The 72089-nt window shown below is 33.8% G+C and overlaps 1 protein-coding gene and 1 pseudogene across 1 annotated transcript; both read left to right on the top strand.

Annotated features, from left to right (window-relative positions):
- The first annotated feature begins 6538 nt into the window (after positions 1–6538).
- LOC110655491 (probably inactive leucine-rich repeat receptor-like protein kinase At5g48380) lies at positions 6539–9706 on the top strand. The gene is made up of 2 exons (XM_021811805.2): positions 6539–7581; positions 8592–9706. The coding sequence occupies exons 1-2, from the start codon at positions 6724–6726 to the stop codon at positions 9534–9536; spliced, it is 1803 nt and encodes a 600-aa protein (XP_021667497.2). The 5' UTR covers positions 6539–6723; the 3' UTR covers positions 9537–9706.
- A 5822-nt stretch (positions 9707–15528) lies between these two features.
- LOC110655411 (probably inactive leucine-rich repeat receptor-like protein kinase At5g48380) lies at positions 15529–53848 on the top strand (annotated as a pseudogene).
- The last annotated feature ends 18241 nt before the right edge of the window (positions 53849–72089 follow it).

Below are 72089 nucleotides of genomic sequence, written 5' to 3' on the forward strand. Positions count from 1 at the left end.
GCTAGTGCAGCCGAAATGATGTTGGATGGCAATAGCTGCCTCTCCCCTTGTATCACCACATCACTGTACTGAGGGAGACCAAAAGTGACTGTCTTCAGCCTACAGTCAATCATGGCATGATGCCTAGCTAACCAATCCATGCCCAAGATGATATCATAATCTCTGAAGGGCATTTCAATGAGATCCGACAGGAAAGTGTGTCCTTGGATCACCAAAGGACAATCTCTATACATTCTATTAACCCTGACCTCCTGTCCTAACGGACTTGTTACTAGCACCTCAAAGTCCATTTTTGTACATGGAACAGCAATGCAATCAATGATGCTAGCACTCACATAAGAATGGGTAGAACCCGGATCAAATAGCACAAACACATCCTGGTTAAAAGTTGAGAAGGTACCAGCCACAACATCAGATGTCTCTGCCTCTTCTCTCTGTCTCATGGCATAGACTCTGACTGGAGCACTATCTTGCTCTGATTGTTTTACTGTGCCTTGGCTGCCTGCTGGGTTACCTCTACCCCTGCCTCTACCTCTGCTAGGTGGTTGTGAGCTTCTAGTAACAGGGCTCTGAACTGACCCTTCTGCAGTAGTAGGAGGTGGTCCAACTCTGCGACTACTGGTGCAGTCCTTGGCAAAGTGTCCTATGCCTCCACAGTTATAACAAGCTCCAATAGCCTTGTAGCATATCCCACCATGGTTTCTTCCACAAGTTTCACATTGGCGGGGAGGATAGGAACCTCTGGTACTCTGCTGACCAGATAGGGGAGGTCTCTGTCCTGAATATCTTCCCCTACCAGATTTCTTGCCACCTCTGCCATGTCCCCCATAGTTCTTCCTCTTTCCAGTATGACCACTGGAACTCTGTTCTATAGATTTTCCCTCTTTCTCTGTTTTCTCTGATCTCTTTTTCTCTGGAGCAGTCTCAAACTCAACTCTTTCCAACTCTAGGGCTTGAGAAACAAGTTCAGAGAAGTTAGTGTGTTTGAAGCCGAGCACTTGTACTCTGATACTGGGCTTCAAGCCAGTTTCAAACCTCTTGCATCTCTCCCTGCTGGTAGCAAGCAAACTTACTGCATAATGGCTCAGGCGGGAAAATTCTCTTTCATACTCAGCCACTGATCTGTTCCCCTGTTTCAGACTTAAGAATTCTTGTAGCTTCTGGTCTACATAGGCATCAGGGACATATTTCTGCCTGAATTCCCTGAGGAAGTCATTCCATGTTAGCACTGCAGGCTCTACCAGACTGTGGGGAATGGTTTTCCACCAATCATAAGCATCCCCCTGTAACAAAGACACTGAGTATTCAAATCTGAGCTCCTCTGTGCAATGCAGTTTCTTGAATACCCTATCCATCCTCTCTAACCACTGTTCAGCCTCTAGAGGATCTACTGTCCCCTTGAACTCTGTAGCCCCATATTTCATCAATTTATCATATTGCCTCGTAGGAGACTGTGGTTGTACCACTGGTGTCTGTATTGGGACTTGAGTAGGTGCATTACCAGCCATTTGTTGGAACATTGCAGCCATCTGTGACGAGCGAAGCTGCGATGCTGCAGGTAGTCTTCTTTGAACCACTAACATTTTGTAGGCACAGGGCATCCCCTTGCACCTCAGCCTCAATAGACGATCATTGAACGATCACCCTCTTCCATATTCAATGCGAGGATCTTAGCTTTCCTGAACAAATAACACAAGAATATTCACTCTCGTTAGTGCATATTTATACTGTAATGTACTGTATGTATCAAACAATGATATTGAGCAGTTGTACTATGCAGAAAGAACATTCAAATAACAGGTGAAAACAGAATTTAGAAACTTTGCTCTGATACCACTAAAACATGTCACACCCTACCCCTCTGTAAGGCATAACATGATCCCGTAGTATACCTAATGAATTACCAACTCCGTCTACTGATAACCCATTAAATATACTACAAGGGATTTTAAAAACTTTTCTTACTTCTTTTATAGTGGTGAGCACTATTTACAGGTGTTAAAGACTTTGGTGAACTGAAGTGAAATAACTAACTCATTTGATTTGTTTGGAATTTCTGTAAAAATTTTGGCAGAGTGCCATCTGTATTTTGGACATAACAGTTCTTCAGAAAACCTGTAAAAAGCACTTCAATAATGTTCCAAATCTCAACTCCAATATATTTCTCAACACAACAATTTATCAACTCAATTCCATAGAAACTTTTCAAAGTCTGAGATAAGGAAATATAATACAACTTTTACAATCCAAAACACTCATAATTAATTTACAACTTCAAGGTATAATTTAATTTACAACTGCTCAAAACCAAAAACAATATGTACATACAGTGTCATACATTACAGTACAAAATGCAAAAAGCGGTATACTCAATATACCAGGTAATCCCTCGCTGGATGTATATGCAGCCTAGTCTGTCACATGCGTCTCTCTACTGCGACGGCAATAAAAGCTATCATTTGAGACAATGTCTCAGTGGTGCACAACATTAACCAAATACAATTTAAATCACAATTCATAAGTCATGTAAATAGTGGATACTTAAAATCATAGTTAAATTCAAGACAGTAATTGTCAACAAGAATTTAAACTCCATTTGTCAATATCACAATAATTTTCAATAAGTCAGATCATGGTTGAATTCAATAGACAGTACATGTCAATGAGAGTTTAAATCCATTTCACAATCTCATAGTACACATCAATAAATCACACACAGCTTAATCATGATCCATAGTTCAATTCGTCCCAAAAGCCGATGGCTAATGAGGTATTCAATTCGTCCCAAAAGTCAGTGACTAATGAGGAATAACACAGCTAGCTAGCAAAAATATGAGTACTCATCCAATTCGTCCTCAACAGGCACACACCTCAACACTTCAGCCAGAGAGGGAATTCAATTCATCCAACTAGACAAGCTAATGAGGAATACAATCAATATACATGATAGCTGTGGTTTCAAACCATTTCCAATGCTTTTCAATCAATAAGTATCCATCAATGTCATTCAAACCATTTTTCACAGTTTCAAACCATTCACAATATTTTTCAATCAATAAATATTCATCAAACACATTTCCACAGTTTAAAACAATGATATACAAATAGTCAATATTTATTTCAATTGAAAATAATTCAAAAGAAACAGTTGTTGTGCACAAACCTCTGATATTCGTCTCCTGGTCTGGACTCAGTATTTCCTTTCCTTTCCCTGAGTCCTTGTTAGCTGAGAAACACAATTTAAAGTGTTTCAGTACAAAATTAAACTGTCTCTATCGATGGTGTTTGGTAAATAATGCACTGAACTCAATTATTCGCTTAATCACCTAATATACCGACCCTCGTTGTGTTTTAGGTAAATTAGGTTTTAGTGTCGTTAATATGTCACATTTGATAGGGTTTTAGGTTTGGTATGTTTTACCAAAGTCATTTCCTTGCTTAGTGCATTTTAATGCAAATTGCTGGATTCCGGGACACTGGTTTGACCTAACCGGACGATCTAGTTTCCTCGGTTTTCGGGTCTCGGTCGAAACTACAAACTTGTAGATTTAGGTCTTATGGACCGCGGTGCAAAATTTCAGGTCAATCCGAGTTAAGTAGACCGAGTTATGATCATTACACTCTTGCTGGTCAAATGGTACCATTTTAGGTCAATTTTAGGTCAAATTGGTCAATTCTGGTTCGGCCAGTTTTTGGACCCGAACTTGTGCAAGTTGTTTGAATTGCTTATGGTCATTTCTGGGCTTTGGTGTCTTCATAAGACTTGTAGGTATGGGTCTTAACTATTCTTGGTCAAAATTTCAGGTCAATTGGACCTGGTTTGAGTGAGTTATGGCCTAAACACTCACTGCTGCCCAATTGGTCATTTTTCAGGTCCTAATTGCACCTAATCCGAATTGGTCATTTTTTTTAGGTCACCTTGCAAGCAGAATTTTGGCATGGTTTCTCAATGAAAGTTGGCACATTTTGTGCCTAGTTTCACCTCAAATTGGTCTCATACCAATTGAGGTTACACATTCAAGGTTATAGGCTAAAATATACACTGCCCTCAATATGCATTTCACACCCCAACTTCAAACACACACTTACCTTTGCCATTTGTTTACTTACCTACCAAACTGTTTTGGCACATTACCAAAAGCATTTTCTACATTACATTAGCATTATTTTGGGCAGATTCTAATCACCCTCAACACACCAAATATCATTCACAATTATAATTTCTAAGTACCATTACAAACACACTTAAACATTACAAACTTTACATACACTTTACAATGTTAATTTACATACATATCATCAATCCTTCTAGGTCAATATTCTGCCCACACTTCCTTCAATATATACCATTACTCAAGTGTCCACAAGCTGCCACAAACCATTCTTCAACATCACATTGCCGTCCCATATACCAATTCCCATCAAAGTGCATAATTCACCATATAAACATGAAATAATTCACTAAGTTACTAAATCACCATGATTAACATTATTTCTCATCAATTATATGCACAAATACCTCATCAAAAACGTGACTCATGGCTGCCCAAAATGAAGACAACAATAACCCTTCAAACTCAGAATTTTCCTTCACCAAACTAACACCCATAACATAAACATAAACTTTAACAAAGAATTTCTCAAAAATGCAAACTTACCTTTAATTTTAACTTGCTAAACCTTCACCAAACTTCTCAAAATTGGTATCAATATCTTCCTTGTGATGTGTAGACCATTTTTCATAAAGCTACTTAAGGGATTGGAGTTGAAAATGGGGAGGTAAGAAAGCTTGCATGAAAAATGGCTATGGAGGATTTCTTTTCCTCTTCAATTCGGCATGGGTTATGGAATGAAGAAGATGACCCTTTTGAGTGGGAAGAATCTGCCCACTAATGAATATATTTAACCATTTTAATGTTCTTAGTGGACCACTAAATAATTTAAATCATATTTTAAGGTAAACTTTCACTTAATCCCACATTAAGCCCTTGATTTTAGTTATTTGTATTAGGTACCACTAAACTAATTTTTCATTTTATTTTCCAAGTGTAATATTATTTATTTTTAATGGAGATTTAGGTCAAAAGACACTTCGGGATGTCAAATGACCATAATGCCCCTGTTCGGGTTACGTTCCCGATTTTTCGGTATTACCGGGTTTTGTCTGTTTTTTGATTTCTCACTTTTCTTTGTATTAATTATTTAATTTTTCTTTGATCTTTCTAATGATATTTATTCTTCAACAAGGGTCTATTTAAGTCCCAAAAATGTTTTCCAGGGTTCCCCGCAGTCCAGGGCTAGTCAACGGTGCACGCCGTGACTTCCCGGTGCGGTCACCCATCGCTAGGTTTCCCGGCTCACTTACTCGGTTACATTTCTTTGCTATGATTTTTCCTTTGTTTTTCTTTTATTTTCTCTTCTTGTATTTCATTATTTTATGTCTCCTCACTCATATTGAAGTGTAGTTCTAGGCATCCTAGCTGTCCGGACAGCACTGGTCACCGGAGCAGCAGAACGCACTACCGAACTTTGGGGTGTTACAAACAATAATAGCTATCAGCTAACAGTTATTAATTGTATCAAACAGTTAACCAAACAGGTTCTTAATTTCTTTACTGAGGCATTTGATACCCTACATTGGACATAACCAAACTCAGTTAATTGACCATCTCTCATTTTATCTCCAATGTATACATTCTTTGACAGATGTAATCATTTTTAATCTTATTATATATATCCACCTTAACATTCAAATTTTAACTACACTCATATCGTGGTCATGTTGTACCTTTGTTGCCCAAATATTCACTTCCATACAATATAACTGGTCTGACTATAATCATATAGAACTTACATTTGTTAACAATCTTACAGTCGTATAATACATTTGTTGTACTCCTCCATTTCATCTATGAGTTACATTCTCATTTAAAGCTTTGATATTCTATATGATAGAACTTAAATACTTGAATTGATTGCATAAACATTATACAATTAAGTATCTTGGTGTATTATATTTATCTTCACATAAATTTAAAATTATTTTCATCAATTTTATGTGACTATGTTGGACATGCCTCATCTGCTGCAGATAAGAAATTCGAAGAAGATAAATATTATCTTCAATAAAATTGAAAAGATGTTGTCAATAACTTCTATTATATATTTATATTTTATATTTATAATCTTTGACAGATTACCTGAAAAAAATTATCATTATATAAATGCAAAACCAATCAATAAAAAGTAGACCATTAAATCTCATTTTATGCCCCTATGTCCTTTCAAAAAAAATCAATGAGCTGCAAGCGTTTGTAAAATAAAATACACCTTTTTATCAGAAATTATAAAATATTTTTAGAATATTATTTTCTTACGCATAAAAATGCTGGTGCTATTTTTAAAATGTGAAAAAATAAACTTTACATGATTGTGTGAGTAAATTTACACAGTACTAAATTACCTATCTTTTCTCATACTTCTGAGAACATTTAATAATCAATATTGTCAAATCCAGATTAATTGGGCGGGCCATCTCAATTGTGCGAGGAAACATCCTCTCCCTCCACTGTTTCAGCTTCAAGACTTGCATTTCCATGCAGTTGAAGACTTGCTTTTCGATGACTCGCTCATTTTCCACACGCTTATTCTTGCCGTCTTTCAAGGGTTGGACTATCTATCACTTGGTAGTATTTCAAGAAACTTTGCTTAATTCATTATGTCATGATTTTCCACCATTCTGAGCTCTTCATAGAAGAAATTAATATGAGTCTCTTTATCCACTTAGCTCTCTGGTCATTGCTGGTTACTGCTGCTTTTAGTACTGAGACAGATATTGCTTGCCTGAAGTCTATTAAAGATTCTTTTGAAGATCCTCGAAATAGCTGGAAGTATTCATGGAACTTGAACAACAATACTGGAGATTTCCTCTGTTATTTTAAAGGAGTTGATTGCTGGCACGAGGATGAGAATAGAGTCTTAAATCTCCATTTGGTGAACTTGGGGCTCAGAGGCAACTTTCCTAGGGGCATAGAGAACTGTACCAGCATAACAGGTTTAAATCTTTCAGGCAATCAACTCTCAGGCACAATCCCATCTGATATATGCAACAAAATCCCATATATATCTGTACTTGATCTCTCCAACAACAGTATCTCTGGTGAAATCCCTTCTGGTTTTGCAAACTGTTCTTATCTTAATGTCCTCAGACTCGACAACAACCAGCTAACAGGGCAAATCCCAGCACAAATTAGCTTGCTTTATCGAATCAAGAGCTTTAGTGTCGCTAACAATCTCTTGTCTGGGCCGGTACCTAACTTTAGATTCACTGTTGAGGCTGATAGTTTTGCAAATAATTCAGGACTCTGTGGACGACCATTGGATCCTTGCCTTCGCTCTCCTCCAAATGAGTTCTCTTTTTCCTTCATCACAGGGTTTGTGGTTGGTTATATGGTTGCTATAGCTTTGGTTTTGTATCTTTATTTTTGGTTTTCTATGTCCAAAAGGTCTAAGAAGAAATCGATGGAGAAGAAAATCAAAAAGGGAAGACAACCAATTGATGGAAGAAGGATGGATATAAAGGTAAAACTCTTCTCTCTGTTCCTCTTTCTATGTTATATTCATTTTTTTTTTTTAGTTTAAACATTTCTTTTGTAGGTTTCATGCAAACATAGAAATTATATAGAAATGGTTCATAAAGGGGTTATCGGTTTTCAATTTTAATGGAAAAATTGAATAAATCAATTTAATTTGATTTTTCTATTTAATCTTTTAGTTTTTCAATACAATTTCAGTTATTTTTTAAAAAAAAATTAATTCTTCAATTTAGTTCAATTAATTCAATTAAAAAATCTACTTGAACTAAACCGAATTATGTAATACTGAGTCATTTTTATTATCTAATGTGTAAAACCCTCAACTTTCGCACTCTGTCATTCTCATTTCCTGGCAGACCCATGGCCTGATGGACATTACCCGCACCGCAAGGTCAAACCGCTGTCCAGGCTTCAAACCGCATGTTTTTGCGGTGTGATGGCAGACCACATGTTCTTTACATTCCAAGTGCTTAGACTACAAGGCCAACCTGTGGTCTAAGCACCAAACCGCCAAGTAGACCAAGGTTAGAGGACCGAAATTGCGGTGTAGAATATAGGCCTATTTTATTTTATCTTGTAGTTCTGGATCAATTATATTTGCATGTAGGGAGGGCAACAAACCCATTCAAATCGATTCTTTTATTATTTCAATTTGGTTTGATTTCTATTTTCTACGCCTTAAGTGATTTAATTTTTACGATTTAAAACAGGATTGATCAATTGCATATCTCCAGTTTTAATGCATGGTCAAGTTTTATGCTGTAACATTGGACAATTTTCCAAATTGTAAACGAAAATGGGAACAGAGAAAATGTTTATTAAGTTATCTGGGGAGAGGGTTCTCTGTTTTGAATATGGACACTTTCTAGGCACTTGAGAAAATAGTACATATTCAGGCACTTCTCTAGGCCTACTCTATTAACTCTTCAAAGTCAATTCATTTTGGCTGGGTTCTTAAACTCTAGAACTAATAAAGTAAGCTGAATTGTTCCACAGATGTCTACACTGGAAAGGCTGGTTACCAGAATGAGTTTCAAAGAAATTTGTGAGGTAACTTCAAACTTCAGCAAAGAGAATGTCATCGGTTTAGGAAATATGGGAACAATGTACAAGGCAACACTTCCAAATGGTTGGTTTCTTGCTATTAAGAGGCTGCATAACTCCCAACATTTCAAGAAAGAATTTGTCACTGAGGTCATGACTCTGGGTAGGTTGAGACACAGTAACTTAGTGCCCCTACTAGGTTTCTGCAAAGACAAGAAGGAAATGCTTCTGGTGTACAAATACATTTCAAATGGAACCCTCTTTGATTGGCTACACCATGTCAATGCTATTGATTGGACTTTAAGGGTTAAAGTGGCCATTGGGCTTGCAAGAGGATTGGCTTGGATTCATTACAACCCCAGTGTTCAGGCAGTCCATCTTAACATAAACTCTAAATGCATCTTACTTGATCAGAAATTTGAGCCCAAATTATCGAATTTTGGTGGAGCACTGTTCATCAATCCAAATGAAACTCAATCAACAAGGGACTTCATTGTGAATAGAGAATTCTGGGATATTGGCTTTGTTAAGAAGGATGTTCACAGCTTTGGGATGATTCTTCTTGAGCTAATCACAGGGAAAGATCCTTGCAGGATCATAAAATCTTTCAGCATATTTAATAAGACTCCAAAAGAATTGACCACTGATCTCTCGACAAGTTCTTCTGGGTTCTATGATGCTATTGAGAAATGTATTGTTGGGCAAGGAAACGATGGGGAGATCTTTCAGGTCCTGAGAATTGCATGTGACTGTGTTCAAGATTTTCCAGATCGAAGGCCAACAATGCTTCAGGTGTATCGAGCATTAAGAGCTATTGGAGAGAGACATGGCCTCACCGATGATTCTGATATGTTGTCGCAAACTGAAATTGCCATGTTTAAGTTTGATTTGAAATAACAAAGGCCTAGTGAAGCATCATTAATGTTATATGAGTACTAATGAACTTTATTTCAATAATATTGTAATCCTCTCTAGAATTGTGAGCTCTTGAATTCCGGATGTATTTCGCAAGTATACGGGTCATATCTAATAATAAAGTGATAAGTCAAGTATCGTTCCCACGAAAATTTGCATTTGAGTACCAAAACCATGAATGAAGAGATTATTTGACTATTGATATATGTAAATGTAAATAAACTTGATGAAATTAATAAAGCTAAGCAAAATAAGCAAATAGCAAACCAAATAAACTCTTAAACTAAATGAAATTAAATTAAAATAACAATGGATAATTAAAATCAAAGACTAATTAATGGTGAAAATGATTCTAGAGTTCGGGTTTATACATAAATTAATTGGGATTTGTCTTAGTTTATCCAATTTTAAGAGAAAATAGAGTTTGAAAGTTATTAATTCTAAAATCCTTTAATATTTTTTTTAAGCAAACTAAAGAGTATTTTAAGAAAATCAAGCCTACTTTTTTGCGATATTTGATTCACATAAAATCCATTAATTTTTGTATTCAATCAATGAATTATCTTAAATCCCTAGTTTATTTCTAAAACAAGGTGTTTTTAAGTTCTAATCCTTGATTATCTATCAATGACTTTCACCTTTTGGTCCTTCAATAAAAAATTAAAAACAATACCCAATAGGTACCAACATTAAACAAGTAAAATAGGCATACAAGGAGAAGAATCAAAACTCATTTATATAAAATCTGAAATAAACCGGTCCAAATCTACAAATTAATCTAAAACATAATTCCCAACTCTGAAATCTAAAGATTTTACTCACTCATGGTAATATTTACAAGAGAAAATGATGAAGAAGAAGATAGAAACATGATAATAAGCTAAAAATAGATAAACCCAAGTGGAATAATCCAAAATCTTTAAACTCTGTGGCTTCCAAACGTCTCCAGTAGCCACTTTTGCCTAGAATTAATGGCGCCTCCTCCTTTCCTTTTCTTTCTTGTGATATTTCTCTTTCTTTCTTCTTAGGGTAAAAATTAGAAAAAGATAATTTTATATGATCCCTAAAGGTGCCCTAAAGTAGGCCAAAAAGGATTAAGAATCACTGAATGCATAGGAGATGAGGTATAAAAATTTCTGTCAACATGTATTTACACGCTTCTGAAGTGTCTGCTGACATAGTTGCTTTACCCTAAGCAACATCTTAAGCAAGGTTCTAGGCGCTGCATTGCCTAGTGGCACAGGGTAAGCAAGTTCTTCATCAAATCTCGTTTGGTTTTTGTATTTCTGTGAATTTCTGCTGTGCTTAACTTTCAACTTAGCTTGAGCCATATCTTAAGCACTGCCATATGCCATAAGCAAGATCTTAAACAACTTCTTAAGCAAATCTAGGCAAATTTGATGTTGAAAATTCTGAAGATGCTGAAATTTAGCCACGCTTGACTTACGATTTACCCTATGTCATGGACTAAGCAATGTGATATACCATAAACAATTTCTTAAGCAATATCTCAAGTAAATCATGGCAAGCTTAATTTTCAAAATTCAATTTCTTCAAATTCTTTCATACTTCAAAATTCCAAATCTCTTCAAATCATCTCCTAATGTAATACCCTCATTTTAGGTAGTCCGTACATTCTACTGTTCCAGTGACTAATGTCTTTTTGGACAGTTAGGATGTTTGGAACTACACTTAAACTAGAGTGATGAGAGATAAATTGATTGAATAAAGATCAAGTAAAATTAAAGAAAAGTAAAAGAAGCGAAGTGCAACTCAGTTAAATGACCCGAGGTCCCGGCGATGGGTGACCCTAATGGGAAGCGACTGTGAAGACAGTTGCCAAACCCCGGACTCGTGGAGAACCTTGTGAAATAATTATTTGATGATACAATGGAAGGGATTTACGAGGATTAATGACAATTAAAATTTTTAGAAAAATACAAGAAAATTTATGTCAATCGGTACATACAATTATAACTCGATGAACACAACGGAGGGCATTTTGGTCATTTCACTCTTAGAGATGAATTTTGATCTAAATGTCAATTAAAATTGGAAATTGGAGAGATTAAAACACTAAAAATGAATTAAAATCATGAATTTGTTTAATGGAAAAAGGGAAAAAAAAAGAAAAGAAAGAAATAAAAATATAAATGAGTTATGACATAAGCATGATGTCAAAATGACATCATTAAAATTTGTAACCAATTAAATATGGATAGCCACATATATGTAAAGATAAAATTAATTAAATGGACAAAGAAATGATTATCTTCTTCATCCCTTAAGCTTGGCCGAACCTCTTTCATGGAGTGCATCCACCATTTTCAACTTTTTCTAGCTTGATTTCCTTCCAATTTCACCCTAAAACTCAAACTTGCCTTCACTAAAATTTACTCCTACACCTTGAGGAAGTGTTTGGCAGCCAAGAAATTGAAGGAAAAGTGAAGTTTAAAGCTTGGAAAAATCTCCTAGTAAGATTAGTGCTATTCCCTTCCTTTCCTTTTTTTGTAATCTTGAGGTTAAGTATGAATATGGAAAGAATTGCAAGGAAAATTGAGAAACTATGCATGTTTGATTGAAGAGAAATTTTGGCCAGCATGTGTAGTTGTGGGAATTGATGAATTTAATTGAAATTAAATGTGTTTATTGGAGTTTCTTAGTATGTATATGTGATTAGAATATTAAATTGCATGGTTTGCATGAAATGGAAATTGTGGAAGCTAGGTTTTGGAACTAAATTTGGGGGATTGATGCAATGTTGTTCAATTGATATTGTTGAGGTTGATTATTGACTAATTGAAGTGCGTTGAATGTTTTGAAGTTGGTAGTAGTGTGGAATGATGGTATTGGGAGTATTGTTCTTGCACAGGGAATTCTGGACCTATGAGTCCAGTGTGTTTAGATGAGCATAAGTAGAGCTAGACAGCTCCAATTGGTATGAGGCCAATTGGAGATGAAATTTAAGACCTAAAGCTAAAATTTTCTTGAAGAAACCTGGCCCAGAAACTGCCCACAAAATGCCTTAAAATTTGCTTGAATCTGGAACCAGTGTTCTGGACCTGGGCAGAAATGATGAAATGATTAGTGTTTGGTCAATTAGGCATAATTACTCTAGGAAGCTCCAAATGGCCTGATTTTTGAACCCATGGAAAATTTAGACAAAGTAGAACATTTTTTATGAAGACCAAGAACCCTAATTCTGACCCTAACCTAATCAAATTTCTAAGCAAAATTAGCCTAACAATCTGCCAGAACCAAAACTGACCAGAAAAATCTGGACATTGACCAATCCGACCAGTTGTGACAAAAATACCATAACTTGGTCTACAAAACTGCAAATGTAGTGAAACAAAAGCCAAAATTTCTATGAGACCTAGAACTACAATTTTGGAGTTTTGACCAAAACCCAGAACCTAATGGAACATAGACAATTTGCTAGGATAATTTAGTACTTCCAATCCTGGATTTCTGAACCTGAAACAAAATACCAATTGACCCCGAGACAGTAGTTATACCATAATTTTCACTAGGAAATTTCAATGAGGATCAACCAAATTGACTTGGAACCCTGAGAAATAGAGCTATAACTTTGGTGCATTGACCAGAATTCTAATCTTAAGGGAACTTAGAGAAATTGTTAGGAGAAGTCAGAACTCCAAACTTGGAATTTCTGAATTTGAGGTATTTGGCCATTTGACCCCCGGATGGTTAAAAGACCATAACTTTCTCTAGAAACTTCAATTGATATGATCTAAATTGATCTGAACAGCTAAGATGAAGGCATAAAACTTTGTTTTAGGAACCTAGACCCAATTCTAAGCCTAAGTACTTGGAAATGTATGACAAAGAAGATGGAAAATCCTAAAACTAGTAGTCTTATAGGGTTAAGCACCCTAGACAATCCTTAATCAATTGACTATAACTAGAGTTATACCACTTCAAATTGAATGATTCAAAAGGGAAATTTAAGTTAGCACATAAAGGAACAACTTCCATAAAGGAAGTATGGCCAAATGGACTATGCATCTTGGTCAAATTGCTAGAGGAAATTAAGATATAAAATCTGAAATCCATGAAATGTTCATGGATTTCTTGGAATATGAATGGTAACTCACCTAAATGACTTAATGAATACCTAAATCATGTGAATAGGTAGTTGGGGTTTGTATTCCCATCACAAATAGAACACATAATACATTAGTAATGTAACTTGAAATATGAAATGTAATTAACATAAATGGATCGTTAAATGTATAAATGAGGTGAAGCTATTATTAGGACTTATGTTTCCATTACAAATAGAATAATAATACCTTGCTCAATAAATGGTACATGAAATCAATTGATGTGAATTGTAATCAACATGAATGATATGATGAATGCATAAAATATGTAGAAATGAGATTTGGAAATTTATGCTTCTACCATGAATAGAATCAAAATACTATAAAATATAAATGGAACATGTAATGAAATAATGAAACATATAAATACTTAATGGTATTGTGCCCATGTATTGCCTAGACAAGTGTGTCAGATTGGATAGATTGGCATGGCAATAAGGGAATGATTTAGCAGTACTGCGTAAGACTTTATGCCCGTTATTAAGGCTTTATGCCCTCATTTATGGCTTGTATGCCCAATTATGTATTACCATGGCTTCTCAGCCATATTGATTGCATATGTGGTTGATGTTATACGTCTCATAGTATGAGGGCCCGAGGCACCATGGTGTCCAGTGCTAGCTATATTGATTGTATACGTGGTTGACGTTACGCATCCCATGGTATGACGGCCCGAGACACCATGGTGTCCAGTGTCAGGGACCCGCATATCCAGTCCAGTCTGCCTATCATAGGTTACTTGGGTAGTGAAATAAGTTAAGAATATTACAAATTAAATAAAAGATAAGAAAGATCTAAAATGAATTAGATTAGTTCTAAAAATTTATTTATTATGAAATGATCCAAAATACAGAGAAAATGTTAAGTAAAGTAATGTAAAGGCTAGAAAAAAATAAGTATAACTTAAACAAATGCATCTTCCATAATAGTATAAACATAAATTTGAAATTTTATTAAATTTATATATTGTATATTATTATTGTAAACTATTGAAATAATCACTTACAAAGAACAACAAAAATGACAAAAGATATTTAATGTTAAAAATTTCATATGAAATCAAATAATTATTGATTACTCAAATTATGCTCTATTTTTATTTTATTCATATATATTATTTCCTTATTATATTATTGCATCACTAAGCAGAAATGCTTAGCGCGATGGATTGTTTCCTCGTGTAGGTACTGAAGATAAAGCCCAGTGGACATTAGACTAGTATTCTGAAGTCCAGTCTGCAGAAGTGTCCAAGGTGTCACCTCCTTAGCAATGCATGTAGATAGGGCCCATATAGGTCATATTAATGTATTTTGAGCATTATAAATATTCCTACAATTTTATAGTGTAAATTATGAATTTATGGAATTACATTTGTATATGATGTAAATTAATGAAATTTGAATATTTTCATATATGAATTGAGCATGAATGGACATGTATGGAAATGAATGTGGAATTGAAATGTATACATGATGATTGAAATAATGACATGGTTATAATGAATATGAATGAAATTATTATTGAAAAATATTGTTGAAAATTTTTAATAGGTGAATAGTGAAACACATCAAACGGTAATAAAATATGGGAAACTCTGTTAGTTTCTCCTTAGAATATAATTGATTTTAAAATATAATGAAATTAAAATTATTAGAGGAATTAAGTAAGAAAAGATAAGGTGCTCCGGCACCTAATGTGACACGCCTTGCTCGGCTACACTATAGATCGGGTAAGGGGTGTTACGTTTATTGGTATCAGAGTACGGTTTAGGCGTTTCTAAACCTAGATGGATTGCATATCATGCATTGCATTCAAAAGAGTCAAGGTGACACTAATGCATATCATGTATGGATCCTGATTCACAAAGAGCTATAAAGGAAAAGGTGAAAAGCCGTGTTTTGTCTATGGGTGATATGGGAAGCAGGGGAGATCCTGCTGTGCCAGTGCTAGAGGTGCCTGCATAAGCCTAATAAGCTTTATTCATGTAGATGACCGAGTTCTTTAGACAGATTACTGGGACAGTTTTGCAACCCTAACCACAGTAGAAGTCTCATTTGGAGAAAATAAGGAAGTATGGGGCTGTAGACTTCAAGGGTAAGAAGGAAGATGACCCTACAGCTGCTGCATATTGGTTAGAAAAGACTAAAAGAGTCCTGCAGCAATTACATTGCACAGTAGAATAGAGCTTAGAGTGTGCAGTTTTATTGCTACAGAAAACTGCATATCGATGGTGGGATGCTACAACCAAAGTAGTGCCGCCAGTCAAGGTGACTTGGGATTTCTTTCTGATAGAGTTCAGAAAGAAATATATTACCTTTGTCCATGAAGAGGAATAGAATAGGAGTGGTGATCAATAAAAAAGAGAATTTGGACAGTCTAGTAATAAGAGGTCTAGAGAATCATTAAGTCCGACATCTGATTAGAGTAGGAGACAGAGGCCCAGGCCCATATCTAGAAAAGGCCAACTAGAGACACCAGTAGTGAGTATACTGGGACTAACAGTGAGAAGTTCTACACCAAGAAAATGTGGCCATTGTGAAAAGTGGCATAGAGGTGAATGTAGGGGGTTGACTGGAGCTTGTTATAGATGTGGGGCCATGGACCATTTTCTGAAAAATTGCCCTAATAAGAATTTTTCACGGATGCAGATAGAGAAACTATCTTCCACTACACAGAGTGATAGCAGATTGGAGGGATTTGAGACAACATGAGAAAGTGAAGAAGCAAGGAGGTAGTAGTTCCTCGACTACTTAGATCAGGTAAATTTCGAGGATGAAATTTTTGTTAGAGGGGAAGAATTGTAACGCCCTCACTTTAGGTAGTCTGTACATTCTACTGTTCTAGTGACTAATGTCTATTCAGATAACCAGGATGTTTGGAACTACACTTAAACTATAGCAAGGAGATATAAATTGATTGAATAAAGATCAAGTAAAATTAAAGAAAAATAAAAGAAGCAAAGTGCAACTCAGTTAAATGACTTGAGGTCCCAGTGATGAGTGACCCTAACTGGAAGCGACTGTGAAGACAGTTGTCAACCCTTGGACTCGTGGGGAACCCTATGAAATAATCATTTGAGGATGCAATGGAAGGGATTTACGAGGATTAATGACAATAACAATACCAAGAAAAATACAAGAAAATTTATGTTAATCGGTACAAATAATTATAACTCGATGGACACAACAAAGGGCATTTTGGTCATTTCACCCTCATAGATGAATTTTGACCTAAATGTCAACTAAAATTGGAAATTGGAGAGATTAAAACACTAAAAATGAATTAAAATCATGAATTTGTGCAATGGAAAAAGGGAAAAGAAAAGAAAAAAAAATAAAAATATAAATGAGTTATGACATAAGCATGATGTCAAAATGATATCATTAAAATTTGTAACCAATTAAATATGGACAACCACATATAAGTAAAGATAAAATTAATTAAATGAATAAAGAAATAATTATCTTCTTCATCCCTTAAGCTTGGCCGAACCACTTTCATGGAGTGCATCCACCATTTTCAACTTTTGCTAGCTTGATTTCCTTCCAATTTCACCCTAAAACTCAAACTTGCCCTCACTAAAAATTACTCCCACGCCTTGAGGAAGTGTTTGGCAGCCAAGAAATTGAAGAAAAAGTGAAGTTTAAATCTTGGAAAAATCTCCTAGTAAGGTTAGTGCTATTCCCTTCCTTTCCTGTTCTTGTAATCTTGAAGTTAAGTATGAATATGGAAAGAATTGCAAGAAAAATTGAGAAACTTTACATGTTTGATTGAAGAGAAATTTTAGGCAGCATGTGTAGTTGTGGGAATTGATGAATTTAATTGAAATTAAATGTGTTTATTGGAGTTGCTTAGTATGTATATGTGAGTAGAAAGTTAAATTGCATGGTTTGCATGAAATGAAAATTGTGGAAGCTAGGGTTTGGAACTAAATTTGGGGGATTGATGCAATGTTGTTCAATTGATGTTGTTGAGGTTGATTATTGACTAATTGAAGTGCATTGATTGTGGTTTGAAGTTGGTAGTAGTGTGGAATGGTGGTATTGGGAGTGTTGTTCTTGGCCAAAAGATATTTAATGTTAAAAATTTCATATGAAATCAAATAATTCTTGATTACACAAATTATGCTCTATTTTTATTTTATTCTTATTTATTATTTTCTTATTATATTATTGCACCACTAAGTAGAAATGCTTAATGCGATGGATTGTTTCCTCGCGTAGGTATTGAAGATAAAGCCTAGTGGACATTAGACTGAGATTTTGAGGTCTGGATCTGCAAAAGTGTCCAAGGTGTCACCTCCTCAGCAATGCATATAGATAGGGCCCATATAGGTCATATTAATGTATTTTTTGCATTATAAATATTCCTAAAATTTTGTAGTGTAAATTATGAATTTATGAAATTACATTTGTATATGATGTAAATTAATGAAATTTGAATATTTTCATATATGAATTGAGCATAAATGCACATGCATAGAAATGAATGTGGAATTGAAATATATACATGATGATTGAAATGATGAAATGGTTATGATGAATATGAATGAAATTGTTATTGGAAAATATTGTTAAAAATTTTTAACAAGTGAATAGTGAAACATGCCAAACAGTAATAAAATAGGGGAAACTTCGTTGGTTTCTTCTTAGAATATAATTGATTTTAAAATATAACGAAATTAAAATTATTAGAGGAATTAAGTAAGATAAGATAAGGTACTCCGGCATTGAATGTGACACGCCTTGCTCGGCTACACTGTAGATCGAGTAAGGAGTGTTACACCTAAAGTATCATTGACCTTCAATTCACCTCAAAACATATTAAAAAAATCAAAATTATAAAAATCCAATATGAAGTAACTAAAATTAACAATTAAACTAAAATAAAGCTAAAAATATAATAAATACTCAATTATAAGGGCAAACTGGATGCAAAACTATCCTAAAATGCCTATATAAAATAAGTGTAATAAATTCTCTCAAACTAAAACCTTTGCTTGTCCTTAAATAAATTAAAAATAGGCAATGCAATTGGGTACGTTCCCTTAGATTCCCGAAAACTACCTATCCAAGTTCTTAAGCTTACCATTAGCCATCAATAAACCATATACCTACTTTCAAGGTATAAAGAATTCAATTCTCACCCAAGCTATCATTTCTTAGCCTTGAGTCAATTATCCATCTCATCAAGCCCAAACCAATCAATTTCAAAGAGATATCATACCCAAATAAAATATAGAGCAATTCATAGACTAAAGTATCTTAAATAATAATGATGAAAATAAATGAAAGGATGAAAGATATCCCAATCTCAAAGACAATTCTCCTATTTTGATCTCCACTAATGTAGTAAAACACTATAAAAAGATCAAAAGGACTTTAAGGGTTGTAATGGGATAAAGGGGGTAATAATGTGGCTAACAAGGAAAGGATAAAGTAAACAAAGCATGAGAATAATCAAATTATTAAATGATCAAGATATACAATTTTTTTCTTTTTTTTTTTATTGAATGAAATGGTAGAAAGAACTTTACAATAAATCACTAATATCAGTGGACCTTTTCTATTACACATAAATATATTATGTAAACGGAAAAGTAAAAATGCCTCTTATTAATAAAACAGGTACAAGATACATACTAAATGATATGCTCTAGGGCATACTACTAACAAACTGTAGCATAGGTCCCAAATAGGGTAAAGTGAATGATAACTTGTTGAAATTCAAAAGAAAAAAAAAAAAGAACGATAATGTGTTGGTTGACGTAGTAAAATTAATTTTTTTTTTGTATGTAGTTGTTAATGTAACAGCTGATGTACATGGCATGAACTTTAATTTTTTATTGCATTAAAAAATGTCAATAATAATAATAATAATAATAATAATAATAATAATAATAATAATAATAATAATAATATAAATTATTTGAGACAATAGGTGGGAGGAGAGAGAGAGGGGGAGAGGAATAAAGAGAGAAAGAGAGGTGAGTGGATGGGTGTATATTTTTTTCATTTGTTGATAGTGAAGGAGAGAGAGAGAGAGAGAGAGAGAGAGAGAGAGAGAGAGAGAGAGAGAGAGAGAGAGAGAGAGAGAGGTGGATGGATGGATTTTTTAATTTTAAATAAATAAAAATTTATCTATTTTCATTAATAAGTTTTATAAATACTGTCAAAAAAATATAAGAGGAGAGAGAGGGTAAAATTATTTGTTTTGTTATTCTAAGTAATATAAATGTTCATTTCTTACAATCGTATTAAGTAATAAAAAATTAATTTTGATTAAGTTATATTAAAATTAGTAAACTGGCTGTAAATAAAACAAGCTCATAGAATTGTCTATAATTGATAAAAATAAAAAATTTTTGAAGTTTTTTTATTATTAAAGTAACGCTGCATCAGTATTAATATATAAAATAATAATATTATTATCATGTTAGTCGTCATATCAGCAACAACATAATTAAAAATTAAAGTTCATGCCATGTTAAAATTAAAAATTAAAGTTCATGCCATGTTAGTAACATCTTATAAAAAAATAATATTTTTACCACGTTAATTGCCACATCAACACCCAATTAGTCAAATTATTCAACTAGTCATAATTAGTACTAAAATTTTAAATTAGCCCAAAATCGACAAAAAAAAAAACTATAGTTTAAAAAAAAGGGGTAAAGTTTTGGCTTTTTCTTTTATCCATTTGGCCTAAAATAATCAATGAACTTAATTACTGAGCATAAAATCATTTTAGAGTGTTTAGTCACTATAATTAAAATTTTAGGGCATTGAATTAATGCAATTATAATTTTGAGAGATAAAATTTAAATTTTTCTAAACATTTTAGACTTTGACTATGTATAATTGCACCCAATGTGAAAGGTTTAAATACTTAATTGAAAATTAAAACAATTGAAAAAATTATAAAAGAACATAAATATTTAGTGTTTTATCTCCGGTTGACCTCAAAACTATCATTTATAACCAATTAAATGTTCCGTAGATTGTGGAATAGAAAATTTGAGGACCACTAAATGAATGAAAATTAAATATTTTTACTTTTAAATTTTGGCGTAATGTTCAATTTGTCTGTTGCATTTATTGGTTAGTCTATTCAATATTTTTGGAATAATTAGCCAAATGTTTTAATTTATGGTTAATTTAAATTATGTTCAATCAAGTGAAACTCCAATTTAGCTCATTTTCAAACAATTAAATAAATGAATTAATAAATATTATTTTTATTGTTTTATATCGTTAATCCAATTTCTCTTTTAATTTTAATGTTGATTAGAATTGCAATATTTATTTAATTATACTTTTTAAAATTGAGATATGAGATAAGATGTTTTCAAAAATTAGAGTACCTCGTAAAGTCAAGTTAAAACATGGTTTTAAATATTTAAAAAAAAAAAAAAAAAAACCTAATCTTTATCAATTTTTAGAATGTTATCCCATCCATTTTTTTAAAGAAAGAATAGAATGCATTTATAAAAAAGTTAATTGAAATTTAAAAAAATATATTTTAAAAGACTAATTTAAAAATTTCCCATTACATAATTTAATATATAGGCTAAGGCTAGAATTAATTAAAATTTAAAAGATTTTCTTTTCGAAATTTTTGTTTAATACAAAATATAATTATAATAAATATTGTAAATACTATGAGATATCTAAATAAAACACTGGTTAACTAATGTAAATAATAAAAGCTGATGTCTTATTCTAATGATGAATGTGACACTTATTAATTGTAAATAAATAACATGAAAGTAATTTTTTAATAGGAAATTATAAAATAAAATTTATAAAAAAAAATTAAATGAAAATTGATAAAAATATTATATTTCACTAATAAGAAATATTTTAAAAACTTTAATAATATAAATTTTAGTTTTCATAAGTAAAAAAAAAAAAAAATATATATATATATATATATATATATATAATAAAAATGTCTTAATTATTTTATGACAATGACCTCTCCGATGAAGGGACAAACATATGTTTTTTCACAAGGTTTAAATTTCATCAGTCCCATACTTAGAAAATAAGATGAAGGAAAATAACTGAAAAAACTAAAAAGAATATAACTTTTTTTTTTTTTTTTATTTAGGAAAGAAGAGAATAAAAAGAGAAAATAAAATAAATATTATTTTTCATTGATTTGGAGAGGAATAAGAAAAGTTGTAAAATAAATTTTTTTTTTTAATTATCATTTTCAAAGAAATCCCAACCTTTCACAAATTTTACAACTATGCCATATCCTTTTTTTTTTTTAACTGTTACACACTGACCATTTGACATTAATTTAATTGCACATTGTTAATGACAGGGCACAATTAATTAGTTTCTAAAAGGTTAGGTTGTAATTATTAAAAAAAATAATGGAGTAGAATTGTAAAAAATTGATAAAGGTATATATATATATATATATATATATATATATATATATATATATATATATATATATATATATATATATAATTTAAATTTAAAAAAAGTTTCATGAGAGTATACCATATAAGTTATTAAAAATGCTTAAAAAAATAACATATGGCACCTCTTTTTATATTTATTTTTAAATTTATTTATAAAAATTAGCTTATTATATTAAATATTATTTTTTACCTAAATATTTTTAAATTTTAACTATTTCTTTTAAGAATTTTAATATTTTCTTTCGTTTACATATTCAAACATTATAAAACTATAACTATCATATTATATATCCTTAAAATCAATTATTTTTTACTTAAATTCTTAGTTACATTAGAGAAGAGGATAAATTATTTTTTTTAAAAAATTATAAATAGATATATATTTTTAAAACATTTTTCATATTTAAAATATAAAAATTTTAATAATGATATTTCAAAAATTGCCAAGTGAAATATATATATATTTATTTTATTTATCTTTTTGTTAGTATATATCAAACAATTTTAAAAATAATAAAAAATTAATTAATATTACACTCTAAATTTTTAAATACTTATTTTATGCATAAATTATTATTTTGTTTTAATATTGATAGATTCATAGATATAATTGTTTAAGTGATCTGAGGTAACCTTCTTCCTCCACTCAATGCCTCAATGATCTCTAGTTGTTCTATGAGTAGATATTTGATTTTATTTATAATTTTCATATTATTATACATTCAAGGCATGCATTCGCATTCATTTGTAAATATATGTATATAGCTAAATCTTAGACATGGCTTGTATTGTATCTTTATTTGATAAAATTATTATGGGTGTCGCCTTAAGGTAATTTAGAGCTGTGTGTGTGTCAACGTGCGTGTGATATGATATTGGATATGGATAAGATAAGTGGAATGGCCAGAGCTTGACTCGCTGGAACTCGATTATTTTTGTGGATAAGTCGGGGTGAGTACGTCTTTGAATTGATCTCGCTGACCCCGCATTTAGATTATTAAGAGAAAGTCCGGCTTGAGTTGATATCGCTGGTAGGTATTGGATTAAGAGAGCTGTATAAGAGATCAGCTCCCATATTTATATACAGTGATATGACACACAGTTATTCATACTTAGGGATGCATTAGCCTTAGTAGTTATAGAAATTACATTTAAAATCAATATCTTACTCTATGAGTCGAACGTTCACTCCTGTTCTACCTCAGGTAACAAGAGAGCTCTTTAAGTTTAACCTGTTTTCTTCCTCGCAGGTTTACCAGAAATAGATTTATTATGTTTTTATTTTCTTAATTGTTTATATTCTAGAAACTTCGCATGTACCATTAGTGTATAAAACTTTCTAGGATTGTAATAGCTTATTCTGTTGGATGTTGTAAAAGTTATTATGTGTTGGTGCTTGGATGAGGGAGCTGAGCTTCCATTGGATTATATGTATTTGTTTGAGGATTATGAGGGTGAGCTGAGCTCCTCAAATTGAGATATATTATGATTATAGGTTGGGTGAGCTATTGCTCCCTATTGGGTAGCCTAATTTATGGCCAAACTCTGATCATTTATTTCCTTGGATTTAGACTATAGTTATAGGATTTATGATTGAGCTTAGAATAGTTAAGCTTATTACGAGCTTTTGGGACCTTATACTGACTCAAGTCTTAATGCCGGTTCGACTCATAATTTGGATCGTGACAATTAATCAACTTATTTATTTGTTAAATTTCAAATAAAATTATAATTAATTAAAATTTTATTATATAATTATAAAAAAATAAAATATCATAAAATGAATATTAAATTATGTTATTAAAATAAAGTAGTAAATATTTCGTTCGACGCACGGTAAAAGTGCATCATGGAACAGAAAAAGTCAGGATCAGCTATGAAAAAAAAAATGAAAAAGAAAAAGTCAGGACCACTAAATGAATGGAAATTAAATATATATTTTTTTTAAATTCTAACAATATGGACTTTGCTTTTGGACGTTATCATTTTTCAACGTTCATGGAAATTCTGGCAACGTTTCTTATGGGCTTGACTCAGTAATTTCATATTGTAATTATAAATTATTTTCATGATGAACAATTATGCATCAAATTATACATTTCTTGCTTCTGTTAATTAAGTTACGTTGGAGCCGTGAGATTCAAATATGGTCTTTAAATTCTTACTTTATTTGAAATTATTTTGTTTCATTTTCTCTTTTTTTCTCTTTTCATTCCTTCTATTATCATATTTTACATGCAATTATTCATCTTTGGTTCCTTGTTTTGATGCAGTTTCTTTCCATACTTATCTGGTCATTGCTGGGTACTTTTACTGCAACTGTGGCCACTGAAACTGATCTTGCTTGCTTAAGATCTATTAAAGCTTCCTTGGAAGACCCTTTTGGTTACTTGAAGTCTTCGTGGGACTTGAACAACAATTCCGAAGGCCACATATGTAGCTTTACTGGAGTGGAAAGCTGGCATCAAGAAGAGAACAGGGTTTTAAGTCTCACGCTTCCTGGCCTGGGTCTCGGGGGTGGATTCCCTCTGGGCATTCAGAATTGTACAAGCTTAACAGGCTTAAACCTTTCGAATAATGAGCTTCAGGGACCAATTCCATTTAACATCTCGAAAATACTACCATTTATTACAAGCCTTGATCTATCCTTCAATAATTTCTCCAGTGAAATACCATCAAATATTGCCAATTGTTCTATTCTAAATATTCTTAAACTAGACCACAACCGTTTAACAGGTCATATTCTTGAACAAATTGGTTGGCTTACTCGGATCAAGACCTTTAATGTCAGTAATAATCTATTATCAGGGCCAGTGCCAAGGTTTCAGAACGCTACAATTTCAGCTGACAGCTACACAAATAACGTTGGACTCTGTGGGGCGCCGTTGGACGAATGCTTAGTGCATCGACCACGGAAACTTGATTTTTCATTCAAGAGTGGGTTTGCGATTGGCTATATGGTTTTATCGGTTTCAGTTGCAACTGTGTATGCGTCCTATTGTGTACCTTGGGTCAATGTGGGGAAAAGGAATAAGATGATCACAGTTGCAGCTATGGTTATGCTGATGATCAGAAGAAGCAAGCACAAGAAAACAGAAGTTGACCAATTGGATAGCATGTCAACTATGGAGTTCCTTCTAAAGACACAGGTTCTCTTTCTCGCTCACAACCTTGAGTCCTTAGTTATAGTCTATAATCATCTTCTTCCTTTCTATAATTGTAAAATAGCATGATAAATTATATAAATATTAGAATTAAGCGTTAATGGCTAAAAATATTTCAGACCTGTTTTGTTTTTGCAATTTTGTCTATATTTATAAACTTATCAAAATTAATTTAGAATGAAAAAAAAAAAGTTACCAATTTTAATAAAGGTGATTTGTTTAAACTCGATGCCCTTCAATACTAATCAAGCAAACCCATCCACAGATTTCTCGCTCAGAAAAGTCTATTACAAGGATGAACTTCAGAGATCTCAGCATTGCTACAGAAAATTTTAGCCAGCAAAATATCATTGGGGTGGGACAAATGGGGACCATGTACAAGGCAACCCTTCCTAATGTTAGTAGTATGCCCTAGAGCATATCATTTAGTATGTATCTTGTACATGTTTTATTAATAAAAGACAATTTCACTTTTCCGTTTACATAATATATTTATGTGTAATAGAAAAGGTCCATTGTTATTTTGTTAGAAATTCTATTCTTAAGTTAAGAATATGAGTGATAGCATTTCTAGCAAAAGTATCATAAATTGGTTCACAATCGAGAATACTTCACAATAAGGACATGACTTATCCAGAAAGATTGTAATCATGTTTGTTCCCAAGGTATTTATATGAGATATAAATAAAATGGAATGTTGAGTCTCATGCCATATAACAAACATGATAGGCACTTATACATGATAAGAAGGCCGAATCAGTGACGCATATGACAAGCACATGGAGTTTACTCTTATCAATGTATTGTCATATATCATATCAGTGCATATAATCTTTAGACCTGAGATAACACAGTTATCTTGTATATAGGTGGTTTGAGTTTGATATTGCTTTCATTCTTGTACTGTGTATGAGTATATAGGCATGTGTTGGCTCCTCCTAGTTATATATGGAGGTAGGTGTTGATCAAGATGGAATCTATTACCCTAAGTAAATAGGAATAAAATCCTATGTTCATTTAATTGTTCTTGATATTTCAAGTTTCTGGCCAAGACAGACATATTTAGTCAAAAAAGAGTTTCTGACAAGAAAATCTAATTAATCAAGAACTGGAATTAAAAGAGAATATAATATTCATAGCAAATGGGGTTTGGCATAAACCATGACTCTAGCTCGAATTGAGATTTTGTAACAGAGAGATTCTACTACATGGTAACATATGATTAAAGGTTCATTTAAAGGTATTCCTTGTTACTGATTGGGTAGCCATGGCATGCTATGCTAGGTGTCAGCCATGGTCTATGAGATGTCTAAAATGATTTAGAGAAATCATTTATGGTAAGAAAAAGTTCTGATGATATTAAGAGTTGATATCATATCTCATTGTCAATTAGTGATGAGCCTAGTTAGTCACACTCATAAACAAGTAATCACCAAGTAAAATGTGATTTAATTGATTAATTAAAGAGTTTAATTGATTAATTAAATAGGTTTGGTTTGCAAATAAGATTGCAAAGTCCCTAGCATGACTTGAAACTAAATCTAGGTTATTGGATGTATAGTATAAGTTAAATTTATATTTAAAGTGTTTAAATATGAATTTAATTATGAGAAATTAATTAATAGAGATTAATTAATTAATTTATATTTGATATAAATTGATTAGAAGAGGAGAAATAATTATTTTAGGTTGAGAACTCAAAATTAAAATACAAGAGTAATTTGGTCATTTCACAGGGTGATATGTGGCACCATGAGATGGTGACACATGGCACTATATAAGTTTGCCATTTGTCTTCCTATCATGCAAGGTGATCAAAGTCGAGATTAAATCTAGCTTTGACACTTGGCTTAATGTGATTAGGTCAATTAAAATTAAGATGCAATTAGGTGATGACATGTGGCAAGGGTTTTAAGTGATGACCTAATTATAAAAGGGAAAAGAAAGAAAAATAAACACACTCTTCTTATTCCCTCTTGTGTGCCGCCACCTATAGCTCTTTCTCCTCTCTTCATCTTCTCTCATCAATTCAAAGAGAATTGCCCATATTCCTTTGAATTAAAATTGCTAGAAATTATTTCTAGTGTCCTATATATCTACAATCTCTCTAAAGGCAAATCCCTAATTTCTAATTGGTTGGCAAAGCTTGAGAAGCTAGTTTAGGGGCTGCCATTGGTGATCTTGGTGTGGACAAGCTAGAGGGACAACATTTGGGGTCCTAGGTGCTTCACAAAGGTACCAATTACATCTACAGTGCATCAAAAGGTTAGTGCACATATTATTCTTTTAATCTAGGGTTCTAATGAATTAATTTATTAATTCAAAAATCTTAAATGGCAAATGTAGATCCTAATACATATTAAAAGTGTTTTAATATGCAATTGAACATTGAAATCAATTAGGCACATAATGGATATGGCATGATGCATGAAACCCTAGAAGAAAATTTTTGAATTCAATGTTCTAATCTAATAATTTTCATGCTTTCGCTCCTTCAATTGGTATCAGAGCCACTATATTTGCCATTTAGATTATTCAAAATGAGATTTAATTGTGTGATTTAATCAAAAGTTGATTGATTCATTGTTGGTTGCATCAAAAGTATGGCGGCATGGATGGCACCTTAATGGTGCACATGGTTGTTTGATAGCACCTCAATGGTGCGCACGGTATGGGGATGATTATACAATTGTTATATGCTTTGATGCCCATAATTATGCACATGACTAATTGAATTGTTTAATTAGGAATTATAATCACATAATTAAATTTGTTTGAATGTGATTCAAATTTGAATTTTTAAATTTGGTTGAATGAGATTCAAATCTGAATTTTTAAATTTGTTTGAATGTGATTCAAATCTGAATTTTTAAATTTGGTTGAATGAGATTCAAATCTGAATTTTTAAATTTGTTTGAATGAGATTCAAATCTAAATTTTTAAATTTGGTTGAATGAGATTCAAATCTGAATTTTTTAGTTGAATATGAGATATTCAATTTAATTTTAGTGTGTATGTTTTATTTAATTGTTAAATAGTAATATGCATGATGGATGATCATGGACAATAGAAGACCAATGTGATTGGATTTATTTCTTTTATTTTTCTTTGAGTTGCAAATTAATTAATTTATTTTGGTGGCATGTATTATAAAGGTTGTAATATTTTTGGGTTATAATTTCATTTATTTTAGGACTTTAAAGTCCATGTTCTTATAAATTTGCCTTGGTATGCCAAGGATTACTTTGTAATTGGATTGCAAGAAGATCAAGGAGGTCAAGAGCATTGGTGAGACCAGTGGAAGGAATTCAAGATCAAGTGTTGATTATGTACTCCTTCAGCAACTCTTGTAAAATGAATGAATGGAATGCACCTAGGAATGCCCTGATTCAATTCTTGGTGGCTCAGAATCGAATCCCTTAGAAAGTCCATGATCATACCATATTTATTGTTTATCCATGTATGCATGAGATGTATGGGAATGTATGCAAGTATATAATATATGCATGCCAAATGGATTACATGATCCTGTAGTATACCTAATGAATTACCAACTTCGTCTCCTGATAACCCATTAAATACACTACAAGGGATTTTAAAACTTTTCTTACTTCTTTTTATAGTGGTGAGCACTATTTACAGGTGTTAAAAATTTTTGAACTGAAGTGAAACAGCTAACACATATGAATAATTAAGAATTTCTGCAAAAATTTTGGCAGAGTGCCCTCTATAATTTGAATAAAACAGTTCTTCAAAAACCTGTAAAAAGCACTTCAAATATATTTCTCAATCTCAAACTCCAACATCCAAATCAACACAATAAGTTTCTCAACATTTGTCCACTCAATCCACAATAATTTTCCAGTGTTTTCAAAAGCTGAGATAAAAGAAATATATCACAATATTTACAAACCAAAATAATTTACAAATTTAGTTTACAACTTTAATGTACAATTTTAATTTACAACTGCTCAAAACCAAGAACACTATATACATGCAATGAGCATACATTACAATACAAAATGCAAAATATGGTACACTCAATATACCTGATGAACTCTCAATATAGCATTAGCAGCCTAGTCTGCTGCCCTGTCAGTCTGTTTACCTGTGACAGCAATGAAAAGCTATCGCTGAGTAAAATTTACTCAGTGGTGCACAATAACAATTTGAAATGCGATATATAAATCTTTTATTGATAATTCACAAATCAAATAATTCACAATTCCATTTCACAATTTACAAAGTTCATATAACACAAATTTGATCAAACAATTGAATAACACAGTTTTGCCAATCAATAACACCATTTGATCAAATAACTGAATAATACAGTTTTACCAATCAATAACACCATTTGATCAAATAACTGAATAATACAGTTTTGCCAATCAATAACACAATTGAGGCCATGACACAATTTTTCCGCACATGCCGTGTTGTACACCACGACAAGACACACTCACCCAAATAATCGAAATCAATGAGGGAGGAAGCTAGCTAAATAATGAGTACTCATCCACACTCACCTCAGACTGGCAAGTCAAAGAGGGAGGAACATAATCACACTCACCCCAGACTGATAAGTCAAAGAGGGAGGAATATAATAATAGTGTCATGCCAAGTGTGAATCAAAACAATTCCAAATCACAATATTTCATACAATTCCCAAATAACATTTTATCTCAAAATTTCCATTTGCAAAGTAGGCAACACAATAATTTCAAAATAAGATTCTCAAAGCCAAAACAATAAAAAAATTATTCATAACTCATTTCTCCAAATAAATTTTCTAGTAAAAGCAGTGAATATAAAAAGTATTATGCACAGACACAATTTAAAACTATAATGTTCAAATAAATTTTTAAGTAGAAAATAAGAAATCAAAATTATTATGCACAAACATAATTTAAAACAATAACATACAAATAATCATAATTTATTTCAACTGAAAAATTCAAAAGAAATAACTATTGTGCACAAACCTCTGATATATGCCTCTTGGCCCTGACTCAGTGTTCCTTATGCTTCTCAATATCCTTTTCAACTGAAACACACAATTTAAAGTGTTTCAGTACTCAATGAATTTGTTTCTAACAATAAAATCCAATATTTAAATTTTCTTGGTACTATTCTCTTCAATTCATTTCATTAGTCAACCTATAATATTAACCCTTGATGCACTCTAAGTGAGTTAATTCTAATGTTACCAATATGTCACATTTAATAGCTTTTTAGTGTTGGTACATGTTACCAAATTCATTTTCAAGTATATTGCATTTTATTGCAATTTGCCGGATTTCGGTATACTAATTTGACCTAGCCGGATGACCTAGTTCCCTTAGTTTTCGGGTTTTGGTCTTGTAGGTCTATGTCTTATTGCATGCAGGGCAAAATTTCAGGTCATTCTGAGTTGTGTAGATAAAGTTATGGTCAATCTACCAATGCTGGACAGAATGTACCAAAATGGTAGCTTTATGTCATTTTTAGGTCACTTTTGGTTCGGCCAGTTTTTGGACCTAAAATTATGCAAGCTATTTGGCTTTGTTCTGTCCATTTATGGGCTTTGGTGCCTTCATAAGAATTGTAGATATATGTCTCAACTATTCATGGTAAAAATTTCAGGTCAATTGGACTTGTTTTGAGTGAGTTATGGCCAAAACACTAACTGCTGCCCAAATGGTCAATTTTCAGGTTTTCAAAGCTCTAATCTGGATTTGGTCATTTTTCAAGTCACCTTCTAAGCAGAATTTTGGTAAGCTTCCTCCATGAAAGTTGGCACATTTTGTGCCTAGTTTCACCTCCAATTGGTCTCATACCAATTGGAGCCACACACTTAAGGTTCTAAGCCAAAACATACACTGCCCTATTACACATTGTTCATCACTCATCAATTACACATCCTATGCTTACCAAGTTAACTCTTTCATGTCATTTCTGTTTTGTACCTTACCATTAACACATTAAACAACACATTTTTGGTCATTTTGGCAGCTTATAACCATTCTCAATATGCACACTATAACCCAGAATTTTCCAAGTCTAATTACAACAATTAAACACATGAATGCACCTCATTTACATGTCCAAATTCAAACCTTAATACACACATACATGCTGCCATCCATAACAATATAATTCAATAATATAATTCCATAAACCAAACCATGAAACAACACATTTTGATCTTCTTCATAAGGCTACCATAAGTTTACACATAACCATCAATTTACACTTTCACTTTTCAAGCTTACAATTCAAACCTTACACATGGGATTCAACTTCAATACAATTAAAAATTTCAATCATCATTCAAACCACTATTTACATGCAAGAATAAACTATTCTTATTGAAGTTCCATGGCTGCCAAAATGTACCTCTCCATTAACTCATCAAACTTCAAAAATCCTTTCACAAATCAACTACCCACAACACCCATTCAAAGTTTAATGAAACAAGAATTAAAAATACATACTTACCACTTTTGAAATTCTTCAAAACCTCACCAAAACTTAATTTTCTTGTTGCCCATCTACTGCCCAAGTTGTGTAGAACAACTTTAGTAAAGGAAAATGCAAGGATCATGGCTTGAAGATGGGAGATTGAAGCTTGCATGGTTGGCCATCCATGGAGGTTTTGAGAGTTTTTTTCTTCAATTCGGCAAGGTGAGTGAGGTTGAAGAAGATGAGTGATCTGCTGTCCACAATATGTTTAATGGTCCACTTTAGTGGAGTTAGTGGAGCACTAATAGAATTAAAAGCATTTTTTTATGTTAAACTTCTATAATTTGCACATTTTCCTCCTATCTTTTGCTATTTAGATTTTGTACCACTATTTTAATTTTTCATGACATTTTCAAGTGTAATATCATTTATTTTTAATGGACATTTAGGTCAAAAGATAACTCGGGGTGTCAAATGATCACAATGCCCCTGTTTGGGTTGCATTCCCGATTTTTCGGTAACACCGAGTTTTGTCGTTTTCTCGATTTCTCGTTTTTCTTTGTACTAATTAATTAATTTTTCTTTGATCTTTCTAATGATATTTATACTTCAATAGATGTTTATTTAAGTCCTAAAAATATTTTCCAGGGTTCCCCGCGGTCCAGGGCTAGTCAACGGTCCACGCCTCAACTTTCCAGTGCGGTCATCCATCGCTATGGTTCTCGGCTCGTTTAACTTGGTTACATTTCATTGCTATTATTTTTCTTTTGTTTTTCTTGTCTTTTCTTTTCTTGTATTTCATTATTCTATGTCTCCTCACTAATATTTAAATATAGTTCTAGGCATTCTAGCTATTCGGACAGACACTGGTCACCGGAGCAGTAAAACGCACTATCGAATATAAGGGTGTTACATTTTTACTTCCATATTTTCTTTTATTTACCAATATCCTATAGCTTATTTTTTGTTGGTTTGCGATCATTACCCTTTTTTTTTATTGAACCATAAACAATTCTTTAATCTTAAGAAGGGAGTCTACCGGACTCTCCTTTTTCCCATGCTATTTAAAAGTTTTGCATTAATCCTAATCTAATTCTTATGATCCGCACAATAAAATTGTGCTCTTCCTAAAGAATACCTGACCAACTAGTTCCTATCGAATTATTGTTATCAGTAGAACATCATTTCTTAACTGGTTTATAAGTTATAATTATCATCCATAGCATCCTGTCTCTTCCAGGGGAACAAAATCATATTTTGTGTCTTACTGCTATACAAATAGAATACTGTTCCTTACTAAACTTTGAGCAAAATATCCATTGTAATACCAGAACAACTATAAACCCCGTATCAGAGACTGGATGACTTAGCCCTATAGGTGTTATTTTTAAATCTTGACCATACTAAAATTTCTAGTCCCATAACAATTCATGATATACTGTAATTCATGATAGGGTAACGGAGTCGTTAACTCTTACTACCTTGCAACCATTATCTTTTGATATTCTAATTATAGAGTTTTAAATCCCGAATTAGGATTTTCAAACTCAGTTCTAGTAATAAAACTCAATTCTGGTATATTTGTACCAGATCGATAGCCGTTTGTAACTATTCTTATCCTTGTGTACTATTGGATAGTACGTAGCTCTACACAATAAATTCCAAGTCAATACTGTAATCTGTAGCTTACAGCACAAACATCAAGAATATTGCATAGTTACTACGATACATCCCAATAGATCAAACTTCCCTATATCTTATTTCTTTCAAATCCACTAATATCTTAAACTTATTTTGATTATGGTACCCACTGACATATATCAGTAGTAATACCCTTACCCATATCTAAGGTAGCTATATTACTATAACTTACTTTTAGGTCCTCTTTCCTTACCTAATTAGGCTTACTAATTAACTTTATAATTTATCGTAGTCGAGAAGATGTCTCTCACTAGAAACTTTTCGAAAATTAATTGCAATCACACTTATTATCGTAATTCTTATCCTAAAAGACTAATCACTAACACATCAAAATTTATCTCCATGTAAGGGAATAATAGTAGAACATATAATTTTTAGCATTAGCATATAAATACGTAGAGCCGTAATCAAATAGTACATAATTATTCCTTTCAAAAGTTAAGAACATACCGGCAACTACATCTGAAGTCTTTGCTTCTTCCCCTCGATGCATGGCGTTCCATCTTTCTAGTGTACTCCTCTGCTCGGGTTGGTCCATTGTGTTAGGATTACCCAAAGTGCTATCTCTACTTCTGCCTCTACCCCTACTGAATATTAATGAGCCTCTAAAATTAGAACCTTGGATTGATTCCTTTGGTGTAGTATGTGGCATAAATCGACGTGCGCTAGTACAATGTCAGGTGTAATGCCCTATTCCACCACAATTGAAGCGGGCTCCAGTAACCTTATAGTAAATACCCCCGTGTAACTTGTCACATACCTCACAGACACGAGTAAGGTAGGAACTTTGAATTCTTTGCTGATAGGTTCTCAATTGCTTCCACCCTGAAGATCTGCCTCTGTCATATCTACATATTCGGGGTTTCTCAAATTCTTTTCTTTTCCCTAATTGCCTATTCGAGTTCTAACCCATAGATTTCTCACTCTTTTCTATTTCATACTGCCCTTATGGGGGTTGAGTCTGTACTTAAGCTTGAGCTTAGGCTGACAAACTATCAGCCACTTGTTGGAAGAAGATGGCCATTTGCTGTGCCACTTGTGCGGTGATTTGTATCGGTGGAATTGGTACAACTGAGCCTTCGACACTCCGAGGAGCTGAGGCCTCCCCTTGTGCCTCCACCGTATCTGATTGTTCTACTGGTTTATTCCCCTCTTCCATTTCAATTCAGAAAATTTTCTTTTCTCGGGATAACCTACACAAGGAGATTTCTTTCCATTAATTCATATTTATGATGCAATTGTACTATATGTATCAAATATTTGAGCAGTTGTATGTACCGATAAAATATTTCAATTTCACAGTTCAAAATTTATTTTAAAACCATTGCTCTGATACCACTAAGCATGTCACACCCTACCCCTCAGTAAGATGTAACATGATCCCGTAGTACATCTAATGAATTATCGTACTTCGCCTACCGGTAACCCATTAAATATACTACAAGGGATTTTAAAACAATTTTCTTACTTTTCGAAGGTGGCGAGCACTTTTGGTAGGAATTAAAAACTTTTACTTGATGTTTAAAGACTAGTTAAAATTTTTGTACATTTTTATTTTTACACAATTTTTGAAAAAATTTCGGTAGAGTGCTGTCTATATTTGGGAAAAATAGCTCTTCAAACACCTGTAAAAATACTTCCAATAGTTTATTTCATCAAAATCAACCACTACCACAATACAAATCAATATCATTTCTCCCAAATGTTAGTAGTATGCCCTAGAGCATATCATTTAGTATGTATCTTGTACATATTTTTATTAATAAAAGGCATTTCCACTTTTCCATTTACATAATATATTTATGTGTAATAGAAAAGGTCCATTGATATTTTGTTAGAAATATTATTCTTAAGTTGTTAAGAATATGAGTGACAATATTTCTAGCACGAAGTATCATAAATAGGTTCACAATCGAGGATACTTCATAATAAGGACATGATTTATCCAGAAAGATTGTATTCATGTTTGTTCCCAAGTTATTTATATGAGATATAAATAAGATGGAATGGTGAGTCTTATGCCATATAACAAACATGATAGGCACTTATAAATGATAAGTAGGCCGAACCAGTGACACTTATGACAAGCACATGGAGTTTACTCTTGTCAATATTTTGTCATAAATCATATCAGTGCATATAATCTTTAGACCTGAGATAGCATAGTTATCTTGTATATAGGTAGTTTGAGTTTGATACTGCTTTCATACTTGTACTGTGTATGGGTATATGGGCATGTGTTGGCTCCTACTAGTTATATATGGAGGTAGGTGTTGATCAAGATGGAATCTGTTCCTCTAAGTAAATAGAGATAAAATCCTATGTTCATTTAATTGTTCTTGATGTTTCAAGTTCCTGGTCAGGACAGATAGATTTATTCAGAAAAGAGTTTCTGATGAGAAAATCTTTTAATCAAGAACTGGAATTAAAAGAGAACATAATATTCATAGCAAATGGAGTTTGACATAAACCATGACTCCAGCTTGAGTTGGGATTTTATAACAGAGAGATTCTAGTGCATGGTAACATATGATTATAGGTTCATTTAAGGTAAACCTTATTACTAATTGGGTGGCCATGGCATGCTATGCTAGGTGTTAACCATGGTCTATGAGGTTCATAAAATGATTTAGAGAAATCATTTATGGTAAGAAAGAGTTCTGATGATATTAAGAGTTGATATCATGTCTCATTGCCAATTAGTGATGAGCCTAGTAAGTCACACACATACACAAGTTATCACCTAATTAAATATGATTTAATTAATTAATTAAAGAGTTTAATTGATTAATTAAATAGGTTTGGTTTGCAATTAGATTGCAAAGTCCCTAGCATGACTTGAAACCAAATCTAGATTATTGGATGTATAATATAAGTTAAATTTATATTTAAAGTGTTTAAATATGAATTTAATTAATGAGAAATTAATTAATAGAGATTAATTAATTAATTTATATTTGATATAAATTAATTAGAAGAAGAAAATAATTATTTTGAGTTGAGAACCCAAAATTAAGACACAGGGGCATTTTGGTCATTTTGCAGTGTGACACATGGCACCATGAGATGGTGACACATGGCATAACACATAAGCTTGCCAAATGTTTTTTAATCATGTAAGATGATTAAAATTAAGATTAAATATAGGTTTGACACTTGGCACAATGTGATTGGGTCACTTAAACCTAGAGCTAATCAAAGGGTGACATGTGGCAAGGGTTTAATGTGTTAACCTAGCTATTTAAGTGTTGTTATGAGAAAATAAAATACAACCAGCAGCCACACTCCTTGGTCACGCCATTTTGCAGCCCTCCCTCTATTCTTCTTCATCTCTCATCAATTCAAAGAGATTAGCCATCAATCTCTTGAATTAAGAACACTAGAAATTGTTTCTAGTGTCCTGTTTACATCTCTAATCTCTTAAAAGGCAGAACTTGAATTTCTAATTAATAGAAAAGGCTTTAGAAGCTGTTCAAGGGCTGCCATAGGTGTTCTTGGTGTGGACAAGCTAGAGGGACAACATCTGGTGTCCTAAAGACGAATCTCAAAGGCGCAGACACGCTGCAGTGCATCAAGAGGTTATTGTAATCGTTCTTGATTTAATCTAGGGTTCTAAAATTAATCTAATTAATTTTAAAATCTTAAATGGCAAATACAGATCCAAAAAAAACATATTAAAAGAGTTTTAATATGTTGTTTATTATTGAAATCAAATAGATAAAAATAAATCTTGCATGATGCATGTGATCCTAGGTGAAAATTTTTGAATTCAATGGTATAAACTTGTGTTTTTCACGCTTCCATTCCTTCAATTGGTATCAGAGCCACTATATTTGCCATTTAGATTGTTTATTATATGATTTAATTGTGTGATTTGATCATGAGATGATTGATCCATTGCTGGTTGGATCAAGAGGTGTGGCGGCATGCTTGATGAACTCCAACATGGTGCGCATGGCTTTGGAAGATCATGGTACGCATGGTTGTTATTAAATTCTGCAATTGTTGCATGATGAAAGGTTCATCATATGACTAATTAAAATGTTTAATTAGGATTTTTAATCACACAATTAAATTATGATTCAAATCAGAATTTTAAAAATTGTTTGAATGTGATTCAAATCTGAATTTTAAAAGTTGTTTGAATGTGATTCAAATCTGAATTTTTAAAGTTGTTTGAATCATATTTACATCTGATTTTTTAAAATTGATTGAATAAAATTCAGATCTGATTTTTTAAAAAATGTTTGAATGTGATTCAAATTTGATTTTTTAAAAAAATGTTTGAATGTGATTCAAATCTGAATTTTTGAAGTTGTTTAAATGTGATTCAAATCTGAATTTTTTAAATTTGTTTGAATGAGATTCAAATCTGAATTTTTAAATTTATTTGAATCATATTCAAATCTGGATTTTTAAGTTGAATATGAGATATTCAATTTAATTTAAGTATGTATGTTTTATTTAATTGTTAAATAGTGATATGCATGATGGATGATCATGAACTATAAAAGACCAATGTGATTGGATTTATTTCTTTTATGTTTCTTTGGGATCGTAAATTAATTAATTTACTTTAATTTATTTTGGGCATGTATTATTAAGTTTGTAATAATTTTTGGGTTGTAATTTCATTTATTTAAGTTCTTGTAAATTCGCCTTGGTATGCCAAGGATTACTATGTAATATTGGATTGCAAGAAGTTCAAGGAGGTCAAGAGCATTGGTGAGACCAGTGGGAGGAATTCAAGATCAAGAGTTGATTATGTACTCCTTCAGCAACTCTTGTAAAATGAATGAATGAAATGCACCTAGGAATGCCCTGATTCAATTCTTGGTGGCTCAGAATTGAATCCCTTAGAAAGTCCATGTCCATGATCATACCATATTTACTGCTTATCCATGAATGCATGAGATGTATGGGAATGTATGCAATTATATGATATATGCATGCTAAATGGATAATGTGCAAAGTGAGACCTTAATAGTAATTAGAATGACCATAAAATCTTCCAAACAAATGATTAAGTTGGAAATGCTATAATTAAAGTAATTATAACATAGGCCCTCCATTGGGGCAATTATTTTAAGAAATTTTAAATAGTTGCATGAGATGCAATTAATTTAAGAGATTTTCTTAAGAATAATTGTTAAGCATGAGATGTTGTAAATATGTAAATGGTTTGGTGGCCAATATTGGATGTACCTGAGGACATTAAAATTATTTACATAATTACTGGCTCAATGGGATCAACTTAACTAATGCAAGATAAGTCAATAATGGATGTACCTGAGATTTTGAGCATTAGGGGCTAGGTAAAGGATTGAACCTCACATGAGATGTGATGGGCAAGGAGTTGCTCACTTATAGTTTATTGTAATTCCAATAATGGATGTACCTGAGGATGATCAATAGAATTATAAGAATTCAATCACCCACTAGAAATCCATCTAACTAGGATTTCCGTTTTCTACTTTGGAAGTGTAGGATTCGCTAAGTTAGTGGGAGGACCAATTTGATTAAAAGATCATAATCATTTTGGTTAATTACATGATACATTTACTAATTAATCTGGTTATTTTCTGCAGTTAATTTTCTGATAAAAATGAGCACAAAACAACCACCACCATCCAATATCCTTGCAAGCATACTTGATCACAATAGGTTGACAGGACCTAATCTGTCTGATTGGCTAAGAAATTTTAAGCTTGTCCTGAACCTTGAACATATAGGATATGTTCTAGATTCAAATGTTCCTGGTCCCTTACCTCCAGAGGCCACACAAGAGGAACATGATACTTTGGATAAGTGGAAGGAGCATGATATGAGAGCTAAGTGTTACATGCTTGCTTCCATGTGTAATGAGTTACAGAAGCAACATGAGAACATGCAGAGTGCGAGTGAGATCCTCCTTCACCTACAAGAGTTGTATGGTGAGCACAGCAGGAATGCTAGGTATGAGATATCTAGACAGCTATTCCGTATGAGGATGTCTGAGGAACAGAATGTTGGGGATCATGTCCACAAGATGATTTGGCTGATTGAGCAGTTGGAACATCTTGACTTCAACATGGATTTCCAACTACAGACGGATTTGATCCTTCAGTCCCTTCTGGAGTCTTTTGGGAATTTTGTGACAAATTTCCATATGACTAAACAGGAATGCACCTTAACTGGTTTACTCAACATGCTGGTTATTGCCCAAAAGAATATACCAAGTAATAAAGGAAAAGAGGTAGCTTTGGTTGCATCTTCTTCTGCTAGAAAGTCCAACAAGAAGAAGGGCAATAGGAAAAAGAAACCTCAGATTCCTGGTCCTTCCAAGAAAATAGCTAAACAGAAAAGGAAGACTAAAGCTGATAAAAGCAAAGGAAAGTGTTTTCACTGCCAACAGGAAAGTGTTTTCACTGCCAACAGGAAAGTGTTTCCATTGTTAGTAAGAAAGTGTTTCCACTGTCCAGAGTATAGCAATCTAAAAGAATACAATGCCATGGTGAAAACCAACTCAAGTTCAAAATATATTTGGCACTTAAGGTTATGTCATGTTGCAGAAGATAAGATTGCAAAATTAGAGAAAATGGGGATTCTATCCTCATTGGGCTCTGAGCCTACTCCAACTTGTGAATCTTGTCTTTAGGGCAAAATGACTAGATCACCCTTTGTTGGACAAGGGCTAAGAGCTGAAAATATTTTAGAGCTAATACATAGTGATGTATGTGGTCCATTTAAAGAAATGGCTAGAGGCGGTTTTCATTATTTTATTACCTTTACTGATGATAAATCAAGGTTTGGGTATTTGTATTTGATGAAATACAAACATGAATCTTTTGAAAAGTTCAAAGAATTTAAATTTGAAGTAGAAAATCAAACAGAAAAGAATATTAAAGCTCTTTGATCAGATCGTAGAGGTGAATATTTGAGTACTGAATTTGATGAATACTTGAGAGAGCATGGCATTGTTTCTCAGCTGACTCCTCCAGGAACGCCACAGCTGAATGGTGTATTTGAAAGGAGAAATCGTACCCTATTGGATATGGTACGTAGTATGATGAGCTATACTGATATGCCAATCTTCTTTTGGGGATTTGCATTAGAATCAGCTTTGTATATTCTGAATAGGATTCCATCAAAATCAGTTTCTTCCACACCTTATGAGATATGGCATGGAAGAAAACCAAGTCTTAAGCATGTTAAGATTTGGGGCATCCACTTATATCAAAAAGTGAACACGATAAATTGGAGACCAGATCGTAAAAGGGCGATTTGTTGGATATCCAAAAGATAGTTTTGGATCTTATTTTGAGTGGCCTACTTCCCAACAGGTTGTGATAAGTAGAGATGCCACATTTCTTGAACAACAGTTTGTTCAAGAAGGAGGCAAAGGAAGGCAAATAGAGTTAGAATTGGAGAATTCTGACCAACCAACAGATCAGATGGATATAGATCCATCTAGTCAACCTATACCCGTTGATGAAACATCTACAGCTGTTCCTCGTAGAACAACCAGGGTATCTCACCCTCCAGTGAGATATGGTTTTCTTCATGAAGAAGAACAAGAGTTGTCTACTCATGAAGAAGTAGATCATGGAGATGATCCACTTACCTATGAAGAAGCTATATCAGATATAGACTCTTCGAAATGGATTGATGCTATGAAATCCGAGATTGATTCCATGTATAAGAATCAAGTTTGGGGTCTTGTTGACCCACCTGAAGGTATTATACCTATAGGGAACGAATGGGTTTTCAAGAAGAAAATTGGTTCTGATGGAAAGGTAGAGACCTATAAGGCAAGGCTAGTAGCGAAAGGGTTTCGCCAAAGGCAAGGAATCGACTATGAGGAGACTTTCTCGCCTGTTGCCATGCTTAAATCAATTAGGATTTTATTAGCAACAGCTGCATACTATGATTATGAGATTCGGCATATGGATGTCAAAACAGCTTTTCTCAATGGATACATTGAAGAAAACATTTTCATGGAACAACCTAGGGGATTTAAATTCCAAGATGGTTCCAAGGTATGCAAGCAAAAGCGATCCATTTATGGGTTGAAACAAGCTTCGAGGAGTTGGAACATCCGTTTTGATGAAGCCATTAAATCCTTTGGTTTTATCAAAAATGAGGATGAGCCATGTGTATATAAGAAGGTTAGTGACAGTGCTATCACTTTCCTTGTCTTATATGTGGATGACATGCTGTTGATGGGTAATGACACAGGTATGTTGACGACTATAAAGGTATGGTTGTCAAATACATTCTCCATGAAAGACTTAGGGGAGGCAACCTATATTCTTGGGATTCGCATCTATAGAGATAGAGCGAAAAGAATAATTGGTTTATCCCAAAGTCTATACTTGGAAAAGGTGTTAAAGAGGTTTAACATGCTTGATTCCAAGAGAGGATTGTTACCAGTGAGACATGGTATCTATCTTTCTAAAGAGATGTCTCCAAAGACACCTGAAGAAAGAGATAAGATGGCCAGGATTCCATATGCTTCGGCTATTGGAAGTTTAATGTATGCAATTTTGTGTACTAGGCCGGATATCGCATATCTTTATTAGTTTGACTAGCGGTATCAATCGATCCAGTTTGGAACATCTGGATAGTCACAAGAATATTCTTAAGTACTTGAGAAGAACTAAGGATTTATTCTTGATTTGTGGAGGTGGAGACTTGCAATTGGATGGTTATACTGATTCTGATTTCCAATCAGATATCGATGATAGAAAGTCTACCTTTGGATATGTGTTCATTTGTAATGGAGGTGCAGTCAGTTGGAAGAGTTCCAAACAGAGCACGACTGCAGATTCCACTACAGGTCGAGTATATTCTTGCATCGAGATCGCAAAGGAAGTCGTTTGGATAAAGAAGTTCATGAGAACTTACAAGAGTACCTTCCATTGAGTCGCCAGGTTCCACTACACCGTGACAATAATGGAGCGATCATCTGAGCTAAGAACCAAGGTCTCACCGTAAATCCAAACACATAGAAAGGCGCTACCACATTATCAGAGAAATAGTTGGGCGAGGCGATGTAGCCATGCAGAAAATAGCATCAGCTGAAAATCCAGCTGATCCATTCACTAAGCCTATGTCACAAACTCAGCTAGACCGACATCTTGAGAAGATAGGTCTAAGATATTGTAATGAATGGCTCTAGTGCTAGTGGGAGATTGTTAGTAGTATGCCCTAGAGCATATCATTTAGTATGTATCTTGTACATATTTTTATTAATAAAAGGCATTTTCACTTTTCCGTTTACATAATATATTTATGTGTAATAGAAAAGGTCCATTGATATTTTGTTAGAAATATTATTCTTAAGTTGTTAAGAATATGAGTGACAATATTTCTAGCACGAAGTATCATAAATAGGTTCACAATTGAGGATACTTCATAATAAGGGCATGACTTATCCAGAAAGATTGTATTCATGTTTGTTCCCAAGTTATTTATATGAGATATAAATAAGATGGAATGGTGAGTCTCATGCCATATAACAAACATGATAGGCACTTATAAATGATAAGTAGGCCGAACCAGTGACACTTATGACAAGCACATGGAGTTTACTCTTGTCAATGTTTTGTCATAAATCATATCAGTGCATATAATCTTTAGACCTGAGATAGCACAGTTATCTTGTATATAGGTGGTTTGAGTTTGATACTGCTTTCATACTTGTACTGTGTATGGGTATATAGGCATGTGTTGGCTCTTACTAGTTATATATGGAGGTAGGTGTTGATCAAGATGGAATCTGTTCCTCTAAGTAAATAGAGATAAAATCCTATGTTCATTTAATTGTTCTTGATGTTTCAAGTTTCTGGCCAGGACAGATAGATTTATTGTAAAAGAGTTTACGATGAGAAAATCTTTTAATCAAGAACTGGAATTAAAAGAGAACATAATATTCATAGCAAATGGAGTTTGGCGTAAACCATGACTCGGCTTGAGTTGGGATTTTATGCAGAGAGATTCTAGTGCATGGTAACATATGATTATAGGTTCATTTAAGGTAAACCTTATTACTAATTGGGTGGCCATGGCATGCTATGCTAGGTGTTAACCATGGTCTATGAGGTTCATAAAATGATTTAGAGAAATCATTTATGGTAAGAAAGAGTTTCGATGATATTAAGAGTTGATATCATGTCTCATTGCCAATTAGTGATGAGCCTAGTAAGTCACACACATACACAAGTTATCACCTAATTAAATATGATTTAATTAATTAATTAAAGAGTTTAATTGATTAATTAAATAGGTTTAGTTTGCAATTAGATTGCAAAGTCCCTAGCATGACTTGAAACCAAATCTAGATTATTGGATGTATAATATAAGTTAAATTTATATTTAAAGTATTTAAATATGAATTTAATTAATGAGAAATTAATTAATAGAGATTAATTAATTAATTTATATTTGATATAAATTAATTAGAAGAAGAAAATAATTATTTTGGGTTGAGAACTCAAAATTAAGACACAGGGGCATTTTGGTCATTTTGCAGTGTGACACATGGCACCATGAGATGGTGACACATGGCATAACACATAAGCTTGCCAAATGTTTTTTAATCATGTAAGATGATTAAAATTAAGATTAAATATAGGTTTGACACTTGGCACAATGTGATTGGGTCACTTAAACCTAGAGCTAATCAAAGGGTGACATGTGGCAAGGGTTTAATGTGTTAACCTAGCTATTTAAGTGTTGTTATGAGAAAATAAAATACAACCAGCAGCCACACTCCTTGGTCACGCCATTTTGCAGCCCTCCCTCTATTCTTCTTCATCTTTCATCAATTCAAAGAGATTAGCCATCAATCTCTTGAATTAAGAACACTAGAAATTGTTTTTAGTGTCCTGTTTACATCTCTAATCTCTTAAAAGGCAGAACTTGAATTTCTAATTAATAGAAAAGGCTTTAGAAGTTGTTCAAGGGCTGACATAGGTGTTCTTGGTGTGGACAAGCTAGAGGGACAACATCTGGTGTCCTGAAGATGAATCTCAAAGGCGCAGACACGCTGCAGTGCATCAAGAGGTTAGTGTAATCGTTCTTGATTTAATCTAGGGTTCTAAAATTAATCTGATTAATTTTAAAATCTTAAATGGAAAATACAGATAAAAAAAAACATATTAAAAGAGTTTTAATATGTTATTTATCATTGAAATCAAATAGATAAAAATAAATCTTGCATGATGCATGTGACCCTAGGTGAAAATTTTTGAATTCAATAGTATAAACTTGTGTTTTTCATGCTTCCGTTCCTTCACCAACTCCATAATTCAAAACAATTCTCAATTCAATTGTCTTCAGAAATAATATTAAATAACTTCATTCATATTCCACTAAAGAAAAATTAATTTATATTCATTACAAAACTCAAAAATAAGTTTAAACATTACAATAATTTGCACTTCCATTACACACCCAAAATAACATTTCAAAAGTTTTATACATCTACTCAAATAATTTACACATATATATTTACATGTATAATCAAAATCTAATATATAAGGGTATACCTATAATACACCCGAGGCTAGTCACAAGAAGTCTTCAAGGTGCAGCTGTAGGAATCTCACTCAACTACTCTATCTCTACTCTCACCTGCGACAGCATATAAAGCTATCGCTGAGTGGTAAACTCAGTGGTGCACAACTATAATTTAAAATGTAATACAATATACATTGACAATAATTATACCAAAATTTTTGACATCTCGAAACTTAACCAATTTCCAAATGTCAAAATTTTCATTGCCAATAATAATAATCACTAGTTAAAATAACCTTGATCAAAATTTTAATTTGTCAAATCACAACTGAACAATAAAAATAATTCCTACAATTATGGAAATAAACAATTATTTTAACAAAATCATTTGTGCACAATCTCATTTAAAATCACAATTTCTTATCAATCAAAACTCATTCTTTATCTCACTAACTATGCAAGACTAATCCAAAAGGGCCATTTTTTGGGTGATTCTAACTCCCTATGGTCGAGGAGGTCGAATTGGGATTTTAACTCCCTATGGTCGGGGAGGTCGAATCATCGTGCACAGTACACAACACAATAATGAAACTTCCGACGGGTCAATAACAAATATTTAGATCTGACCTCTAATAAGAGGAGAATCTAAGCCTGTGCACATACCATGGTATTCAAAACAAAACAAAGCTAACTCCATTGTCTCATCAACAAATGATATAGAGATGGGTAATAACCTAGTCAAGCATCTATAGTGAGATATAAAATCATATCATGCATTTCTTAGTCCTTTTTGTGAGCATAAATCACAACATAATATTAATTTAAGATCAATTCCAATATTCTATAATTTTTTTTATGCTCATCACAATCTAAAACAAAATTTTATATTTTATTCATGCAAATTGCCCGTCACAATTCAAAACATAATTCCAACGAAATTTTCCAAACATAATTTATCCAGACCAAAATAATATTCAATAATTATTGAAATAATATTTCACAAAACTAATCTTATGCTTGCTATACCAATTTCAATAATCATTGAAATAAATCCCATAATTGATAAACTCAGTACATAAGGAAGAATAAAATCATTTAATTACGTAAAATATTCAAAACAAATTCAATCAAAAACTAGCTGTGCACAAACTACTCTTGTCGACTCAATTTACTCAAACTTTCGTTTCTCCTTCGAAAATCTCTTTCCAACTGAAATAAATAAATCTAAAGTGTTTCAGTATCCATTTCTAATACTTAAATTTCAACAATTTCTTTGTAGACTTATCCTACCTATTACGGTTTATAAATTTCAGGTCTTTCACATTTTTGTGTATAGTGGCACTAGTCATGGCACTATTCAAGTCAAAATGTTAACTTTTCTATACTTAATAGGTTTATTAGTTCTAATTGCACCCATATACTACATTTTGGGTGTCAATTTTGTTGGCATTGATTGCCAATTCAATTTCTAAGTCTCCTAAGAGAAATTACAATTTTTCAGTTTTGATCCCTTATTTTCTACTGTTCCATTGGTTAAGTTTCTGTGGTAATTTGGCTATGTTTTCTTCATAGAAATTGTTCCTTATTGTCTTAAATTTATTTCCCTTTTTGAATCACTCCATTTGGAGTTTTGTAGCCCAAGTTATGCCTATTTTTCTAAGGCTGGCCGGATTTGGTATTACCGAGAATTCTGGGCATTTTCTGGATACTGGCAGTTTTGGTGTGCTGATTGCAGGTGAGTCTTTGGATAGGTTATGGTCAGAATTTGGGTTTGTTTTCTTCATAAAAGTTGTAGGGCTATGTCTCAGCTTTCTATCGGTATAAAATTCAGGTCATTTGGACTTTCCTAGGCCAAGTGATGGTCATTAAGTAACTACTGTTCATTTGATCATTTTTGTATAGGGCAGTGTGCCCTAATCCTGATTTGGCCTAATTGTTCACTAAGTTATGGTTATTTTATGGGCATGATTCTTAAATGAAAAATGGTCCATTTTGTGTCTAGTTTCATTCCCAATTAACCTCACACCAATTAGATTGCTAAATTTTCAGTTTTGATCCCTGAAAGGGACCTAGGTCAAGCTGTCTGCATATTGACCTTGACCAATCCAAATTGAAACTTGGTTCTAACAATTCTCACACACCACAAATGGTCACAATTAACCATTTTTCAACTCAAATAAGGTCATTTACATCCATTGACCATTTTCTATAATTTTTCTCCCAAACCTAAGTGCCAAGAACCCTAATTTACTAATTGTTACATCTCACTAAATCAAAGTATATAAACATTACCAATCAACTTATTCAAGTTCATGTACACTTTTAATTTAATCAAACTCAATCAATTCCTACCACATCTTAAGTTGGCTGAAATTCCATAGAATTCTATTCATGTTATTTTTGTTTCATTTTTTCACAATTTCTAGTGTAATTCAACTACTTAATTATGAATTTAAACATAAAATTGAAAACTAACCACTAACCTCTTTTGTTGAATTTCTCCCTCTTCAAATCTACTTTCTTTCCTCTTCTTTTTGTTGTCAATAGTTTTACCAAGCTTCAAAAACAAGGTTTAATGAAGGAATTTATGGAATTTATGGTTAATTTTGGGGTTTAAGAAGCTTGAGAGTAAGCTTCCATGGAGGTGTATAGTGAAAGAATTGGGAGAGGGAGTGGTGCCAGCTGCATGAGGAAGAAGAAATTAAAAATTGATTTTTGATTCTTTTGTTTTTATCCCCTCAATTGACTTAGTCAAAATTTAATTAAATGAAAATTAATTATGAGGTCATTGCTTAGGTCATTTTGGGTGATGTCATAATTCAAATTTTCTTTTCTTTTCTTTTTTCCTTTCTTTTTCCATAGTTCTTTAATTTAAATCTATACTTCAAAATTTTAATTCCTCAGATTTTATTGGACAGTTAGGCCATTAGTCACCTCTAGGGGTGAATTGACCAAACTGCCCCTCGCTGGTTCAATCCGGTTTGCAAGTTATTCGGTATTTCTTTCGGATCCCTGACCTAATTATTTGACCTGCTTAACAACTCTTTTTCGTGATTTTCTCTTTTCCACTGTGTTCGTAATAGTCCTAAGGACCGTGGCGTCACATTTTTTAGTTCAAAATTTGAGTTTAGGCTGACCTCGCAGTCATTTCCCGAGAAGGTCACCCATCGTTGTGACTCCCGGCTCATTTAACTTCTTGTGTTCTATTTTTCTTATTTATACTTAACTATTTGGCAATTACTAATTATTTGTATTCAAGGCTTATCTAGATGTCTTAGATGTGGTTCTAATTCTTTTAATTGTCCGCACAGACACCGATCACCGGAACAGTAACATATACCAGGCTATGCAAATAGGGGTGTTATAGTCTTCCTATCATGCAAGGTGATCAAAGTCAAGATTAAATCTAGCTTTGACACTTGGCTTAATGTGATTAGGTCAATTAAAATTAAGATGCAATTAGGTGATGACATGTGGCAAGGGTTTTAAGTGATGACCTAATTATAAAAGGGAAAAGAAAGAAAAATAAACACACTCTTCTTATTCCCTCAAGTGTGCCGCCACCTATAGCTCTTTCTCCTCTCTTCATCTTCTCTCATCAATTCAAAGAAATTGCCCATATTCCTTTGAATTAAAATTGCTAGAAATTATTTCTAGTGTCCTATATACATCTACAATCTCTCTAAAGGCAAATCCCTAATTTCTAATTGGTTGGCAAGGCTTGAGAAGCTGGTTTAGGGGCTGCCATTGGTGATCTTGGTGTGGACAAGCTAGAGGGACAACATTTGGGGTTCTAGGTGCTTCACAAAGGTACCAATTACATCTACAGTGCATTAAAAGGTTAGTGCACATATTATTCTTTTAATCTAGGGTTCTAATGAATTAATTTGTTAATTGAAAAATCTTAAATGGCAAATATAGATCCTAATACATATTAAAAGTGTTTTAATTTGCAATTGAACATTGAAATCAATTAGGCACATAATGGATATGGCATGATGCATGAAACCCTAGAAGAAAATTTTTGAATTCAATATTCTAATCTAATAATTTTTATGCTCCCGCTCCTTCACCTAACGGTTGGTCTATTGCAGTGAACAGATTATCAAATCTCTTTGACTTAAACGAACACGTTGACTTGGAAGAACTGTTCATGTCTGAATTGAAGACGTTAGGTAGACTAAGGCATGAAAACTTAATTACGCTCCTTGGATTCTGCATAGAATCAAAGGAAAGGCTTCTAGTGTATAAATATATATCCAATGGAAACCTTTTTGATTGGTTACATTCAACGAAGGAGAAGAAGAAGATTCTTGAGTGGCCTTTGAGGGTGAAAATTGCAATTGGTTTAGCTAGAGGAATGGCATGGCTTCACCATGGCGGCAATTTTCGTGTGGCGCATGTTAACATAAGCTCAAAATGCATTTTACTTGATCAGAATTTTAAACCAAAGTTATCAAACTTTGGAAATGCGATGCTTATCAATCCAAATGAGATTAATTCGAGCTCGAGTTTCTCTATAGATATTGAATTTTGGGAGCAGTGTTATCTCAAGGAAGATGTTTTTAACTTTGGAATTGTTCTGCTTGAGCTAATCACTAGGAAGAAGGCTACTTCTTTAAACAATTCAGATGATGGAAGTTTGGATAAATGAACGAGTGATTTTTCTTCTAGCTCCTTTTGTCTATATGATGCCATTGATAAACCTATAATAGGGCAAGGATATGATGGTGAGATTTTTGAGTTCCTTAGAGTTGCATACAAGTGTGCACAGGGCCTTCCAGAGTAGAGGCCCAGCATGCTTGATGTGTACAGAATAGTAAGTAAATTGGAGAGAGATATTACCTTGCAGACAATTCAGAGATATTTGAGCAAATAGAAAGTATCTAATTTTACAAATAAATGTGTTGATGTTGATAAAAAAGAGATGAACTGAAGCAGTTTTGTCTATTTGTATTCACATAGGAAAACACAAAGCAAATTTTCTTGCAGAAAAATTTATTCTGTTTGCTAGATGCATATCAGTGCCTAGCACTTCTGTAATAGCACTTATGATGCAGTTTTGTCTATTTATTTGTTTTGTTTTATTTCATTTTTATTATGCTTAATTTAGTATGAAACTTTTTGTTTTATAAGCCTAACCCTTGCTGATAATACTCAACAAGTCAGAAGATGTTATATTCCAAAGCTGATGATGCGATTCTCCATACAGACAAATGTTTAGTGGACTACAAAACCTTCTCTCTTCATCTTGTGGAAGATGAGTATAAGTTCATGAGATGGCCATTGAGAGCTAAAATTGTTATTTGCAAGAGTTTTTGCTTTTCCCCCAAAAGAATTTCAAATTCGAAACAAAGGCCATGTATCGAAGCTTAAGGTTCGATTGGAAATATGTGTGATTGGTCTTAGGGGTAACAGATATTCTATGGCTTGAAGTGCAAGTTGGAAATATGGGATTTACTTGCTTTTAGACTCTGTCCTTAGTCAATTTCCACTCAAGTAAGTTAAAGGATTTTTCTTACCTAAACATAGTTCACTATAGACCCAACGCTCCAATTAACTATGTAGATCCCATATATTTATTTTATAACAACTATATAGATACCATATATTTATTTTATAAACAACCATTCGTTGAATTTGTTTTTCCATCCTACATGAATAATGAGAAAATACAATCCAATTTGAGCTGTCCATCTATATCATGATCTGAATTTTATTGTAACTCGCAATCAGATTGCTAAAAATAATTAAAAGTTAAAAATTATAATTTTATCTTGTATAATAAATTGTTAATAGAATTTGATTTAAATTCATTTTCCTTAATTTTTCTAAGTCAATAATATTTTATAGAATAATCAGCTAGCTTAACAAGGTAAAAAAAACTACACAACTTAAGTTCGGTATTACCTTTGCAAATTCTACTACTTGGAATGCCTATGAAATATCTAAATATACTGAAAATAACTGTAAACACAACTATCTTCCGAGATAGCTCGCTTGGCGTCTGGATCAAGTTGAAAACTTGGTCAGAGTGTCAGTAAGCTATCGCCAATCCGATTGTACCTAAACAAACCCTATAAATTATTAATGATTATCATATAATTATTTTTAATTTATAGGAATAAAAAAGGGCTCGAAAATCTAACAGAGCATTCTAAACTGTCGGATGATCGCCTTTCCCAAAAGGTGTCAAGTCGAAGCAAGGCTGATCCCATCTTGAAGGTTTCATCATGCTGAATTCAATGGTGATCTTAGATCACTAATCCGATGGTTGGATAGTCTAGAATCTTACCAAAAAGCCTCTATTCCCATTTTCCTTAATCTACGCAAATTAAGCCTTTTAAGGAGTTGTCACTGGTCAAGGAAGCTCTCTACTTCCTGAAGTTACCGCCATCGATGGTACCTCTGGTCACTATCTGGAATGACAAAAACAAGTTTAAGAGGCTCATGGTTTATGGGTCCATGTCTCCCATAGCCATCCGATATCCAAAAGGAGGTGCTGGTGGTCCCTGGAGCTGCTAGCCGGGCAAAACTGCCGCATTGGAGGGCCTTGTTTCATCGCTACAATAGTGACTAGGTCGGGAAGAGAAACTGAAATGGGAGGGGGTTTGGCTTGGTTGTCGAGGATAAGGGAAAATAGTCTTCCTTTATGTTTCTCACTGCAATTTGGTGTCATGGAGAGATTCTGGCTATCTCTGCTATAGGCAGGAGCTCCATCGGCGTTAATGGAAGTTGGTCGGACCGATAAAGCAAGAAGGAGATGGTGTTCTCACATCTGTTGGGCTTGGAGGAACGAAACTCAAGCTGCAATTTTTATTGGTGGACATTATTATTATTATTATTATTAAATTTAAACTATCTACTTTAATTCAAAAATAAACAATGTAAAACTTTTATTATCATAAATATTTTTCCCCATGTAAATAATAAAATCTCGAATTATGTTTATATAATATATTTAAATAATTCCCTTTGAAGAAAATAAAATAACATATTTTTAAATAATATTATTCTATAGTTTAACTAATATCACCCACCTAGATGAACTCAAATCAAATTAAGCATTTCATTAATCTTTTAAATTAATAAAAATAAAATCCAAGCATAAATAAAACATAATAGTAGTGTTACTTTAATACTAGCTTTAATTCAGAAAGGATCATTTAAATTAATTTGAAACTTTAAGATAATTAAGTACAATAGATATAAATAATAAAACAATGTTAAATAATCAAATTTATAAATTATTTAGTTCCTTAAAAATTTCAGGACATGACAGGTAGATACCAACAATATTATAATTATTAAATATTAATATAATGCTGCCAAAATATCAATTTTGTATAGAAAAAAGCTAGCCATGTATGGAATTTTATAATAGAATGTAAAAGGCAATATTCACATTTGTGTTTAATTTCTTTTAATTTTATAAAGTGAGAAATTATAATTATTTGATTGAAGAAAGAAAAAAAAATTATCATATTAAAAAAAATCAAAAAAAGAAAATGGAAAAATTGGCAATACCAAGCGAGTTAAATTGTCAGGAAAAATATAAAGGCAAATAAAAGAGTAATGCAATTGGAATCACACCAACGTATGATGAAGATTCGAAAATTCCAAAATTATTATGAAATTAAAATAATAGGCAGGCGGTGGAGTTTTCTAGTAGACGTTTCAACTCCTCTCTCTGTAGAAGTTTTTCTCCTATTGGGTTCCTTCTCCTTAGTCATTACAGCTAGGTCTTTTTTGTTTGGGTGAGATTTTTTTGGTGAGATTTTTTGGTGAGTGGTGATGGCATCTGACTCTCTAGATAAAGCCATGACATCTTTGAAACTCATAGTTAAGGAAGAGGTAGCGGATGAGATTGTGCAGGAGAATGAGAAAGATAATAAACAAACAAAGTTATAAGATTGCTTAGTGTTTGATTGGTAGACTATTAACGAACAAAGAGTTCAACATTTTAGCATTGAGGAGTATTATGATGCATAGTTGGAGGGTTCATAAAGGCTTTAGTTTTTGACAGTTGGGGGCACAATCTTTTTATCTTTCAATTCTTTAATGAGATTGATTGTCAAAAAGTGCTTTCCAGTGGTCTGTGGTGTTTTAACAAACGACTCTTAATGCTACAGGAGATGTTTGCGACAATCTCAATGGCTTTGATTGTTTTTTAGGATTGTGCTTTTTGGGTAAAAGCTTTTGGGATACCTTTTCAATATCTATCAAAGGCCACTGCTAAGATGATAAGTAATATGATTGGTGTTTCTGATGCCTATGATGAAGAGGATAACCTTGGATGGGTGAGTTCCCTTCATTTCAAGTTCAATTAGCCATTGATAAAACTTTACAAAGGGGAGTCCTAATGCATTTTGGTGGTGGTGTGGTAACTTGGGTGCAACTAGAATATGAGTGTCTACCTCACTTTTGTTATCCTTAGGGGTGTTTTGGGCATGTGAGTGTTGATTGCTCTTTATTTGTACTTAATAAACCTTTGTAGTATGGTGATTAGATGAGAATATCAGCTAGCAAAGACTTCTAACTACGAAATCAAGAGGAGAAGTTGAGGGAAAAGCATTTGCTTACTGAGTTATTTTCTAGTTTTGGTAATTCTCAATCTTCTCAATCGATGATAAAGTACATAAAGGTGGTGGATAGTCTAATGGTTCTAGAAGGAGACGTAATTTAGGCGAGGTATTATGTGAGTTATGAAAGGGGCAAGTAGAATCTATTTGGGCAAATGGTGGGGAGGAAGGTGTGAGGGATGGTTTAGGTTTGGATGGGATAGTAGGTGGAGATGTTGCAGAACAGGTGGGTAGTGTGGCTATGGCATTGCATGGTTTGCATGAGGAGGATAGTGGAGGACAAACTATTGACTTTAGTGGTCCTGACTTTATGGTTAGTAGAGGTGCTGACACTTAACTTGTAATTTTGTTACTTATGGAGCTTGTTTTGTTAATGGGCACTAATTGTGATGTTTTTATCCTTAACATGGGAAAAAAAATGGCATAGTAAAAGGAGAAGCCTAAGAGTGGGTCCTGACCAATTAAAAAAGGATCCTCGTAAGAGGTTAATAAGAGTTGTGGATGATATGGCAGTGGAGGAGGAATATCATTTAGAGAAGAAAAAAGTGCATGAGTAATGGTGATTGCCTTGATATAAAGGCAACCGTGGGTGAGGTCCACGGTTGCATGGAGCCATGAAAATAATTAGTTACAATGGTTGAGATCTTAGGAAACCTTCCACAGTTGCAAACAGTTTATGTGCAGCTAAAAGTCCCAACATTCTCTTTCTGATAGAGACTAGGACGTTAGAGGAAAGAATTTTTTTCATTAGAGAGAGCTTGAGTATTATTAGAAATTTTATTATTCGGGGTGTGAATGGTGGTAGAGGATTGGCTTGCTTCTGGGATAGTATAGTTAGTTTGCATTTATTATCTTACTTCTTTCATGACATTGATTTTCGAGTTAGTATGCTTGGTTGTTTGGACTAGAGGTTGACTTGTTTTTATGGATGGCCTAAATAGAGAGATAAATTTTTATCACGGGAGTTACTTAGGAGGTGAGGAGGGAGATCATCACTACCTTGTGTGATTATAAGGGATTTCCATGAGATTATGTTCGACTCCAAAAAAGCTGGGGGTTCATTTTGGCCATCTAGTTATCTTATTTCATTTAGGGAGGTGGTAGATGATTATGGATTGAGGGATTTGGGTTTTTCAAGCCATCCTTTTACATGGGATAATGGTAGGATGGGTCATGGTTTTATGGAGGAAAGGTTGGATAGAGTTCTAGTTTCTGATTAGTGGTTTAGTTGCTTCCTTAAAGCTGTAGTACAACATGTAATGCAAGCTAGGTCAGATCATCTATCGATTTTATTGGATGTTAGTGGTCAGGATAATTTAGTTCACAGAAGGAGATGTCATTTTCATTTTAAGGCCACATGGTTTAGAGAGGAGGGCTATGAAGAGGCTGTTAGTTTAGGTTAGGGTTGAGTAGGTACAAGACATCTGCATCAATCTTGGCTAGATAGAGTTATTGACTACTCATAGGCTTTATTAGAGTGTAATAGGGAATGTTTCAGTAATCCTAGAGCGGGAATTAAGTAAATATCTTTAGAGTTATCTCAATTGGGTAATTGGGTTGTTATGGGGGATGCAGATAGGAGACAATCTCTAAAGAAGCGATTGGTTGAGTTGTCTATACGATAAGAAATAATGTGGAAGCAGCGGTCAAGGATTCTTTAGTTGAAGGTGGGTGACTAAAATACCTGATTTTTTCATTCAATTGCATTTGGTAAATGCAAAGTGAACTATATTAGTAGTTTGAAGGATGGGTAGGGTGTGAACCATCAGGAGTAGACCTATAAAATCATATTGTGCAATTTTATTTTGACTTTTTTACATCTAATGGTTGTGAAGTGCATGAAACTAATATGTCTTTTGTTCCAAGTAGGGTAACAAATGAAATGAATGCTTTATTGCTTCGTCCTTTTGATTTTAAGGAGATCATTATGGTAGTAAAGCAGATGCATCCCTCTAAAGCACTAGGCTCGGATGGCCTTCCACCTCTTTTCTATTTGAAGTATTGGCATATTGTAAGTGAGGATGTGATAAGTGTGGTTTTACATGTGTTAGGTGGGGGAACAATGCCGAAGGATTTTAATCATACTCATATTTGCTTCATTCTTAAAGTGAAAGAGCCTAAATATGTAAGTGAGTATCACCCTATCAGTCTTTACGATGTGGTGGCTAAGGTGGGTCAAAGGTGTTGGCCAATTGCCTTAAGAGTATTTTAGGAGATACTATAGATGAGTCCTAATGAGCTTTTGTTCTAGGTAAACTTATAACGGACAATGCACTGTTGGCATTTAAAGTCTTTCACCATATGAAGACTAGTGGGGCAAATAGGAGGAAGTTGACGTCCCTCAAGTTTGATATGGCTAAAGCGTATGATAGTGTGGAGTGGTCATTTTTTGCTACCATTATGAAGAGGTTAACATTCACAAATCATTGGGTTTCTTTGGTTATGTAGGGTATCACATCTAATGCAAGCTCACGTCTAGGCTGGAACCAAGCTCACATTCTGTTGAAATGATTTTCCCATGGAACACCCAAAACTAAGCAACAATCACAATTTAAATAACTCTTTTACTAAGAAGATGACATAAACACCAACATGTAATGAATAACAACTTTGATTAGTAGAAGAAAGTCAAGGATTTGATACAAATAAGGCAACTTGTGCCAGATTACTCAAGATATCAAAATGAGACAATATAAGTGACTAACTTATATTGAATCTAAATTTTTATTGGAACTTAGGAAAAATATACATAAAACTCTCTCAAAGGAGTTCTTAAGCTTACAAGCTTAATAATGGTAGATTTTAAAAACTGAACAAACAAAATGAAGAAGAAAGCCTTATAAGGCTGCCATGGTTCAACCAACACTTGGAGTTATTATCCAAGAGTTTCTCATAGTGTTGGATAAAACACATTCACCCTTATTTTAGGTAAAAACCACATTTATAAGTCTGAACCAAATCTGAATTTTGAAATCTAATTACAAAAGTTTCTTTGTCTTGTAGCTAAAAATGGCAGTGTTGCTTTTTCCTTTATATCTTGGATGAGACTCTCCCACTTTCCTTTGCAACTTGGATAAAGCTCACAAGGTGCAGGGCTCCTGAATGGATAGAAATGGATTCTCTTTGGGATGGAAGAGGTTCAATTGGGTGCACTTGGTTGGATCTTGGTTTGGCTCATTTTGCTGGACCATGGTTCAGTTCACTTCAAATACCAAATTGCATCAACATGCCATGCTTGTGCTCCTCTTGAATTCCTTGCATGTTGGGCTACCATATTTGATTAATATGTGCTTGAATTAGTCCTTGAAATGCCTTGGCCCTAGCTTTTATGATTACTCCTGAGAACATGGGAAGTGGTTTGGCCGTGTTACCCTCATGATGTTCATCATCCCCTCCTTCTTGGAAAGAATTCATCCTCGAATTTAAATCTTCACCAAGATATGGAGATAGGTCAGAAACATTAAATGAAGAGCTAATGGATCCATACCTATTAGGAAGGTCAATCTTGTAGGCATTATCATTGATCCTTTATAGCACTTGGAAAGGACCATCACTTCTTGGCTGCAACTTGGACTTCCATTGATTAGGAAACCTCTCATTGCACAAATGAATCCATATAATTTGTTGGCATTGCAACCATGCTTAGCATTCGTAGCCACAAAGGCCTGCCATGATTTTGCTTCACTATTCTGCATTCTTTTTACCATCAACACTCGCAAGCTCACCAATAGGCAAAAGCAATAAATCCATAGGGTTAGAGGATTAAAACCATGAACAAGTTCAAATGGAGAAAAATCAGTGGAAGAATGCATTACCCTATTATATGCAAACTCAAAGAATGGTATGCAATCCTCCCAAGACTTAAGATTTTATTTAATTACAACCCTCAAAAGTGTGGACAAGATCCTATTGACTACCTTAGTTTGACCATTGTTTGTGCAACCACCGCAAGTGCACATATCGCTAACAAGTAATAAAGTGATGAGTAGAGTATCGTTCTCACAAGGAGTTAAAGACGTAAGTACTAAACTACACACCATTCTTAACTATTTAAACTACCGAAAGTTGTGAGAGAAAATTCTAACTAATATAAAGTGATTATTAAAATTCAAAGAGAGTAAATTTGAAAGCTTAAGGAGAATTCTAATTATGTGAAGGATTTTGGAATTTTAGATTTCACATCTTAAATTTGTTATAATTTTAATCTTGCTTTATTAGTGGAATAAGCGTTTGTTTCTTTGATGGAAATTAATCCTAAGATATCCTACATCCTCTCTCAAGGTATTTAATGTGTATTTCAATTAGAGCTAAACCCTACTTTCATTAGTGATTAGTCCTAATCAAAACCCTTTAAGATCTATGATTAATTTTAGAACTCTACAAAGGTCATCACCCTATCTCTAGGTTAGATTTCCTAGGTTCAAAATCCTGATTTTCCAATACTAATCTTTACCTTTCGGTTCTTCAATTAGTATCTTAGATCATGACTAAGTGGGTACCAACATATAGCATTCAATAAGAGCACAAGATATTGAATTAAAGAACAAAACTCAAATCCATTAAATAAAGCTCAATATATATTCATAACAATAGTTAAGATTGATACTTTCTTAATTCTAGAATTTAAGGAACTACTCACTCATGGTGAGTTTGACAAACATAATGAAGTAAAAATAAAGGCACATAAAAACCAATCTAAAGAATAAGAACAAAAGAACCAAGGGAAGATTATACAGCTATGAACTTGTGGAACTTTGGCTGAGAAGTCTGTCCTTGGCACATATGTGATCTTTTCTCGAGACAGCTAGGGTTCCTTAGGAAGGCTTCTTTCAAAGCTCTCCCCTTTGAGAGTGTGTCTCTCCAAAAAGCTTCCTTTCGAAAGCTCCCTTTTCATTTTCTACTAGCTCTTCTTTATATTAAGTGTCCTAGGGTTAAGCTTTTTATTCCCAAAGGCATTAAAAGTCTAATTAGTATGCCAAAATAGGAGTTGGAGTCATATTAAAGAAAGATTACTGAAATGCAGTACACGGCTCGTGTGTCACTAAACGACCTGGGGTGTGTAAGTTCCTGGAGTCAATGGCTGCTTTCAGGTGGGAGGCAGTAAGTTACACGGGCCTTGGAGGTTTACACGGGTCTTATTACATGGCCCGTGTACTATGCATTCTCTACTTACTTCTTCAAGCCTTGTCTCCAGAAAGTTACATGGGTCTCCAAAGGTTACACAGCCCGTGTACTTTGGCTGTTTTGCACTTATTTGAGTTTCACTAGGGCAAAGGTTACACAGGTTTGAGTCTGGTTTTACACGACCCGTGTAAGGTGTATCAGTAGCTCGCCTTGCTCCTTAGGTTCTTCTAAGCTCCTTCCTTTGCTCCTATGCCTTAAATTTCCTTCAGAACACCTAAAAATATGCAGAAAATATAGATTTTAGTATGCATAAATGAATTTTACAAAACTAATGAAATAACCAAATAAGCATGCAATTACCTATCTAAGTGCTATGAAATGGTGTATAATTATGCTTAAAAACATCTATATAGTACAGGTGTATTAAATACTTCCAAACTCAAACTTTTGCTTGTCCTCAAGCAAATTTTAAACTCTTTTTGAAATACTTTTTAGGCGAAACTTGGAGATAAAACCAAAATTTCAACTTGCATACAATCAAACTCCTTCCACCATTCATACCAATTTCCCTCCTTTAAGGCATAGGGACTTCAAGAGCTGCCTGCTTAGAGCCTCATCTCCTTCATGGAGCTTCAACTAATTATTCCCTATATGCAAGGCTACCAATAAGTCACAAATAGTCTGTTTCATCAGGATAAACTTAAGAAACACCCAGTCCTCTAAGTTTGCCTCTATTGAATATGATTGTGGTGAGTTTGATTTAATCCCAACTCCATAGGCATATCTCAATTTCCTATCTCCACTAATGTAGCATATACTTTTCAAAAGATTAAAAGGTCTTTAAAAGGGTTGTAATGGAGCTAAAGGGATAATAACTTGGTTACCAATGAAAGGTTTTTACGGAATGCAAATACGATAATAGCATCTATGCACAAAGTACTAAGTATACCAAGTTTGTGCTACTGGTTTTATACAGAGAAGAGGGGTTCTTTGGTTTTTATAGTTCCAAGCATGTTTTTATGATTCTTATCTTGGGACTCTCTTTTTTTTGTCTTATTGTGTAACATTCTCACTTTACGTAGTACGTATGTTCCACTGTTTCAACGACTAATGTCTGCCCCAAAAAGTCGAAATGTTTGGAAAAACACTTAATTGACAGTGAGGAAGTATAAAATAATGAAATATGTGATGAGAAAAATAATAAAAAAAAAGAGATAAAATGTGACTAAGTTAAACGAGCCAAACCCGTAACGATAGGTGACCGCACCGGAAAGTTACGGCGAGGACCGTTGACTAGCCCTGGACCGTAGGGAACTCAAAGAAATATTTTCGGGACATAATTAAAGGTCTACTGAGGTGTAATTGACATTGGAAATGTCAAAGAAGATTTAGTAAGTCAATATAAACAAAAACAAAAATTTAAGAAATCGGTGGTACAAGGAGTAAATCGGTAGCATCGAAAAAGTCCGAATTTGACCTAAAGAGGGGCATTTTGGTTAATTGACACCTAGAGTTGACTTTTGACCTCAATGTCCATTAAAAATAAGTAGTATTACACTTTGAAAATGTCATGAAAAATAAAAATAAGGTACATTATAGAAATAGTAGAAGAAATGAGGCAAATGTGCAAATTATGGAACTTTAAGTAATTAAATCATTATTTTATGGTTAGTGCTCCACTAACTCAGATTTTGGGACACATATATATGCCAATTTGAGATAGAAATGTTCATCTTCAACCTTGGAAACAAACCAGCCGAGAGAAACACCATGGAAATCCTCCATGGCCAAACCTCACTCCACCACCATGCACTCATGATTCAAGCCTCCTTTCCACTTGGTTTCTTCATTAAAGCTTGCACACACACCTTGGGCAGCATGTTGGAAGCAAAAAGAAGAGGATTTGATGAAGTTTTGGTGAACCTAAAAAAAGTTTAATGCTAGTTTTTCATTCCTTGCTTCATTAAAGTTTGTTTTAAGGTTGAGATGAGTTGAATGGTGAAGAAATTTGAAGGTTTTGATGAGTTATTGATGTATACAATTTTTGGCAGCCATGGGAGCTCATGTTCTTTGAGTTTTTCTTACATTAAATTGATGGGAATTAGTGTTGATGGAGTTAAATTGAAGTGCTAGCCAATTAATTCCCATGTATGTGTAAGTAAGTATTGAATTTAGGGGTTTTGAAAAGAAATTTAGAGACCTTAGCAAACTGCCACTTTTGGTAGCCTTGAAGTGCATGAATTGATGCTTGATATCATGAATTAAATTGATGAATTATGATAATTATGGTTTAAGGGCAGTATATGTGAAGTAATGGTGAAATTGTATGTAGTAAAAATTAAGTGAATACATATATATATTGTGTTGAATTTAATTTTGAGAATTAGGGTAGTAATATGTGTATTGAGCACTTGAGTGTTTTACCCAAAATGCTTGCTAGAATTGTGCAATATATATAGAAGTGCCATGATTAAATGTTAAAGTATTGGGAGGAGGAGGATTGTCAAAATTGGAAGTGTGATGTTCAAATGCAGGTTGTGTATGTTGGCAGCACATAAATTAGGTCATAAGTGCAAAACTGTGAACCCAATTGGTATGAGGCCAATGGGGGGTAAAACTAGACACCAAATAGGCCAACTTTTATGTAGAAATGTTGCCAAAATTCTGCCTAGAAACTGACCTTAAAAATGACCAAATCCATAATAGCAACCTTGCAAACCCAGATTTTTGACCATATGAACAGTAGTCATTAGGATGACCATAACTCACTCAAAACAGGTCCAATTGACCTGAAATTTTTACCATGGATAGCTTAGACATAGAGCTACAATTCTTATGAAGACACCAAAGCCCAAAAATGGCCAGAACCAAGTCAAATACAATTTCAGTACAATTAAATTAAATATTGAATGAAATGAGTAAAAGAGATTAGCAAAAGAAACATAACAAAAATACAATTTATAGAACCGTAGAGACTTAAAATACAATACAGTTAGAATAATTGATTCCTGGATAACTGAATTATGATTTATTTCTTTTTTTATTTGTATATATTATTTCTTGTTATACTATTGCACCACTAAGCAGAAATGCTTAGCGCGATGGAATTGTCTCTTCGCGCAGGTACTAAAGGTAAAACTAGTAGATAGTTTACTGAGATTTTGGAGTCCAGATCTGCAGAAGTGATAAAAGAGTTCAAGGTTGTCGCCTCCTCAGCAATGCATGTAGATAGGGCTCATTTTAAGCATGTTTTCTAATCTGTACATTATAATTACTGCTTATATTGTAATGTGAATTAGTAACTGTAATTTCATTTGTATATCCAGTACTTGATAAATTTATGTATTAATTGGTAAATTATATAAGTTAATAAAATATAAGAATTCTAATATTTGAATTAATTATCTAATCATAATGATTCTGAATGAGATTGAATTCGAGAAATTTTGGAGACTGAATATGAGTTTGAGAAACTGATGAGAATGCTTTGAGATAATCTGAGTTATAAATTTGAGCATAAATTGAAATTGTTTTTGGCAAGTTTAGAAGAACTGTTAGTCCAAATTACAGCCGGCACTCTGCCGGATTATCATTAAAATTTTTGAATTTTCCAAATTAGTCAGATTTTGATAAACAGTAAAAATAGCCTAAACCTCAGATAAAGTTTTTGAACAAGTAAATTAAGAACTATAATGAAATCAGATAAGATCAAGTGCTCCGGCACTCCATGTGACACATTTTGCTCGGCTACATTGTAGACGGGTGAGGGGTGTTACATATTGTCCCTTTTGTCCTCTCCTCCAAATTCATTGCTTTTATTGGGTTGGAAAGGCAAATTTTTATTTGATTTTAATTGCATACTTGCACTTTTTCTTGAGTTTTACACCCTCTCCTCATGTTTACTTTGCACCTAATATACTTTTTACTTATGAATTTAGCTTTCTCAATAGGGGGATAGGTGTTTAGGCTAGGGGCTAGGTAAATAATATAGGCTTACAATAAATTTTGAGGGATAAATATAGGCTTCAAGTTGGCTACAAGGGATGTATATTTTAATTTAGGGTGGTTAAAGCTTAATAGGGATATATCAAAGAACACCTTAATCATCTCTTCATTAAGCATATGCTAGGATTTCACCTCAATAGGTCTAAGAGACATGTTCTAATACTGGTAAGGCATTTTTAGGTTTGTTTGTATTTCAAAAGTTTTCTCCTAATTATGCAAGTTCAATATGACAGATTAATGGCTATGAAGGGGTTTAACTAGTTTAACTCTACTTAGGTGAATTGGCCTTTCACGAACATATTAAAGCCTTTTTGCCTATCTGGATCCATTCTGTAACGGCCCGATCCTTCTCCAGTTAGTATTGTCCGCTTTGGCCCATGGGCCTCACGGATTTGTCCCTTGGAAGGTTTCATTCCCAAAAGCGCGCTGACCAGGTGAGGAAGGCTCCCACATATATGGCCCAAATCTTTTCTTCCCATTTCCGATGTGGGACACGAAGTTTCCACCCCAGTGCGTAGCTGGTTGAACAAGCACGTCCCAACCCCATCCCTGGGACGCGTCAATAGGGGTTACGAACTATCAACTTATGAACCCAGCATCTCTCCCGTGTTTTGTCGATGTGGGATTTGCCTAGGGTGTTACACATTCATTCCTCAATCCTAGGGAGTTCAATCATTAGCTCATCAAAATTTTGATTATAACTCTAAGTTAAAAGTCTTTTGAAAAATTATAGAATTTTGAAAATTTACAAAAAATTTTTAGATTTTTGATACACAAGTATAATATGGATATAATTAAGCAATGAGATGCAATGTGTAAATGTATAAATGCATGAGTGCACCCCTTGTAACACCCTCATACTAAGTAGTTTTGTACATCATACTCTTCCAATGACTAATGTTTGATTAGACAGCTAAAATGTCTGGAATCATACTTAAATTATAAAGAGAAACCATAAATTAAACAAATAAAGATCAAATGAGGTTGGATTAAAATAAGAGAAATGAAGCACAAATAGGTTAAATGAGCCTAATGTCCTCGTGATGAGTGACCTACACAAGAAGTGACTATAAGTTCAGCTGCTACCCTAAATTCGCATGGAACCCTATAGAATCCTTAATACACTTGTATTATATAGATGTTTTTAAGCACATTTGTACAACATTTAGTAGTATTTAGATAGGTAATTGCATGCATAATCATCAAATTCATTAACTTTTGTAAACTTTATTACTCTGTACTAAGTTCTATATTTTCTGCATATTTTCAGGTGTTTTGAAAGAGTTTCAAAGCATAGAAGTAAAGAAGAAAGCTTGGAAAAACTCAAGAAGAAGAGCATTATTGCTGATACACCTTACATAGGTCATGTAAACATACTACAGACCAGTATAACTCACTGCCAGGGGAAAACCAACGAGGTTGAATAGAAGACACAGTACACGAGCCATGTAACACGACCCGTGTACCTTGCAGAGACCCGTGTAAGATTCTGCCTGGCAAAGCCTAAAGAATTTCTAGAAAAATAGCAAAACACAGGCCGTGTAATTGTACCCGTGTAACTAGCTGAGACCCGTGTAACCTCCTGCCCAATTTCGAGATGCAGCCTTCAAGTTCCAGTAAGTTACACGACCCTAGGCCATGTAGTGACACACGGGTCATGTATCAGCTAACAGCTAGTTTCCTAATTTGATTCCAGCTCTAGTTTTTACACTCAGAACAGACTTCTAATGCCTTGGGGACTCTAAAAACCTAACCTTAGGACATTGAATGTAAATAGAAGTAGTAAAAAATAGAGAGTGAGATCTCTCCATCGTTACACACACATATCATATACATACATCTTCATCATTCTCTTGAAGCCATCTTGAAGAACAGTGCATTAGCATCAAGGAGGAGTCCTCAACCAAAGTTCTATAAGTTCAAAGCTGTAGAGAATTCTCTTCGGTTCTTTTGTTCTATTTCTTTAGGCTGCTTTTTATGTTCTTTTATTTTATTTTTGTTATGTTTGCTAAACTCACCATGAGTGAGTAATCTCTTTATTCTGGAATTAGGAGAGTAACACTTATAATCATTATTATGGATACATATTGAGTTTTATCTATTGGATTTGAGTTTTGCTCTTTGATTTAATGTTCTGTGTTCTTAATGCATGCTATGTGCCAGTACCCACTTAGACATTATAGAAGATACTATTTGAAGAACTAAAAGGTGAAGGTTAATATTAGAAAATCAAAGTATTAAACTTAGGAAATCTGACATGGAGATAGGCCAAAATCCTTCATGGAATTCCATAATTAATCATAAATCTTAAAGGGTTTTTATTAGGACTAATCACCAACGAAAGTAGGGTTTAGCTCTAATTGAAATACGCCTTAGGTACCTTGAGAGAGGACCTAGGATACCTTGAGATTAATTTCTATCAAATCAACGATTCTCAATCCAATGAATAGACAAGATCGAATCCATAATAAGGTTAAAGTGTGAAATTTTAATTCCATAATTATTTTAGCATATTATTTCATCTTAAGTTCATTATTCTCTTAGTTTTTAGCATTCAAAATAAATTAGAATCACTGTCCCATTATATTCGGTAGCCTAGACAATCATAATTACTGTGTAGTTTAGTACTTGCTAATTAAATTCCTCGTGAGACGATATTTTACTCACTACTTTATTACTTGTTAGCGATCCGTGCACTTGTAGGGTTGTAAAATTAGCAAACAATCCCTAACTGAGAATTAATGGAGAAATTATTGGGAACCTGAAAACCAAACAAATGAAAAGAGAATAAGTACAAATAAGGGAATCAAAATATAAGGACCCATCGGGTATTATGAAAAAATATGGACTATAACCCGATGAAGGGCATTTTGGTCAATTCACTTCAAGAGTTAACTTTTGACCTAAATGTCCATTTAAAATGAGTAAGATTAAAATATTAAAATGAAATTAAATTAAAAGAATATGTAGGGAAAATTGATTTGGGACATAAGAGTAATTATTTAAATTGTTATAATTATAATAATTATAATTAAAATTTTATTTGTGAAAAAGTAGACAAATATATAAGAAGACAAAAATCAATTAAAAACAAAATAAATCATCTTCTTCTTCCCCTAAGTTGGCCGGCTCCAACTTCTCTCTATCTCTCTTCACTATCTTCCTCCATTTTTAAGCATTCCTAAGCTCTTGAAACCCTAATTTCTTCCATAAATTTTATACAAAACTAGTAGAAAACCTCTAATTAACCATTGGAAGCTTGGAAGAAAGAGAACTAAGAAATTGTAAAGGATTTTGAAGTTTAGAAAAGCTCCATTAAAGGTAAGCGTCTTATAAGCTTTAATTAGTTATATATGCATTGAATTGAGTTTGAATATGGGGAAATTACATGAGAAAGCATGAAAATCATGCATGTATTTTGGGGGGGGGGGGGGGGGGGGTGAGAATGGAATTCAGCTAGTTTGAGGTATGGTAGGGTTTGATGTGTTTTGATTGAATTGAACATGAATTCTAGTGTTGGTTGAAGTGTACACATGAATTGCATGCTTGAAATTGTTTGAAATTGCTTGAAAGTAAAAGATGGAAAATTAGGGTTTTGGAGAATTAGGGCTTTTATGGTATGTTGTTCAATTAATGTTTATAAGTCAAATTATAGTCATTTGATGAGCTTTAGTAGAGAATTGGTGTTGGTTTGGTGAAGGGATTGATGAAAATGAGATTAAACAATTGGTGTTGAATCTAGACACTTGACTCCAGTGTGTTTAAAAGCTTATAAGTTGAGCTACATAACTCCAATTGGTGTGAAACCAATTGGAAATGAAACCTAATACATAATACTAAACTTTTCATGATGATAATCTGCTCAGAAAATGACCAAAGGATACCTCATATTAGGCTTGAATCCGGGTTACCAATTATAGACCTGGATAAAATGACCATATGAACAGTACTAATTCAATTAGGTATAACTCACTCTAAAAAACTCTAATTTGGGTAATTCTTAAACCTATAGAATCTTGAGACTTACAAGAACAATTCTTATGAAGACCATGAAGCCAAATTATGAACCTAACTTAGTCAAATTGCTAGATAAATTTAGTCCAACAAATCTGTCCTGATTCTGGACTGAATCTGAAAAATGTGAGGAATTAGGCATTCGACCAATTTTGGAAAAATTGCCATAACTCAAACTACCTAACTCCAAATTCAATGATTCCAAAGGCAAAATTCTCATAAGACATAGAACTAAAAGCTTCATGTTTTGATCTAAACCCAGTTCTTAAGGCAAAGTAGAGGAATTGTTAAGGTAAGTCAGGAATACCAAATCTGGAATTCCTGCACCTTAAGTAAATTGCCTTGTGACCTCCAAATGGTTATTAGGCCATAACGTCCTCTACAAAACTCCAATTGAAGTGTTTCAGAATGATTTGGAAACCTAAGGCAAAGACCTAAAATATTGTTCTAGGAACTTTATTCAAATTCTAAGCTTAAGGAGCTCAGATATAAGATGCAAAATTAAGGTAGAAATTTGGAAAACATAGAATTGCAGGATATGACACTCAGAACAGTGTTTAGTAATTTTGCCATAACTTAAGATTCAGAACTCCAAATTAAGTAATTCAAAAAGGAATTTAATCCAAGACATAGAGGAACAACTTTCATTAAGATCACTTTCCCAAATTATGACTGAAACCAAGTTGAAATTGAGTTCTATAGTAAAGGTCCAAAACTGTCCAGAACCTAGAAATTCATTTAAATTGCAAAGTTAATTTGGGAATTCATGAGAAAATTATTTGATTAGTTATTGGTTATAGTTAGAAAGGGTATTGGGACTTTGTAATTATGCAATTTCAATGGAAAAAGAGCCCTCTAAGGAAAGGAAGGACTAAGCCAAATTAAGAGAACTCAAAGAAGGTATATGCACAACTAGCTTTTCTTTTATTTTAAATTTTGTAATTGGTTTGAATGGACTCTGTATGAGTCAATTTTGTTTTTCTTTTGCATTTGAAAATTGTATACATTATTTTGAGAACTTTAAATTGTGAAATGAATTTATATTATGGAAAGGCGGATGTTGGCTATCAATTTTATTGTAGCTAGGGAGTGAGCCAGATTTTATATGCTTTTAGAAGTGTTTTGCCAACCCTATATGGGGATTTTAGATAAATGAAGTGTGATTATTTGTTTTGCAATGTGTTTATTGAATGAAAATCTTTTGAGATTGTTTTGAAACCATAATTGGCATGATAGTCCCTTATGGTATTCCCATTAGTAATGGCTAATTGGAATTTGACATTTGATTATATTACCTCCCTCATTAATAACGGTTAGTGAGGTTGAGTTTAAATGAGTACTCATATAGCTAGCTAGCCTTTGTTCCCCTTTTTTAATGGCTATTAGGGTGAGATTGCTTTGTCATGGTGTACAATGCGGTATTGATCGTGAAATTTTGTGTCATGGTGCTATTTGTGAATTGTTGGCAACATCCTTAAATTGTGAAACCTTTGATAAAATGTGATTGAGATAAATGCTTGTCTATGGTTGAAAAATATTATATTATTTTCATGGTTCAAGAAAAATGTGAATATTGTAAATGCTTTGTTATGAATTGGCAAATTGTGTTTTATATTGAGTTTTAAACCATTAGTTGAGCACCACTAAGCTCAACGCTTAGCGATAGCTATTTTATGTTGTCGCAGGCAAAGGAAAGGATAACATTACAGAGTGAGAGGTAGCAAAGCAGTATTTTAATTTGACTTCGGGTATATATTATGTATACCCTTTGTAAATTCTTTTTGGATGTATTTGTAGCTATATGTATAAATGTAAAGATAATGAGCAGTTTGTACATAAACTTTGTAATTATATTTTTGTTGTAACCATGAAGATTTGTAAATTTGTAATTATATATTTCTTTTGGAATGTAATAAAATCACACTATTTCTTTATCCTTTGTATTTGTGAATGAAAGAAAGCAAAATTTTGAATGATGATTGATTACTTTATGCTATATAAGTTGCCACAGGTGATTTTAATAGGTTTAATAAATTTGATTTATTGAAATTACAGCCGTCGCTACGTGGATTTTTCATAGAAATTTTCTTAATTTTTAAAAATATTTAAATTTATTCCTTAACTAAAAATGTATTTGATTTATTTAAAATCTCTTGTAGTATATTTAAGGATTTATCGGTAGATGAAGTTCAGTATTTCATTAGGTATACTATGGGATCATGTCATATCTTATAGAGAGATAAGGTATGACACCCCTAAACTCAAAATTGGCATTGTCCTCAATGGCAAATAGAGTAAGAAAAATATGTAAAAAAGATCATTTATTTATTAGTGAAGAGAGCAAAATAGAACAAAAAATTGAATAGTTGTCGACACCACATTTTGGCCGATCACCGAAGTCAATGAACTTTGAAATTGATCCCAACCGACACTCTTTGGTTACAAGTGAACCGATCAAGAAATAAACCGATCCCGCATCTAGTCGAATGCTTTCCAATCTCCCAACAAAGGAGATCACACCAATATCAAGTGTCCATGCTGTCCAATCTCATTTCCGATCTCTCGTCAAAAGAGATCAAACTAATGTCAGGTCTCCGTGCCATCCAGTCTTATTTCTGATCTCTCCTTTATAAATATTGTGTAAAATCGTTTAATAAAGTTAAGGTTTCAGTCCGGCTTAATGGTGTTTCCAATCTTAAGTGTTCAAATCAAGTTTCCAATTTTAATGATCTAAAGTTCTACCTGGTGTTTGGTCCCGCTTGAGGCCGATCTCATGCTTACAATATTTTTCAGATCTCTTATACTTGGATTAATAATCGCTTTTAAGTTTGATGTTCTAATATGTCCAAACGAGCAAGCACTCATATACATTGGATACTTTCTGATCTCATTAAGAAATTGAGCAAAAGGGTTTCATTGCATTTCAAAATAAAAGTACAAGTCATTCGGCTGGAGGATCACCCCCAGCCTGTTCTACATCAACATTTCGCTCAGTCTCTCTCTCCCTCTTTGTTTCCTCCTCGCTCTCCTCTTCATCTTGAGGAGCCAGATCCACCATCCACGAGAAGTCTTCCCTAGGGTAACGCCTCTTAAGCTCAGCCATAAGATCGCTGTGGGAATTCACATAGGCACCAGCTTCCCTCGTCATAGCCTCTTCTTCTTTCGCTCTGATCTCTTCGGTAAGGCGAGCAACGTCAGCAGTTCGGAGCGCCCGAGCTTCCCCAAGTTCACGAGCCTGATTATCCAACTTATCCTCATAGGATTTCATCCAACCTTCGATTTCAGCAATGTAGTCATGGGCGGATGAAAGTTGGGCTTGGATGGAAGCTGCGTCCTGGACCGCCTTTAGAATTTCTTGCCTCAGAAGACGAGCCTTTTCCCTGATTATATGCTGGTTCACCAGGCTCTCTACACTCAAACTCATCGTCTGGGCTAGGAGATCGTCAATGCTACTCGGGATCAGCCTGTTCTGATCCTCCTGGAGGCAGATGGAAGCTCCTAGAACCTTGGCCAAGCCCGGATTCTCCCGAACTGATCGGTTCCTCTCTAAGGAATGAATAAGGACCTAGGCACCTCTAGACAAGGTCCTCACAGCAGGTTGGGAAGGCCCACCTTCCGCACTAGAAGGAACAGGTGGAGGTGGTGGCTCTTCTTGTCGAGGGGGAGAAGGAGCTACCTCTACTTCTGGGACCGGTTGCCTTGAAGGTCGAGACGAGTCTTTCGACACTTCTCCCGAATCCCGCCTTGGCGTCTGTGATGCCGCGACGATCTTCATTTCCCATACCTTTCAGGAGACATCTCTTTTCTGCTATTGGCTCTCCTTTGCGCCTTCACCTCCAGCCATTTCTGCACAGAAAAATAGTTAGTGAGATTACCTAAACCGGGAGACTAAAGATTTAGGTCATAAAGGTCTCGGGTCCGAGGTCAGAGAGCTGCAGTTCATAGTTTTCATTGGCGATCATCCGCATCAGCCAACATCTCAGTTCGGCCATAACAGCGTATAGGCACAAATACTTTTGAGTGGCCACCTGATCCTTTAATTCCATTACCATGGCACCCTCGTCCCTGCTCAGGGTGATCTTCTTTGGAATTGATGGGCCCAGATGTTGCCAGCTATGTGGGAAACCCTCAAAACCGTTCGGAATTTTGCTCCTCAACATAAAGAAGCGATTCTTCCAATTTTTCAGTGAAGAGGGGAGATCAGTAAAAAGCCCACAGTGCGGTTTGGCTTGGAAGAACCAATACTCGTCCTTTTGATGAGTAAGTCTATGCAGCTCGACAAAAACCTTTGCTGTGGGCTCGAGCTTCTTGGCTTAGCATAAGCCTCTGAAAGCCACCAGAATTCGCCATGAGTTCGGATGTACTTGGGCTATACATACGTGGTGGAACTTCAGAACATCCTTGAAGAAGTTGTCAAGAGGAAACCGGAGCCCGGCTTTTAATTGCTCTTCATATATCATAATCGCATCATTTTCTTCGAAGAAGTGATCGGCTCGGAGATCGCCATGGCATCTGAGAAGCTCGTATGAGTCGGTCCGAAGGTTGTACTCTTGACTAATCGACTGCAAATCGATTTCTTGGAGGATTGACGGCAACTCATCCACGGGAAGATTTTCTCTCCCAGAGGAATGTGCTCGTCTTGATTGTGCCGCTTGACCACGGGCTGAAACAGAGGTCGTAGGAGGCTCAGGGCGCCCACTCAACCTAATCACCTCAACTTCATCCGATGACCACGAGACATGGACGGAAGGAGGGCTCGCCACTCTCTGACCCTCGGCGCCGCTCATTTTCAAAGAAATGGAAGAAGTTTAACTAAGAGAAAGATCAAAACCCTTACCGGAATGTGATCGGCGTCGGAAAACTTGAAGAAATGAGAGAATTTTGGGAATCGCTCGCAAAGTGCTGAAAATGACATAAGGGAGCAACTGACTGACCCTTCCCCTATTTATACCCGTTTGAGCATTCAATGCTCACAGTGTCCCAAGCGACGCATCGGTTAGCGGAATTTGCCCGCTTTCCTACACGTCCCAAGAAGATTCCAGAAACACCATAAATAAAATAAAAGGAGATCGGCTGGCTAAGATCACCAGATTAAGGCGGATGTTCAGAGTTACAGATCGGCTAAGGGTGATTTAGTTAGGAACCAGATCGGATATGCACATCAGAGATCGTCAAATAAAATTTCATTTCATTTCAGATTACATAATTTGGGCGATCTCAAGAGATCGGATTGCATCATTAAGAACCTTTAAAGGTCAGATTACATCATTTGGGCAATCTCTAAAGATCGGCATTACATCCTACCTAGCAGGGACCTATTTCAAAGCCTAGTCTTGTGGCTGAATCAAAAGATGTGTTTGATCAGAAAGCCAGCCATAGGCATCGGATAGATGTACAGCTCAGATGGAGTGACTATGACTCTCATGATGATGAGA

The sequence above is a fragment of the Hevea brasiliensis genome, chromosome 9 (genome assembly GCF_030052815.1).
Source record: "Hevea brasiliensis isolate MT/VB/25A 57/8 chromosome 9, ASM3005281v1, whole genome shotgun sequence".
In the NCBI taxonomy this organism is placed as follows: domain Eukaryota; kingdom Viridiplantae; phylum Streptophyta; class Magnoliopsida; order Malpighiales; family Euphorbiaceae; genus Hevea; species Hevea brasiliensis.

Bases quoted from the DNA above. Each gene is read 5' to 3' on its own strand.
- LOC110655491 (XM_021811805.2), top strand. From the start codon at position 6,724: ATGATTTTCCACCATTCTGAGCTCTTCATAGAAGAAATTAATATGAGT. The intron at 7,582-8,591 runs GTAAAACTCTTC...ATTGTTCCACAG, and splicing joins GAAGAAGGATGGATATAAAG to ATGTCTACACTGGAAAGGCT.